This window comes from Camarhynchus parvulus, chromosome 17 (genome assembly GCF_901933205.1).
Source record: "Camarhynchus parvulus chromosome 17, STF_HiC, whole genome shotgun sequence".
Taxonomy (NCBI): domain Eukaryota; kingdom Metazoa; phylum Chordata; class Aves; order Passeriformes; family Thraupidae; genus Camarhynchus; species Camarhynchus parvulus.
This window is the reverse complement of record NC_044587.1, coordinates 369,338-440,111: the sequence shown is the minus strand read 5'-3', so window position 1 is coordinate 440,111 and position 70,774 is coordinate 369,338. Positions and strand designations below refer to the sequence as shown.

Below are 70,774 nucleotides of genomic sequence, written 5' to 3'. Positions count from 1 at the left end.
GCGGTGCCAGTGCTGGTGCCAGTGTCACAGCCCAGCCCTGCCAGCCCCGCGGTGCCAGTGCTGGTGCCAGTGTCACAGCCCAGCCCTGCCAGCCCCACGGTGCCAGTGCTGGTGCCAGTGTCACAGCCCAGCCCTGCCAGCCCTGCGGTGCCAGTGCTGGTGCCAGTGTCACAGCCCAGCCCTGCCATCCCCGCAGTGCCAGTGCCAGTGTCACAGCCCAGCCCTGCCAGCCCCACAGTGCCAGTGCTGGTGCCAGTGTCACAGCCCAGCCCTGCCAGCCCTGCTGCATTCCCCTCCAGCTCACACCACTGTGATCTGGCAGTGAGGGCCGGGTGGCTGTATGGGCCTGAACTGCACCACTTGGCTTAATAAGAAATGTATAAAAATAATAAAAATGGAAACGCATGGATATTATTTGTCAAGCGTGTGCCTAGCAACTCCCTGTTATTTCACATATTGTTCTAGTGGGAACATAAGTAAAACACATTAGCAGTAATTTAAAGTTGCTATGTGCATTGATTATTTATACCCTTACATAAAACCCCAGCCTCTGTGTGCAGCACACCAGCCTTGATAAACTGTGTATGTTAAATCACAATCTCCGAATATGTGGACAGAATCTCCAGGCGAATATTGTAGGTTTTTTTAATATATATAGAGAGGGATAGATCCACTCTTTGGTAGTGACTTGCTTGGTTCAAGTGCATCTCTAAATCATACTATACATATAAATAATAAATAAGGGAGGCTCATATCCTTAATATTATTCTCATGTCTTATTAAACTAATATTTCAAAAAACTTTTATTTTTCTTTTAGTTGCAGGTCACTGTTAAAGTTTAAAAAAAATATTACAATCCAGCTCTGATGCTTCACGGGAAGAATGCGAGAGTCCCTGTAAAGCACAGGCATGAATGATTATTCTAATTGCCTGGAGATGCCTTCTGAGAGATAGAATAATTAAGCAGTGGGATGATTGAGACCTTCAGCACCTTTTTCTGTGTTCCCTTCTGGAGCCCTCCCCCCCAGCGGCAAAGAAAAGGACCATTTTCTTAAACCACGTTTTATTTTTCACTTCATCACTATGAAGATTTTATTTGGTTTCTTGCCCTGAAGATCTTTCACTGCAGCCAGGCGATTCCTTACGGCCTTTACACGCGGCTTTCCTGGCGGAGAGGGAAGGCTGAGGCCTTGGGCCAGGCCAGGGTGCGGGGCAGGCTCATCCTGGCTCAGGGAACCCAAGAGGCTCATCCTGGCTTGGGGGCAGCAGGGAGCTGCTGGCAGTGCTCAGCTGCAGGATGCAGTGGGAAGCGATGCAGGAGGGTGCCCGCAGGGATGGGCATGGCTCAGCCCGTCAGACCGGCAGTAAACACCATGCATCAAGATTTGCTGGGAATTAACATCCCCAACATGTGCTGGAGCAGGTTTAACAGGTGCCGGCACAGGGAGCCTGTGGCACAGGAGCCCAGCGTGGCCGTGGGTGAGGCAGAGCCCACGCTGTGGGTGCAGCATCCCCTCCAGCCTGCTGCAGTGATAGGGAGCCACGCTGTAGGTACACAACTTCCAAGCAAGTTACTTTAATTAATGCAGGCAGTTCTGAGGGCAAAGCAAACAGCACTTGGCAGCGAGAACTTTTAATGAGAATGCCATTAAGAAATTCAGATGGTGAACGCAGAGTGATGCCCGGCGCACCCGCCTGACTTCTCTGCCTTCCCAGTTCTTCCTGTCCACTAAACATAAAAATGTCATTTGTTTTTATAACCCCAGAATCCAGGCTTTCTTTCTCCTTTTATTAACCAATTTATTAGCAGGACATGAGCAGCCAGCTGGAGTCAGAGGGTAGAGCCCTCTGATCCCTTTTCTTGCGATCGCCTAATTATTTATTGCTATCAGACATCAGAGTTTCTATAAATTAAACCTGCTCTTCCAAAAGTTGCCCCTGGGTTTAAATCAATGCTGGGCATCTCACACAATATGTGATTATTAATAAGTGATGTTTGAGACGGTTCCACACAACATCCTGAGTCTGGGGGGGCTGACCTGGGGAGGCAGGATGGGGGCAGAGCACATCAGTGGGGATGTGCCACTGCCCGGGCTGGGCTGGCCTCAGGAACCACGTCAGCCTAGATCCTGTGATTTGGAACAGCCAGATACCTGTGCTCCTGGCTGTGGGACACACCAGCACCACAACATCCATTTTCCTCTACACTGGAACAAATCTTTAATATTCACCATACAGGAAAAAACCAAACAAACTTTAATTTGGAATCACGTGACCTTCCTTCTTGATATGATCAAATTTTTGTGTATAAAAATATATTATGAAATACAACATGATATAGATTATAATGTGAAATATTTAATATTATACAATTTAAACAAAAGCAATTAAAGCAAGAACAGTGACTGTATTTATATTTAACATTTCACCATATCAACCAAATATTAAAAGGAAAAAAGTGATTTAATCTTTCTCCCATCAAAGATGTCATCGAAGCTGACACCCGCCGGTGTTGCCATTCCAATGGAAACGCTTCCCGCCACGGAAAAGAAATAAAGGAAGAGTTCTGGGGCTGCGGGCAGGGGCTGCGGGCTCGGGGCTCCGGGCAGGGGCTGCGGGCAGGGGCTGCGGGCTCGGGTCTGCGGGCTCGGGGCTGCGGGCTCGGGGCTGCGGGCAGGGGCTCCGGGCAGGGGCTGCGGGCTCGGGGCTCCGGGCAGGGGCTCCGGGCAGGGGCGCTGGGCAGGGGGCGGCGGGCTCGGGCGGGGCTCCGGGCAGGGGCTGCGGGCAGGGGCTGCGGGCTCCGCTCCCCGCCGGTGCCGCGGTCCCGACCCGGGCCCGTCCCGGCGCTCCGGGGAGCGGCGGCGGCCTCCGACAGCGCCACCTGGTGGACAACGAGCGCCACGCGCGGCGCGGAGACACGGGGGGACACGGGGGGCTGAGGGGGACAGGAGGGGAACCGGGAGACACGGGGGGCTGAGGGGGACAGGAGGGGACACGGGGGGCTGAGGGGGACAGGAGGGGAACCGGGAGACACGGGGGGCTGAGGGGGACAGGAGGGGACACAGGGGGTCACAGGGGGACACTGGGGACACGGGGGTACACGAAGGGTCACGGGGCAGGGAGGCATCATGGAGACAACAGGCACCAGGGACCCCAGGGCAGGATGAGCACCAAGAGGACGGGGCAGGGAGGGAAAAGCAGGGATGCAGTGGGAGCACGGGAGGCACTGGGGACATGGGGGGAACAGGGCCACACTCGGCTGGGGGGCACTGGGACAGGAGAGGCACTGGGACCTCCGGGGGAGTTTGTGGCCCATGGACATAGGCTTGCAGGGCACAGGGAGAGGCCACACAGGGACAGAGAGAGGCCAAAGCCATGAGACAAGGCTCACATGGTTGGGATGTGCTGCAGGGTGGCACTTCCCTCTCACCCCTCTTTTCACACCCCCTCCTGCCCTGCCCTCTCCCCCCGGTGCCCAGCCTGCTCCATCCTGAACAGCAGCCAGGACCGGGCAGCCCAGCACCACTCTGGACCTGGGAAGGTGCTGTCTCATGATGGCAGCAGGGTCTGCCCAAGGACAGCCTCAGAGGGGCAAATATCAGCACAAACAAGACAAGATGGGGACGGAGCTACCACAGGCACTGCAGGATCACTGTTTGGGAACAGCCCCACACTCATAAAGCAGCCAAAGAACCAACTTTTGCCTGTTGAAAATAATTATATCTTGTCAAGTTTGGTGGCATCTGCAAAATATCTGTTAATCTAAATGATATGATACCTAAAGAGCAGAACTGGGAGCTGTGCTAATGGTGGTTGTTTCCTCAGACTTTTAGAAATAGAATTAATATGTTCACGCAGTTGGTACTCCCTTACCAAGGAGCTGCCAGAGCTGGGCTAGCCAACCTATCCTGGAGGTTGGCACCTGCCCCTGTCCCTGGGTGACACCCATCCAGCTCAAAGCACCACCTTAGAGAGTCCTGTTCCTGCTGCTCAGATGGGGCTGGGTCCCAAGTTGTGGCCTTTGCAGAATGTCCCCCCAGCTGTCCCCCTGTCCCTCCTGCCCACACTATCTGCTCAGGGCTGTTCAGGAATCCTTGCAGGTATGACAACAAAACACCAGCCCATGATCCCAAAGTGTCCCTCGTGGGGCCCTGCCAGGCTCTGTGGGATCATCCTTGACAGACTCAGGAGGTTAAACAGGAATATTCTGGTTTTGCTGGCCAAGAAACCATAGGCAATGGCTGAATGAATTCCTTCTCCTTTCTGCCATGAAGTAAATGCTGCTCCATCTCCAGGGGCACTGCCTGTGCCTCTGCTGGGGAATATCTAAATATTAAGGAGGGCTCCAGATACAAGGAGAATCCTTTGGGGAGCCCTGGCTCTCTCCCCTTCTGCCTCTGCTGACTGGGGAGAGCCCCTGTACTTGTGAAGTCGCGTTCCTGAAAGAACAGGCTATGGTGATAGTTGGATGGATGGATGGATGGTGATAGTTGGATAGTGGGATGGATGAAAATACCTGGCGCTGCATCATGAGTCCTAATAAGCTTGTGCCCACGTGCCTGGGAAGCAGAGACTGGGAAGGGCCAGACAGGAATGCGGCAACAAGCGGATTAAAGGCACAAAGCCGCCTGAGCTGAGCTGAGCAGAGCAGCTCTGCTGCCTGAGCAGGCTGGGGCTGATCCCCTGACCTGTCCCAGGCTGCCTCTGCCGCAGCTCCACGAGCCCTGGCACAGCCTCCAGCCTCCTGGCACCTCTGCTCTCCAGCCCTGCCTGCGCTGGCACATCTGTGCCAGCCCTGCTGGTGCCAGCCTGGGGACAGCCAGCCCTGATCTAGCAGCAGCAGCCGCTGTCCTCCGGCTCCTGCGAGGCACAACGCTCTGCTTGGCAGCTGAGGCCAAGAGCTTTTGCTGCTCAGAGAGGAAGGGAGAGCTTTTGGAGTGCACATGCCTGCCTGTGCCCCTTCCCTGTGCTGTGGCAGCTGTGAGCAGCGAGGTGGGCAGGGGGACTGGGGCTTTGGCCCAGGTGTGCTACTCATTAGCACAGCAGTGAGACATTTGTTCCTCCTTAGCACTGCTGGGCAGCTGTGGGGGCTGGCCTGAGGGCCTGGGGCTGGGGCTGCTCTGACCCCCACGATGCTGGCACTGGTGCCTGAAACTGAGCTGTCTCCAGGTCCCACCAGACTGCACCCCAAACTGCAAATCCCAGCATTGAGAGAGGAATGACCAGCAGCAATCCCCCCATCTGTGACAGCCGGGGCCGTGCAGGGGCAGAGGGGAGCACTAAGGAGTGGGCAGCAAAGGAATCTGGGAAGGGCATTGGGCAGCAGAGGGGATGGGACATCATCCAAGGGCTCCACAGGCAGTCCCAGTGCTGTGGAACACTCCTGCCAAGCAGAGCTGCCCAAACCGTCACCTGCATGTGGCTGCCCAAGGTGAGGAGAAACAGCTCCCCAAGGAACGAGCACCAAGGTTTCGGCTGCAGCCGTGGCCAGGCAGCACCAGCAGCAGTCAGAGCTGGGCTCTGCTGAGCTGAGCCCTGCTGAGCTGAGCCCTGCTGAGCGGCACCCAGAGCACAGGCAGCAGCTGCAGCTGCCCCACGGCCGGCGGTGAGTGACAGCAAACACCAGCACCGCAGCGGAGGCAGAGCGGGCTGTGACAAACACTCGCTGGAAAATAATAAAGTGGCAAAATAATTCTGCATCGGACACACTTACCAGAGCATAAAGAGTCTGAAAAGGAGACAACATCTTGTATCATCTATCTTCCTTAAATACCCAAGCTGTGACAAAGTGGAAAGCAAAATTATGATGAATGATCGGACATATTTAGTCTGTACCTGTGCTCTTTAACTAGGCCTGGTGAAATGGGTGCTAATGAAAAGCAGAACACCTACCAAAAAGAGGAGATTTCATTGAAAACAAGTCTTTATTACAAATTGGCACTTCGTTTTCATAAAGTGCATAATGAAGGTGCATATTGTGACATAAATTAAAACAGGCAAGTGATGGGTCAGCACTGCAAAACATTACACAAAGACAAATCACCAGTGAGCCCTCGACAATGGCTGTATCTCATTTACAATTTTTCCAGTACATTTTCAGATTGTGAGGGAACATGGCGAGGTTTTGTTCATAAACGGCATGCCATCATTTATTTTACTGCCTCATTTGAATATGATGAATACTGTAGCCCTTTATTTGTTCACAACAACCAAATAATTGTAGATCCGTGGGTTTCTGGGCAATTAATCACATTTTTTTCCTCCAACAATCTACTATAAACATGACATTGAACAATAAAGTACATTAACCTCTGCTTTGCACAAAAACTTTGCTTATTTAAACACTGCAAGGGTACCAGCTCCCATTCTCCTTCCCAATGGATCCTGACGTGCAGCGGGACGCTGTACCCTTGTGGCCCCCAGGATCTAGCCAAGGGATGAGCCTGTGCCAGCTCCCTGGGGATGGCAGCCCTGGGGCCAGGCTGTGTCACCCTGGCAGCACTGTCACAGCCGTGCCCTGACCTTGTGTGTCCCCAGGCGATGCCACAAAGGCACAGGGCGGGCTCTGTGCTGGCTGCGGGCAGGGCTGGCGCGGGTGGCCCCTGCAGGGCCCTGGGCACACAGGGCTGGCAGCCGGGGCACCACGCCACACCCGGGAGCCGCCTCCTCCTGCTGCCTGGCTGCGCTGCCCCCGCTCCTTCCCACGGATGGCCGTGGCAAAGGCACCACCAGCCAGCATCCCTGCGCTTTCCTGGGAGCGGGACCGCGGGATGGTGGCTCTTCTGGGACAGAGGGGCTTGTGTGAGCCTCTTCTGCTTGTGTGAGGATGGCTCTTCCTTTGGGTCCAGCTAGTTATGAGCAGGACCATTTCAGTGAATTTCAGTGAATTACCCGGCTCCAAAGAAACTGGCAAAATGTTTGTCAGTGATTCAAGACTTCTCTTTTTACAAAGAATTTCCAAATTTTCCTGAAAGGAGAAGGCCTTGGGGAACAGCTGAGCCAGGGTGAGCCTGAGCAGCCCTGCCTATGGAGCCCATCTCACCCCAGAGTGATCCACTGGGGCCATTCTCACCGCAGCTGCAGCCCTGTCTGTACCTCCAGGCATCCCTCAGTTCTGCGGGATTTTGGCTGACCCTCATCACACTCCAGCAGTGTCATGAGGGGCTCACCATGAGGGGGCTGCCTGACACCCATCCACTCCAACATGTTAAACAAAAACATATTTTTCTTCCACATTACTCTGTTTTCCACATTTTAAAAAATCCTGTTTATGATTTGTGTTTTTTCTATTTTTTTTAATCTACCACTGGGGATAGATCCTGCCTGAAAAAAAATGGGTGTGCAGCCACTGTTAAGCCATGAAAAGCAGCACTGGACTGTTATCTAACACTGTTGTAAGGTTACTATTTATCTAGAGCAACTGAAGTTGGCACTCACATCTGGCGCCTGGTACTTAGTGCAATTATTTATGATTTCCACCAAGATTTAAAAGCTCATCGCCGGCCTTGTAATGCAGTAACTGATTGCACTGCTAATGTAATTAAGAAAAGATTATGATGTCCACGTGGCACACCAGATGGTGGCATTCATAGCAATCGGCACACACAACTGGCAGACAACTGCACAAGGGCAGTGAGGCACAGGCAGCTGGAGCTGCCATGCCCCCTGTGAATCCAAGTTGTGCACAGGGGCTGCCCCGTTCACCCCACAAACAGCACACGGCTGGACGGGGCAGCCCATGTGCAGTGGGCTCCCTCTTGGTGGGTGGATGCATCCTCAAGCATCCCCACTAAACCTGGGAACCCACTTGGTGGAAGTATCTTCAGTTTGCCACTCGTTGTTTCCATCAAACTCTCTTGGGAACTGGTGGGAGAGGTAGTTTGGTCTTGCAACTCCAGTGCTCAGTGCTGTGCCAGCTGGGACTGGCCCAGCTCCAACGCACTGCAACAGATCTGGGTTGAATCCACCGTTTCTCCTGCCCAAATACTCTGTCAGCAGGAAGGGATCCACAGCCTTGGATCTAAGCAAGACAGTTTGAAATTTGCTGCCCCATTTTGTCAGATGATCATGGGTTTACGGAAAATTTTGCTTTCACATAAATGGAAGGTTTCTGGCTAATTGTGGGAGTCTGGTCACTGAGGGAATTGTACCTCTGCACATTTTGGGGTGCAGGGAAAGCCCCACTGCTCTGTGCACTGCTGCCTCAGCTTGTGGGACTCCAAACTGGGTGGCAACTGCAGGTGCTTTTCAAGAAGCAGGTTCAGAAACTGGCAGGGAGCAGCAGGGTCCTGCAGGAGCCTTTCCTCCTACCCATCCTCCTCTCCTGGGACAGGGCCTCTTCTCCCACCATGGAGCAGAATTTAACTCTTGTAAGGGACGGTTCTGCTGCACTGCTCCAAATGCTGTTGTGGCCAGGGCCCTCCTGCCTTCTCCAGGGTTCTGCATTCTCCAGTAACAGGAGAAGCCTGTCCCTGACGCCCTGGATCTGTTATTCAGGATCAATGCCCGTTTGATCTTGCACCTTCTGTCAGGGAAACAACGTCCCAGCCTCGACTGGCTTCCAGCAGGGCAACAGTGAGAGCAGAGTCAATGCTGTGCCAGAGCAGGGAGAGCTTTCTCTTGCAATCAGTAATGTGTGCAAGGAGCTGGTGTCACCCAAAGCCCATTCAACACTCTGCTCCCCTCTTTGCCACTGCCTGTGAATTGAATAAAGCGGCTGTGACTCATCTGCTCGTGGTGCTGGAGCTGACACGTGCCAACGTGCAGGTTGTAACCTCACTGGAGGTTTTTATACCATCTGTACCTGCAACATGAATATTTCAGCCAATGTGACATTTTGGAGCCTGGTGTGTTGCAGTTCAGTGCTGGCAGCGCGGGTCAGGAGTGCTGCAGGTCCAGCTGCAGTGCCCTGTCAGTGATTTGCTGCTCGGGCGCTGAGCAGCGCGGCCGCAGGGTTTGCTGGCTCATTGAGCCCACACGGCTCCGAAGCAACAGAAAAACAGCTTTTGATCTCTTGCTGCTGGCCTCTGCCTGAAAAGCACAGAGCAGGAGGTAAACCCACGGCAGCTTTTCTGCCAGTGTCACTGTAATATGGATGGTGTTTACTGTCACTTAGGAGATGAAGAGAGCAGTACGTGGGGCTGGATGGGACAAGGCATTTCTCCTTCAGTGAACTGTCACCGCAATGGCCTCTGTCCTGCTGAGAACAGGCACATCATCACACCTGTGGGACACAGAGTTTCTGGGAAGCTCCAGCCAGAACCGAAGGCAATATCTGTCCTAATGGCTGTGCCAACCTCACACTCAGAGCTGCTCAGCAGCTGGGGCTTCTGCATGAACAGCTGGCCATGGTGGATTTAGGTTTTCCCATGAAGACCCCATTTCTGAGCTTGTACCCCCATCTCTCACCAGAAGAAATTGTAATTTATCAGCTGCAGGATTGATCAGGCTGGTTTCTGCCCTTGCCCAAGGGTGTTGTGATGTCCTCGGGTCAGTGACCTTCTCTCTGGGGACAGCCAGGTGAGAATGGGGAACATGTTGCTGTTCCTGAGGACCCTTCATTAAGGATGTTGGGATTGCAGTTTTTCTGGTCTCCCAGTGATACAGTAATTGTTCAGTTATGACTGACTTTGGCATCATTATCCACGCCAGGTCCTGTCAGATGGATGGGAAGCTTGCTGGGGTGCTAATATGCACAAGCTGCAGTAGCCAAGGAGCCAAACAGCAGTGTCTAAAGATGCCAGCTGGCCTGGCAATTGCCATGGAAGGAGTCAGTATGGTCTTGAAGGAGGGGATGGGGCCCCTGGCATTCCCTGGTGCTGCTGCACAGGGAGACAGCCTGGGGCTAGGTAGGGGTGCAAAATCCCTGGCTGCTGCAGTTTAACCAGTGCGTGAATGACTTCTTTCATTTTAAGAGGAACAAGGGGTGCTGCCTGTGGCCCTGCTTTCAGGAGCTGGAAGACCAGAGCTGAGGTCCTGCACAGCTAAATGGAGAAGGGGTTGCACCCAAACAAAGTCTTACAGAGGCAGCTGAACTGTGACAAACTTCCCAGTCCCGCTGCCAAATGGTCACCTATTAACTGAGTCCCTGGCATTCCTTGTGCAAACACCCAGCACTGGAATGCTGTCTGCTGCCAGCCTGTGCCTGGGTCAGCAGCTTCGCAGCCCTGCCAGGCACGCCCATGGTTTCCCCTGCACATTTCCACAGGGAAGGCCATGGACAGGCAGGAAGCAGAGGGTGGCTGGGCGCTGTGGGGGCAGCACCCACCCCGAGTGAGAAAGCAAAGCAAGCAGTAGCATTTCATCAGAGGAGGCCTGCAAAGAAAACATTATTTCCTCAAATGTGTTCATCATTCAAAATTGTTCAAGCAAAGGTTTCCATCGTGCTGTGGCCATTACTCATAATCTGAGGATCTGGATGCATGGCTCTCCTTGGTAATTAGCTGCACAGTGTTCTCTCTGCCCTCCATTTGGTGGAACAGCAGTTGTGCTTTGGTCCCAGGGTGTCTCCACAGAACAAACAGGGCTGCTCCTGGCTGTGGGGCCTAGAAACAGGACTCATGAGGACAGATTGCATCCCTGTGCCACTAAACAGTGCCGTGCCTGTGCACCCTGGGCCAGAGGCTCCCTGTGACCCTGGCAGGTCACGGGATGCTTTGGGCCCTCCTTCCCTTGTTGTGGGGGCAGCTGGTGACAGTCTTTCCTCCTGGACCATCCCTTCAGGTGAGAGATGCCCCGAACCTCTTCAGGGGCTGAACCCCTGTCCTGGCTAAAGCCACCACTGGGTGCTACATAAATCAGTTATCTCTGGTAGGATTGCTGTACATTGGTGTCCTGTACATCATAACTGAAATACATATGTGACAACTTATCTAGTGCTTAATAACAACTATGGGATAGGAAAGTTAATGGGAAATAAATCAAGAAACTGTTTTTTCAAAATTGCTTCATCTGTTTCAGAGTGGGTCTGAGTTAAAGGAGATTAGGATCTCCTGACTTTTTTTAGAATAATCAAGCTGTAAACTAGAAATATAGAAGGGAAGTTCTGACTGCAAAGAGATATTTTGGTGCACCAAATTAGAGGCAGCAGGTTAAGCCTACCTTTAAGAAACATTTAAACCAGGCAGCAGCTGAGCTGTGACCTGCAGCAACTGCAGCATGAAATGAAACTCTGGGTTGATTTTCCTCCAAAGACAAGCATGGAAAACAAAACACGGAATGTGCAGCACTATTGCACTACTATGCAAAATGTGGCTATGGAGAGATTAATTCCTGCAGCACAAAGGATTTTAAAAGACTTTAGCATACAGGCAGGATGCGGATGCAGGATCCTTTACAGCTTGTTTCCCCCTGAAAATGGGATCCTTTTTGATGGTGAAGTCTGACTAGGGCCTGTTGGGTGGGAGTTCCTGCTGCCCTTGGGAGAAGCTTGTGCAGCAGCACTGGCCAGTGTCCTTGTGCTAGCCACAGGACTCTGTATATTGTCTGTTCTCAGCTGAAGGTGCACAAACCTGTGCACTGTTATTCTTTAGAGATGGTGTCTGGGCATGGACAGATTTTGCTATTATAAAATGCTTGAAATCTTTACAAAACGTAAAGAGGGTGGTGGGGATTGACCACTGTCTTCTGTCTCGGTCCAGCCTCTGAGTGAGGAGCAGATGTGTGTGCTCAGCTGAGGCGCTCTGGGGCTGGAGATGCCGGGACAAGGCCCTGCCCTGCTGCATGGCCAGACACAGCCCCTCCCTTGCTGGCTTTCCCCATGGAGAGTGGGAGCAGCACCTCGCCACAGCCAGCACTGGCAGCAATCTCTGGCCCCTGAGCTTCCTCTGGAATGGCTGTGTGACTGGCTCCCCAGGCACCTTCTTCACCCACAAACGCTGCCAGCAAACCACTGTGAGGTGCAAAGCTGTGCTGTGGCCAGTACTCAGCCCTGAGGAGTGGCAGCAGCAGTCACCCTTCCAGCCACACCGAGCAGAGTGGCACGACCGGAGCACATCCCACACAGCTGACAGACCCAGCTTGCAGGCACCACTCTTTGGAACAGCGCTCTGGAAGATCTGAGCTCTGGCAGCCATCCACCCAGGGATAAGCAAGCCATGTTTGCTCAGCCACAGCAACAGTACCGGAGCCAGGGCTGACCAAAATTCCCCCTACTGGGTGTCCTGAAAAGACAACACTGGTATGAGCTGGACAGCACATACAGGACTGCAGAACTCGTGAGAAAAGACATGTTCTGAAATAAAGAGGAGTAAATAAATGGATCTTGAAAAAGATGGATGTAAAATATTCATAGGAAAGCATTATACTTGCAAATATTTATGCTTTTGAGTAATTTTACACAGATAGATTAACCAACTCCAGTGTAGCTATGATTCATGTACCCAACGCGCAGCATTTGCTGATTCAGAGCCCGAGCAGTGCCCCGTGGAAGAGAACAATGGGGCTTTTCCCAGCCACCCAACCTGCCCAGGTTTAGAGGTGCCTGCGGGCAGAGGTGCCAGCACTGCCCTGGGCTGTGCTGCAGCCACTCCGAGGGCAGCAGCCAAACCCTGCTGGAGGTGACTGTCTCTGGAAAACATGTTATTGCAGATCATGCCACAGACACATTGGGATATATGCTTGCAGTGAATCTTCGAATATTTTGTGGATACTAAGCAGCAATTAGAGTCTTCCTTTGGAATCAATTCATTTCCTACCACCATGGTAGCAGGGAGGATCTTATTGAAACTCTCGGATTTTTAATATTATTACACTAAAGACTCTCTCAGTATCAGCATCTCCATGGGGGAGCATTAGCACACTGTAATGTGCAACAACTTCTCCAGTTCAGGAAATCTTCTTGTATTTGTAATAGGACATTTGGGGCATATATTATGTATGGGACATATATTTCTCATTTCCACCAGGCATCATCTTTTCTTCTCTCTAAATTACTCTCCAAATCAAAAAAATGCATTGTATTCCTTATCACTAAAAAAAAAAAATATATATTTTAATCTTTGGATGCAGAAGCCACTAACAGCCACCGGGCTGTATCAGTAAGAGTCAGAGAGCCTTGGTCAAACAGGGAGGGAACGGAGTCACCATTCAAAACACCTATTACCATGGTTCAGCAAGCACCAGTCTACAATGCTTTACTGGAGAGAAGCAGCAGTCAGGACAGGAGGAAGGCTTGGTCCCAGCCCAGGACTGTGTCCAGGATGAAGCAGGACTCCAGTTTCTGTTGTTTGCTTTACGGACAGGAACACAAAACCACTAACGCGTACGTTGCCTTCCAGACAAACCTCTCAAACACTGGCTAATGACAGCTCACAGTGTCTTGCTTGGTAGGAGGTCTGACCACAGCAGGATGAAGAGCAAGGAGCTGAAACAGGCCTGAGGATCAGACCCAAGAGCTGCCCTGCTCCTCAGCCCTGCAGGCACAGCAGCACCTACAGCCCAGTCAAGGCTGGGCCAGTGGGAAGCGCCGGGGCAGCCGAGCTCCTGCCCACCTCAGAGTGAGCCAGAGCGGGGCAAAACCAGCCTGGAGACACCCACGGGAGCAAAGAGAAGGGCTGTTGGCTCAGCCACTCCTGCTCGGCTTGCCTCAGACTGGCTAAAGCAAGGTAGAGACAGTCCAAATGGGATGGAAGGCACAAACCATTATCTAGGTCAGAAAAGAACAGGCTGAACAGAACTCCTCAAAAGATGGGCAAATCAAGCAAAAAGACAATGGGGGAGGAAAAAAAAAAGAGATTCTTCTCCTCTTCTCAGTCACAAAGACAGGTTCCCCACACAAAGAAAACTCTGGGTCATGGGAAATAGAGTAAACCAGCTCTATAAAGGATGGGGGAGACCATCTGCTCCGAGGGAATGCCTGAATAATGTCTGATAAGAGCTTTCAGGATGGCTTGCGACTTGACCATTAACAAAAATTCTCCAAGCTGTTCTTAACTCTTTGGTATTGTAGTTTTCTCCGTTATCTTTACAGAATCTCTTGCTGCACTTCACACACATCACTTCTCAGCTTCTCACAAAGGGGAACAGGGTTCTGCCCTTCTTTTTAATTCACATACACATTAACGTGTTTCCTTCCGTCCCTTCTTTCTTTCTTCACCCCAGGATTTTTTTCTTTTGCTTTAGATTAGCAGCTCCAACTCTCTGTCTTGCGCCGCTGATGTCAGCCCCCACACCCATCTTGCTGCTCTCCAGACGATTGTTGTTGACCTTGCCTCAGGTAAGGTGCTCAAAAGGCAGTGCAGGACAGCTGCAGGACTGGTTCGTGTAATGATGGCTATGGACCATGCTGCTGTCCCACGACATGCTGCAATTCACATCATCTGCGAATTCAGTGAGTGTGTTGTCAGTTTCAACCCTGGCACGTGTTAAGGTTGGACAGAACCAGACCGTTGCAGACCCGCTGTTCAGGATGTTTCCTGAGCTGTGAGTGGACTCGAAGGCTGGACACCCAGCCAGTCGGGCAAACCCTGACTACTTTGGACCAGATCTTTGTTTTCCAGGCCACGATGAGACAGAGCATCAAATATCTTAATGAATTGAAGGTAGGTGCTGAAACCGCTCATCCCCCCCGAACCCGGGGACTTCTTGAGAAGATAACCAGCTTCTTTGACACCATTTGCCCTTCCTCAGCCCACGGCAGCTGCTCCCATCTCCTGGAAGCAGCCCGTTTCAGAAGGAAGAAGGAGGTTACACTGTCCAAATCACAACTATTCAGCCATTTCCACCAGGCATCTCCGGTCTGCTCGGGTCAGGGAGGCTGCTCGGAGCTCGCCGGGCACTGCCCCGCTGCCGAGGAAGCGGGGTTCTGGCGAGGTGTGGCCCCGGGCCCCGCGGGGCCGTGCCGGGGCCGTGCCCGGTGCCCGGGCGGGGCCGGGCCGGGCGGAGCGGCGGCGGCAGCAGCGCGGCAGCCGCGGTGAGTGTCCCGAGGACGGGCCGGGCCGCGCCGGGCCGCGGGGCTCGGGCGGGGGGCGCGGGGCGGCGCGGGGGCCGGGCCGGGCGGGGCGGGATCCGGGCCCTGCGCGCCGCGGTCCGGCCGCGGTGGGCGCGGGGCGGCGGCGGCGGAGCCCGAGCCCGGGCCTGGGCCTGCCCGGCGTCCGCTCCGCTCCGCTCCCCGCCCCGCGCCGCTCCTCCCGGGCCCGCAGGCCGCTCCCCCGCCGCCGCTCCTCCCGCCGGGCCGCGCCGCTCGGCTCCGCCGGGCGATGAGGAGCTGCTTCTGCCTGCGCCGGGGAGCCGCGACCCGCCGCCCGCCGCACGGGCAACAGTTAAGTGTCCCCGCAGCCGCCGCGGCCGGGCCGGGCCGGGCCCGCCGCCCCCGCGGTCCCTGCGGGTCGGCCCGGCGGAGCCAGCCCGGCGGGAGGAGGCGGGGCGCTCGCACGGCCGCGGCGCCGCGCGGGGCGGGCGGGCTGAGCCCCGGGCCGGGGCCTGCCGGGGGCTGTCGGGGCCGGCTGTCGCGGGGACCTCGCGCCTGGGCCGGGGCTGGAGCGCCCCGGGGCCTCCGTGGGAGCCCGCGGTTCCTCCGAGGCTGGGCTAGCTGCAGGAACGGCCTCGGGTACCAGCCGTGGGGTACAGCCCCGGTGACCTTGACCTGCTCCGGCATTTACTGTAAATTTTTCTTGATGACGGGTAGAGGAAATAACAACCCCACCTTGTTTCATGTGTCTTTTGCTGCGTTTATAGCACGGGCCTACCTGACTGCCCGTTTCTTACCTGTGCTCAGTGCATGGCTGGAGCTGTGGCACTGGCTGACTGCTTACAGCCTGGCTGGAGCAGCGACACAGAGCTGCCTGTGTCTTAAATACTCGTGCCTTGCATCATGGAGGCTTGCAAGCTTTCTCTGAGGTTTCTGGAGCTATTTTCAAAGGTCCAGCACTCTTCAGTGTTGTCTGCAGGTTCCCGGAGCTGGGTCATTCCCAGCTTGGTCGCAGTAACACTGAAGCCAGGCAGGCCGGGTATCAGCGGGTGTGTAGCTGCTCAGGCTAAAGCTTGGGTTTCTCCATTTTGTATTTTATTTTACCTGAGTGAGAACGTGCTCATCTATTCTTTAAGGGAGCCTGTGTGTTGTGCAGCAGGTTGACCGTGTCATTCCTATAATTTTTAGCTGAGATGGCCTTCCCTTCTAGACGAAGGCATAACTTGACTTCTGGAGGTGTGAGATGAAACAGACATCTCACTTTTGTACCACGTGCATCTCTGACAAAGTGAATCCCAGGCTTAAGGGTGCCAGTAGCCCCCAGGGACCTGTTCATACCTCTGCCAAGAGAGAAATAACTGAACCGAATGTCATTTCAGTTTTGCTGCCCTGGTGTAAGGACATCCGTGTATGGAAACCTATTTTGATTCGAAACAGGACACTTCAGAAATGTGTGTCCATAGTTAGAAGTGCTGTGAAGCAATACAGGGTCTCAATTTTGCTCATTCTATCACTTAAGTTCCTGTTTCCATCCCATTCAGTCACAAAGTGTAGATTTTGCAGCTGGTGCAGGGCAACTGTCTCCTAAGGGAGCCTGTGTGCAGAGGTGATTCCAGGCATGCCTTCGATGGTGGTGAAATGTGAAACTGAAATCCTTCCTGTTTGTGGTGGTGGCCTCCAAGGCCCCGCTGCTGATGGCCACTGCGGGTTCCTGTTTTTCCGATGGAGACGATGCCGTGTTCCGTGAGCAGAAATAGAAGGCTGGCTGGGGCCGTGTGCGGTGTGGGTGAGCTGCAGCAGCGTGGCAGCTGTGCCTTCCCGCAGGGATGGAGGACAGCCTTTGAGAGAAGGCTGCTTGGTTTATGGGACCATTTCCCACAGACTGCAGGGATGCAGTGAGGTAGTTGGTTTTTTTTCCAGTTTTGCCTTAGCTCATACTTTTCTGCCTGTGGGAAGAGCAAGCCGGTGTCAAAGTGCAGGGCTTGTAGTTGGAGGAAGAAACAATAACACCATTCTCCATCAAAGTCCCTGGCTATTTAACTTCAGAGCTTGACCCGCTTTGCTGGCAGCATGATGTTTGTGTAGCAAACACATTGAAAGGCCTGATCTGGTCATGTACCCACCAGCTCTTGAACTTGCTGAACTCGTTGAAAAGGAACACTGAGAGCAGAAAATGGTCTAGAAACTCACAATAACACATTCATTTCTCAAAGCGGGTTCTTCTGCTGTATATGTGTCCCAGCCAGAGCCCAGCAGTCTGTGTGGTCAGTCACCTCAGTGGAGCCAGCAGAAAAGTATGCCTAGGATAAACTAATAAAGGCGGATGACATAACAAGGAAATGGGAGAGAGCAAGCAAAAAGGCTATAAACAGCCAAACTTGGCAGTGCTGGCAGACAGGGAGGTGTGTGTGACTGTGGGCATGGGTTGTGGGAAGAAGGCTGTGCCAGAAGCCAGTGGAGTCCCAGAAGGCCTCTGCTACAGCTGGGCATCAAGATCCCAGGGACACTGTGCCTCCTGCTTTGAGGCATGTCTGGTTCGAGGGCTGGGAAGCGTTCGGGATAGAGCCAGCAGCATGGTGGCTGCTTGTCCAAGAGTGCATCCTGTCCATCTTGTCCTGCAACCATCCCACCCTCTCTGCTGCGTGCTGCTTGAAGCTGGTGCTGCCAGGATGCACAAGGACTTTCTCCTTAGAGACACCTTCTTTCCCCGCTGGCTTTGTCTGGGCAGCCCCACGGTGTTCTGAAGCTTTTCCTGCCCCAGAGCTCACATCCGGCTTCCTTTGGCTGCTGGGCTGTGCTGGGGACTGGATGCGGCCCCACAGCTGAGAAAACTTCCAGGGAGCATGCTCCCAGCTAATGGGAAAAATGTTCTTGTCATTGTTTTGGCCTGTTCCCGGAATAGCCCTGCAGTGAGCGGGTGGGCACAGGCAGCTTACTGCAGGATGCTGAGAGCCATGTCCTGGGCTGAGTGCTCGGCCGCTGTGATGGTAGCTGGGCATGCAGGTCAAACTCACATTGCTGAAGAGAATTTAAGTAACAAGCTGCCTAATAGAGGTATTTATAGAATCCTGCTCCTTAATTTAATCTCCTCTTTGACTGTTTATTTTTCCATTTTTAAATTAAAAGGTTCGATAGAAGAGAAACCAAACTTTGTTGATGCTCTCACGGAGAGGTGCAGTGTAACTAATGATCTGCATGATTGCCCAGCCAGAGACTCCCCTCTGACCTGTGCAGAGTTCACAAAAACATTTATCCCAGTGTGCAACTGACTTCTGCTGCTCCATATCTGTTCCAGATGCATCCTCAGTCATTCTGCCCAGAGTGACTGCCTGATGTGGCAGAGCCTGGCTGTGCGGCAGCGGCCACAGCAGGTTTGCTTGCTGGACAGGAGCTGTGCCTGTCATCCCTGTCAGCTGCAGGCACGGGGCAGAGGAAGGTGCTGCGCTCTCTGGGCAGGGGCAGCTTGGTGCCCTCTTGCTGCAGCAGGTGCTTCTCGGGGCCCTGTGCTGGTGCTGTGCCACATTGCCCCATGGTGCCAGTGCTGTGCCGCGTTACCCCGTGGTGCCGGTGCTGTGCCCTGTTACCCCGGTGCTGTGCCCTGTTACCCCATAGTGCCGGTGCTGTGCCCTGTTACCCCATAGTGCCGGTGCTATGCCCTGTTACCCCATAGTTCCGGTGCTGTGCCCTGTTACCCCGTGGTGCCGGTGCTGTGCCCTGTTACCCCGTAGTGCCGGTGCTGTGCCCTGTTACCCCGTCGTGCCAGTGCTGTGCCCTGTTACCCCATAGTGCTGGTGCTATGCCCTGTTGCCCCATAGTCCGGTGCTGTGCCCTGTTACCCCATAGTGCCAGTGCTATGCCCTGTTACCCCATAGTTCCGGTGCTGTGCCCTGTTACCCCGTGGTGCCGGTGCTGTGCCCTGTTACCCCATAGTTCCGGTGCTGTGCCCTGTTACCCCGTGGTGCCGGTGCTATGCCCTGTTACCCCATAGTGCCGGTGCTATGCCCTGTTACCCCATAGTGCCGGTGCTGTGCCCTGTTACCCCGTGGTGCCGGTGCTGTGCCCTGTTACCCCATAGTGCCGGTGCTATGCCCTGTTACCCCATAGTGCCGGTGCTATGCCCTGTTACCCCATGGTGCCGGTGCTGTGCCCTGTTACCCCGTGGTGCCGGCGCAGTGCCCTGTTACCCCATAGTGCTGGTGCTGTGCCCTGTTACCCCGTGGTGCCGGTGCTGTGCCATGTTACCCTGTGGTGCCGGCGCAGTGCCCTGTTACCCCGTGGTGCCGGCGCAGTGCCCTGTTACCCCGTGGTGCCGGTGCTGTGCCCTGTTACCCCGTGGTGCCGGCGCAGTGCCATGTTACCCCATAGTGCCGGTGCTGTGCCCTGTTACCCCATGGTGCCGGTGCTGTGCCCTGTTACCCCATAGTGCCGGTGCTGTGCCCTGTTACCCCGTGGTGCCGGCACAGTGCCCTGTTACTCCGTCGTGTCCCCTGGCCAGGCGGACAGCCCCACGCCCAGCTCTGCTGCCGCCATAGAGAGGCTTTGTGTGAGCCGGCACAAAGTGAGGATTGATGCCATTTCCCCTCCCCCTGCCCTGCAAGCAGGGCTGCAAATGGCTCCCACAAAGGTGCCCTTCTTCCCTCGCTGAGGACAGGGTGCCAGGGAGCTGAGGGGGAGGCACCACGCTGCGTGTCGGAGCACCCACCCCTCCTTCTGTGCTGCGGGTCGGAGCACCCACCACCCCTCGTCCTCAGCCTTGCGCAGGCCGAGCTGGCAGCTGCTCGGGTTCCTGCTGGGGCAGCTGGGCCTCCCTGCACAGGCCCCAGCGCGGTTAGACACGGCCTGGGCAGCGCTCGGCAGCAGGCACTTCATCGGGGTGTGTTTGGTGGGGGCCGGGGCACCGTGTGAGCAGAGCTGCTTCCCTGCAGTGCCGCTGCAGCTGGGTGGGAGCCTGCCGTCTGGTGTTCTTAACACGCTGGGGAATATCATCACTTACCTGGATTGCAGTTCAGAATGGCCTAAGAGAAGCTTACGTCAGCATTCATTACCTCCCAGCTCCTTCCAATATGTAGTAAGTCACCAGACTATTGAGTGACTTGAAGTTTCAGAAAACATTCATGAAGAGCAGATTGTAAGCTCTTTGTTAAATTCACATTATGTTTCTTCCATGCTGTATGTTTGAGGTTCTGTGTTATTTGCGAGGCCTCTGGATGAGCTGTGGGGTGGCACATGCATTGGCACAGGGTCTGTCATGGCTGTGCCCTTGCCTCCAGCATTCCTGCAGCAGGGTCCTGTGCTCCTCGCCCACCCTGAGGACAGGGAGCCTGCTGGGAGAGGCGGGGGAGCCCCTGGGGCTCAGGCTGCACTTGCCATCATGCTCGAAGGTTTGAGCTGCTTTGGGAGTGAAGAGGGTTTGCTTTGCTCTATGTGCTGGATGTGTGTCCAGCACGCTGGTGCTAAAGCAGAGCTCTCTCCTGTTTGGTTCATCAGCAATAGTGTTTGCACCACTACTGGTCACTAGCACCTGTTTTGGACTCCTCAAGTAGTCTGGCTGTTCATGTGACGTTATTATTATTTACTTAGGGCCCAGACTTGCTCTTTCTTATTGCCTGCAGCACGATGTTTGTTCAGACTGGGCATTATGAAGTGTAAACCCAATTCCACTGGCACCAGTACTCACCTCTGCCTTTTCTAGAAGCAGTAAGTAACCAGCCATCTAAATGGCCTAGAAATGCTGGGGTTTGATTGCTCTGAGGAGGGAATTGAATTAGGCAGCTCTGGTTCACGGCTTGTCTGGCTGTGCAGCAGTGATGCTTGTTTCCACAAAGCATTGCCCTTTGTCTTGGGGTGCGTGGGGGGCGGTTTCCTGGGGCATTCCTGCCTGAAAGCCAGAGAAGAACTTGCTTTAACTGGCTGCCTCTGCAGGAGGCCACATGCTGAGGCCGTGGCACCTTTCCCCATCCTTCACCTCGGTTGTTTCAGCCCCTTTCTTGTCCTCTCCTCCTGCTTCCTGCAGCAGCATCCCTCCGAAATTAGTTGGTCTTACCTGCTTCTGTCCTTTTTGCATATCTCCCTCCCTTGACGTTCTCGGTGGTGTGTCTCTTCTGGAAGATGCTCGGGCCTCCTCAAGGCCTCTCTGCTTTGTGCCAGCCCACCCTGTGCTTCCTCTGTGTTCCTGGTGTTGGGGCTTCCTGCAGCCAGTGCAGTTCTGCATCCAGTGCCAGAGACATCTGTGCTGCTCCTTGAAATCAGCCTGGCTGACTGGCGTGTGATGGGACTGAGGACTCCAGGGGAACCCCCAGCATGTCTTAACACCCATAGTGGATGGGGAACCTCCCTCTAAAGCCATTAGGAGCAGATTTCTTGCTGTTTAAAACGAATGAGCTGCTTCAACCAGCCTGGCTTGGGGATGAAATTTGTTCTCTTTTTGGAAGAGAAGGGATTGAGCTTTGGTTTTCCTGTCATTGCTAGATGGAGACCAGCCCATGGAAGCAACAAAATGAGTCTTAGAGGCTGCCAGCCCAAATTTCAAACCTATTTGGCATTGCAAAGTAATGCCCACAAGTATACTCTTTTATCAAAAGCAAATGAAAGTGCAGAAGGTGTGTCTGGCCTAATCCTGTGTTTACCTTGGTCGTCTGTGGTGTGTCAGCACAGGCACTGTGGCATGCATGTGTGCTCTTGGTTCTCTGGCTTCTGCTGGGGTGTGGTGCCCAGCAGGCAGCCCTTTAATTCTGCTCCTTTCTTCCAGGAGCAGTCCATGATGCCTGAGGTGCGAGACCTCTCGGATGCCTTGCCCGAGCTGCCGATGGATCCCATCACCGGCGTCGGCGTGCTGGCATCCCGCAGCCGAGCACCCACTGGATACGATGTTGTAAGTAGAGCTCCTTGAGCTGCTGCACTTAATGCTTTGGTTCTGCACTAATGAGCCCTTACTGTGTTGGGAGCACAGAGAGAACATGCCTCTCTCTTCCAGAGAGAACATGCCTTTGAACTGTGCTGTGAGGAGTCATTTGGTAGTCAGCTGCCCACCTTTCAGCCCACAGCACTTAGCGCTTTCCTTCAGCAGAGGGTTGTGGGTGTAAATTTGCCTCTTCATCTTTGCCACTCCAGAGGAGCTTAATTTCCTGGAGGAGGGGTTTACTGAAACAGCTGGCCACAATGGCAAGCAAATTTAATAATCCTAGTAACATTCATCCTGAAGGAATCCTAAGTATTGTACAAATTCTGTCTCTCAATAAATGGATCCCGCATCAGCTGTTTAATCCCACATATTGGCATTGCACAGTGATGATGAGAAACTCCAGAAAGCGAATCAAAGAGTTTTGCATGCACCTGAAATGGCAAGGATGATTTTGACAGGCAGAATGCAAACCTCTAAACTAAGGTTTGGCAGGAGACTGGCAGCAGGAAAAGGCAGCTGGATACAGGATAGATGAATGTGCAAACAGATAAAGGGAGGTTGCTGTTCAACAGCTGCTTGTTCCTCGGATTAGTTGCTGTGTAACCAACAGCAGGATGTTTCTACTCATAGATCAGTGTCCCAAACTGTGGAATGTAAAATACTGACTTTGCAGAGATCTATAGATAAAGATTTGGTCTGTAGTTAATCTGCTTGTCTTTCTATGTGTCCTGCTGCAACTGTGTTACATCACACCTTGGGTTTCCAGAGCTTCACAGCTTGTATGGTAGGAGTGGAAGCCAGCTGACTTGAGCTTTGCTCACACCTCTTCAGCTCTGGATGATTTCATACCTTGTTCAGTCTGAAGAAACAAAATGGATCAGGCTGAAGTAAGGACACAAGGGGAGCATTGTGAAAAGGCTCCTTGAAGACCTGGGAGGTTTTTACATTTACTGTGTTTTTCCAAGTGCTCATTACCTGTGTGAGTCAGGCTGTGTAATTAGCTGCTTGCCCTGATAAAGAAGCACGGGACAGTGTGAGACTTCTGATAACAGAATTGCATTTTGCCTAAATGGCTGGGCAGAGAGCACGCTCACCCCAGATAGCCTGCCTGTGGCTTAATGGGGAGTTGCAGCGCTAACGCAGTTTAAACTAAACAAGATAAAAGAGTCTTCCTGTGGCGTAATCCAATTATGGTGGTGGTGTAATGCTGGTGAATGTGGGTCGCTGTCTCCTCAGGGCACAGTGAGGAGCTGCCTTTGCTCTGGCTCTGCTGCCTCCCTGTCTGCTCACAAGGAGCACTGCCTGCCCTTGGAGCGGGCGTGGGGCAGTGCCTGCTGTGTGCTGTCCTTCCCCCAGCACGGCTGCCACGTCACTTTACACCCCAGTTTACCACCCCAGCAGTGTGCCAGGGTGCTGCAGCCACCCTTGGTGTCCTGTCCTGTTGCAGAGTGATGTAATACCCTGTTTCAGCTATCCCAGTTCCTTTCCCAGGTGTGCCAATACTTTCTCCCTTCCCCTCCCCTTGCCTCCTGCTGAGAGCTGTCCGTCAGTCTCGGTATACCAGCATGGCCATTGTCTGATTGGTTCAAAAGATGCCTCTCAGCCCTGGGGACATTGGGCCATACAGGTGTCACTTGTCCCCTGAGACTTCCCCCCTCCTACCTGGTTGGTGGGATCCCTACCCCTTCCCTGCCCCTCTCCCTGGGCTTAAAAGACACAGCAACCACACGGTCCTTGGTTCTGTTGGAGCTGTTGCAGCATTCAGAGGCCTGTGTGCCAGGAATAAAGCTCTGGATTGAAACTCTCCAGCAGGACCCGTCTCCTTTTCCTTCACCATTGCCTAAAGCCTTTCCACCGGAGGTAAACCTGAGCTCCTGCAAGCCTGGACCTGTCCCAAGCGCCAGCTGCATCATCCAGGCAGCCAAAGGTGTCTCTGAGGTGAAACCACCACAGCTGCCACCCTTGGTCAAGCAGCAAGGGTCAGACAAGCCCAGGCACATTCCATCCGGCAATATTGGGATTTTATTCCAATACTGTCCCCTGTGCAGCACCTGCTGTCTAGGGGCCATGCTGGCTGCCACACTGATGTGACAGGGGCAGTGGCATGCACGAGTGTGCTGCTCTTGCCCGGGTGTTTGTGAAGGCGGCTGGTCTTTGAGTCAGTGCACTGGAGCATTGTGTGGTGTGCCAGTTTGCCAGTTCTCCATGACTTCTCTGGAACCTGGTCTGGCCCCCCGAAAGCGTGAAGCTGAATGCACAAATGCAGTGCTCAGCGCAGCAGAGAAATGGTGTTCTGACACATGGGCAGCGTGCAGACCTGGGTGGTCTTGGGATCTGTGTTTCTGCAGGAATGCAGTTTCCTTAATGAGGCACTGGCGGCTGATTGCTGTGAAGCCTTGAGGAAGGCAGCTGTGGCAGCTGCATCCCAGAAGTGTGCTCCCTAGAGCCCTTATAGGAAGAGGTGCACACTGCACCCTGGAAAGGAGAGCCACACTCATCTTTTGGGAAGCATTAACAGCAGGGTTTCTTGGGATGTTGTATTCCCTTAGGGATCCAATGGCTTTGTGTGTCACTACTGCATCTTGCAGCATTCAGTTCTCCAGGTGGATTCAGAGTTGCATGGGGAGGTATTTTCTCATGTAGTTTCACTGATGGTTTCAAGTTTTGCATTGAAGTAACCAGCTCTTTCTGAGACACCTTTCTTATTTATAGGCTTTACCAGTTTCCCTTTCATTTTTATCCTTCTCCAATTAACAACTTCATTTTCCCTTTTGTTCTCTTTTAAAGAAGTCTCCAGGAGCATGGGTTCTTCATTCCAGGTGTACATTAAATGCCTATAGATGTCCAGGTCCATTTCCCAGGTTCACCTGGAGCCCCAGGGCTCAGCCTACTGCCCAGCTGGAGATGGCAGGCGGCAGTGCCTGGGGGCATGTCCTGGCAAATGGGACAGAGGCCTTTTTTCCTCTCTAGTGCTTTAGTTACTCCATAATCTCTATTGCCTTTGTGTCTGCTTAGAAAACAAATGCACTACTGGCACTTGGAATAACTGGCCAGGCCTTTTCACAGCTAAGGCACCAAAGACTTGATTTTGCCAAAATATACAGTGTCTGAACTTAGATTCCTGAAAATCCAACCAAACTGGCAAGACTGAGTGTCTGGATGGGGAGGAGAGGTGGGAGGCAGGAGCCTGGGGCAGGAGGGAGGTGTGGTTCCTGTGCAGCTGTGTTCTTTGCTGCAGGCTGAACACCAGCTCCATGGTGGGGCTTGCTCTGGGGCAGTGCCTGAGCAAGCTGCCGACCCAGCCGGAGCAGCCCTGACTTTGCCAGAGGGGCAGATCAGGTTTAAAGGACTTGCCAAAGGCCTGACTGTGGTGCAGTAACCCCATCGTGAGTGCTGTGCAGCAGGTAGATCACCCTGCACGTACTGGGGGTCACACCTTACTGGGTGTCACTCTGTCAAGTCCATCTGTTTGTAGCGCACAGTGAGGAGTGTCTCCCCCAGCCTAATGAGGAGAAGGACCATTCCTTGTGCCAGGTGCCAGATCCTCTGTCTCGCACGTTCCTTGCCTCTCAGCCAAGGAAAGGCTGGGCAAGCTGGGGCTCTGGAGTGCCTGTCCTGCTGGCCTGGTCTGCTGGGGCCTTTCCCACTTGGCTCCTGTCCTGAGGGCATGCTGACCAGGCACAGCTCTGCTTTGAGATTTGCTGGGGCTTCTCCTTGCTTGCAGGAGCCCAGCAGGTGATGCAAGAAGTTTCCTGTTTATATGGCTCTGTTTTCTTTCCCCGTGAGTTTTCTGACAAGTTCATTCATGCTTACATTCTCCTGGCTTGGAGTTCAAGCTAACCATCCCTACATGCCGGCAGTTTTCCCAAACAGACTGCTTCCTGAATGTCTTTTCACCAGGACTGACTTACCCATCACAGAGGAAGATGCATGTAGATTCTACATATTCCTAAACTATCAGTTTAGGAAAGATTTGAATTCAAAGAATTCAAATAAGCAAAAAATTTTGCTGAAATCGTATTCTAAAATGTCGCTGTTTAAAAATCAGGCATGTTTCTTTGCAGAGCCTGAATGCAAAAGCTGTGTGTGCTGTACAATGGCTTGGCCTGAGCCGGGCCCCTTGTGAGCAGCAGTTGCCAAACTTCAGGGAGCAGTCAGTGCACTTTGCTGCTTTGATCAGACTGTCTCTTGTCTATCTGCTGCACTTGGGGTAACTGGAGGCCTTGTCAGCGCACAGCTCTGGCTTCCTGTGCCTGGCGCAGTCCCTGCTCAGCTAAACATGGGTGCAAAGGTGACAAGTGTCAGCTCTTTGTTTCCAGGCCACTCTGGGGCCAAGGGCTGGCTCGGTGTGATTACAAGAGCTGCTGTGGAGCAGTTTGCCCCCTCTGAGAGGCATTAGGCAGAAGTTCAGCTTCTGTGGAGCTTCAGGCCATGCTGGAGTCTCCTGTTGGAGATGCCAGTTGGGTGTTAGTCTGATGGGGTAATATTGTTTCTTCTACCCTTCTGCTTGTGTTTGCCTTCTTGCCTCCTCTCTTACAACAAACATTTTGGGGCCAGGGCTCTTACCAGCTCACTGTGTGTGTGGTGAGTGCTCAGCTGCTGAGAGTAGAGCCCTTCCCCAGTGCATAGTGCTGCCTCCTGCCCACTCCTTGAATCAGCTAGAAGTGAGATAGATTTTCTCCTGCACATCATGCTGTCTCTCTCCTGTGGAGGGTCCAGGGTCTGTTTCCTTACCCAGAACCATCATGTGATATCAGTTTGGCTGGATGTGGGGTTGCATTGGAGAGGGACATTTGCGGGCTGTGTCCTCACATGCAGCCCTGCTGCTAAAACCCACCAGTGACCAGGGATTCCCCAACCTGCTTGGAAGCAGCTTTTTGACCTGGGAGCCAGAATTCCTTGGCTTTCCGTGAGAATAGTCCTGAGATGGGTCAGTGTCTGTGCTCTGTCTCCACGGACCCTCGCAGCTCGCCCAGTGTGCCCTTGTGTGTACAGTGGTAATGAATGCCTCAATGTGCTGACTTTTCCAAACTATTGTTTGGAGACTGTAACTGAAGTTGCAGTTTCCTCATTAGAGTAGCCTTTGTCAGAGCATCTTTAATCAAGGGTCTCCTGAGAGACAGCATTTTTAGATCTTCTTTTTATACCTCCTCTTGAAAGTTCTTTGCACTGCACCTTGTGAAGAAACTAATGAGATGCTGTGAAAGTTTGGGCTGCTGTTAATTAGGAGGGGTCTGAGGAAGAAGTACTGCACATGTATTAACTTTATCTTGACTCACACGTCTCCTCTCTGTCTCTTCTTTGCAGGTTGCACAAACAGCAGATGGCTTGGATGCTGACCTGTGGAAAGATGGCTTGTTTAAATCCAAGGTCACACGGTACCTGTGCTTCACCAGATCATTTTCGAAAGAGAATGTAAGTCCATTTGTTGAGTGTCTGTGTGATTTGCATCTGTGCCTGGTATGTGCTTACCCATACGATGATTCATTTTATGGAGCCAATTATAATTCAAGCAGGCGTTCTGCTGAGTTCGGGTGAGTAAGGAGGCAAAGTGCAATGGCAGAATATTTGCATTTTGTGTGTGTTTCTCATGGAAAGAAATTGCTGACAAAATCTTCTGCAATAAAAGAAGCACAAAAGGGAACGTTTGCATTTTAGCAGCCTCTCACCCTCATTACCTGCTGCAGCAATGAGTGCTGCACACTCATGGTCCTGATTGATGTGTGACCCAAATTCCTCTAGAAACAGACAATGTAGGTAGTGGTGGTGAAGGAAATGTTGGTTTCTGAATCCAGGGGCATCACAGATATTTTATTGCAGGATTAGCTTGCTTGCTTTGTTGGTTTTGGTGCTGATTCTTGAAAATGTGCCCACGTTGTGCATATGCTACCACATTCTTGTAATCTGGTCTGACTATTAAGTATGAGTTACTTCGTGATTAGCAGCAGTTGTCTGCCCACACTTTCTGTGGAGGAGAGGAGACCGTGTGCAGCAAGAGCTTCATGCATTCTGCTGTGTTTTTGGTTGAGGCTACTGTGAAAACTTCCTTTTTTTCTGGAGGAACTGTTGACTTCTGCAATGAATGCACTCCATCTAGTGGGTAATCCTGCTTTTGGTTGTGCTTTGGATATTCTTGGCCACTCAACTGGCAGGGTGTGGAAGTACCATTTTGTACTTGTGCTTTCACTGTGACAGGAACAGAAAAGTGATGGCAGCGCCAGGGGCTGCTCACGGGTCCTGGCAGTAGAGCTGGGGGTTGCCAGTTCCCACCATTTGACCTTTACTCCATCCGTTTCCCTGCCTGCGTCTAGATTAAAGCTCCAGAGCTATGGGAAATACAACTTCATCCTGAGGTATGTGCAGTTGCAGGAATAGCAGCCCTGGAGTAGGCAGGAAGGCTATTAAATAGGTTTCTGCTGATTTGAGTATTAAGTTTATTGGTCGCTACCTAAAATTTGAAGTTGTCAGAAATAATTACAGGACAGGAGTAGCTGCTGGCTGCAGAGATGGTATAAATACCCTCAGGTGGTGCCTGTTGGACTTTTGGCAGGAACCCTGGGGTCACTATGGTTTGGGAATACTTTCTTCGTATTGATGAGGCATAAATTAAAGCAGAAGTTTCCCCTTCCCTGAGTCCTCTTGACCATGTGGGATATATGATGTGCTTCCCTGCTGGGGGCATCTGGGGGCTAAGGGGCCTCAGTTCCCTCATCTGGGAGGAAGAGAGGTGAGATGCTCCTCCCTCTCCCCTGGACACTGATGTGCTGCTCCTTGGGTTGGAAGTTTTACCATTCAGGGGTTCCTTTTGTGTTTATCAAAACGCTGGGAACTCTTTTCTCCTGAAGAGCAATGTTGTAGTGAGTAGAGTTAATGCACTTCAGTGTCTGGGTTAGAGCAGAGTCAGTCTGCAGCGCCTGTTTAGCAGAATCATCCTTCTCAACAGTTTACAGCATCTGACATTGCTGTATCAGAGTGTGGGGAGGCCCTGGATGGTGGCTCTCACAGCTGGGGGCTTTGTCCCCTTTTCTGCTGTGCACTTGGCAGAGCTGACTCCCGGGGTTCCAGCAGCTAATGAGCTCATTGGAGACACCTCTCTACCTGTCTGCTGCTGATTGAAGGGGGGTTGGTGGTTCAGCAGAAAGTTGCCGCTGGTGTAACACAGACAGCTTAAATAAATAAAACATGAAAGATGAATCAGCAGCAACTGCTTCGTCTGCTGTTTGCTGTGCCAGACCATGTTAAGTGACACATTCAGGCTTGGCAGCATCCAGCATAGCTTCCTCCAAGATGCCCTGGACATGGTGGTCAGAGGCGTGTGGGGGCTCCTGGCTTTGGCCCCCTCATGTGAGCAGAGGATGTGTGCCACCCTTGTGTCTGGTGGGACAGGGCTGCAGGTCTGCCTACCCTTCTGGTCAGCAGCTGACCATAAAATGCGGGACCTTCCAAAAATGAGCTCACACCTGACCTCCCCTTATTTCAGAGCCTGCAAATTTAAATATTTTGTAAGAAGTTCAGTGAAATAATCAGACAGTACAGTTTTGTCTGAAAAATTCTTACCAGATACAAACTGAAGGACGTACTTGGCAAGCAGTAACAGTAAAACTCAATGACACAGTTTGATAACTTGGGATTAAATTTTAATTGTGCTGTGTTGTGTTTCTGTTTATAAAGGCTGTGCAGTACCTGAAATGTGTTCTTTCATATGTGACCCCAGATTATTGGCAGCAGTGCTGGTTTTATCAAAAACCGCAAAGAAAATCTGGTCTCTAAACCATTGTGGAGGCTGTCACTCTGAATTGGGCTCTGAGCTCTTCAAGCCTTGATTAATAGGACAAGGCATGAGTTCAGAATTCAGATGGACTCTAAATGAAGCTTGTTGTTCCAAATGGCCTGTGCTTCTGGAGTGCGCTGCATTTGGAGCTAGAACCCTGTCTATTCAGTACTAATTAGCTAATGCATGTAATAACTTTGGCTCTGTGTGCATAAGCCATCATCCTGTAATGCTTTTCACTGTTACTGTCATGGAAATGTCATGTTGCTCTTGTAAATGTAGAGGGTGTAAGAACTGAGGCGACCTGCTCAGTGGATGGCTTGGTGGAGGTAGCACTTCAAGCTGCTATGCCTACAAAAGGAAGAATTTGGCTGTGCTTCCAAAGATCTGGAAGTATGGCAGTGGATGAGGTGTTAGAATTTTGAATGCTGAAAGTTGTCTGGTATTTCCTCGTCAGTCATTGTTTGGTTCCTGCTAAGAGGACACGTGCAAGGGTTGCCTTGGTATGTTCCTACCATTTCTAAAGCTGTGGTCAGATACAATGACAAGGCATGTCAGGCTTCAGCAGGTGGGAAGATCTGGGGTTTAATTTGGTGACATTGTCATAATCAACTGTTTCTTTTCTCTCTCCAAAGAGTCATTTAGGCAACGTCTTGGTCGACATGAAGCTCATTGATATCAAGGACACTTTACCTGTAGGCTTCATGCCCATCCAGGAGACCATTGATACACGTAAGTTGGCATCTGTTCCTCAGTGCCACTCTGCCAGTGGTCAGACAGAGGAGAGCTGTGTCCCAGGCACAGGGTTGCTCCCAGCACTCCTGCTCTCTGGGGTGGCATGTGCACATTTAGGGGCACCTCTGGGCTGCAATAAAACAGCCTTTGGTTTTCTTGTCCTCCTCAGGCTGTTTAATGGGGCTGCCTCTGTTTTCACTCACCTGCTAGAGTCCCATGTCTCTGGGGCATGAAGGCAGAGTTTCTTTTTTCAATTTGAAGAGTGGACTGGGCCGAGCAGGAGCAGAGCTGCTGTGTCAAGGGGTGTTCAGAAATGCACTGAAAGGAAGGGAGTGTGGGTTTGTGCCCTCTCACTGTACATCTCCTGCTGTGGGGGAACAAGGGCTCCTGTCCTGCCAGCAAGTGCTGAGGGCTGTCAGGTGTGTTTGTGCTGGCTGACACAAGGCACAAGTGCAGCGTCCAGGGGGAATATCATCCTCGTTTCTGCAAGGTAGAATTGCTTCACTGCAACATGTAAGCGAGCAGTTCCCAAACAGTGTGTTCAGCTCCCCTGGGACTTGTGCCAGCAGCAGCTGCAGCCACATCTGGTGGCAGGCCTGTGCTGTGCAGCAGGCACCGAGGGCATTGGGCTGGCAGGGGACAAGCCCCACGGGAGTGGAGCGTGAGAGGATGGCAGGAGTGGTGCTGGTGCCTGGTGTGCAGCTGCTCGTCACAGGAGGGCTGGTCCCAGTGCACCTCAGTGATGGAATCCAGCCCAGGAGTGAGCAGAAAGGGGTTACATGAACCTGCTTTGCAGGGAATCATTCATCTGGGGCTGCAGCACATGAGGATGGTTTTTCAGTCACTGTGGTCTGGTTCTGATTGGAACCTGTGGCCTGGAACTGAAAGACTGAAGATTATTCTCCCAGGTCTCTGCTTCTGGAAAATTCTTGGGCATATGTGGTATGAGGTAGAATTGTTGGCTTATCCTGCTGACCCCTGGGAGTGCTGAACCTTACTGTGTGCTGCTTCAACTTCTGTGAAAGTCGTGGTGGAAAGGTGGAAGGGGGCTTTGTCATTAATTTGAAATGCATTGGGTTGTGACTGTGACAGTCTTTAAAGCAGAGGCACTGCCTGTACTAAGGAAGTGCTGGGAAAGAGAACACAGACAGAAGCAAGTAGTCAGCTTTGTACCTGCAGAGAGAGTCAAATAAGAGGCACTGATTTTGTTCAGAGTTAGATTTATGGTTACAGGTGTCTCTGTGCTCCTCTCAAAATGGCATCTGACTTGCAGTTAAGACATTTAATACACTACTCCTTGGTAGGTCTTGAGCAGATTTTCAGGAAGCCTTAAATCCTAGACTCCTAAAATGAGTTTTAGGCACTTCAAACAGAAGCTCTACTTTTTCAAAGCAGGGGAAGACTAGACTTCAGGGATGCAGGTATTTACCATCTCTAAAAGCACCACTGTAACTGCAAGCTGCATGCACAGATGCTCTGTTGGCACACCTCACACTGTATGCTTATTTGTGCTAGTGCAGCAGTACATGTCAGAGGCCGGAATGGATTGCTGTTTCCCAAGGTGTGGATTACGAAACAGGAGGAGCCTATGGAGACAGGGCTGCTTGCCATCTGTTGAAGTGACAGCATATTTTAAGTTGGGAGATATTTGTTCATATTAAGATGAAGGGTTTTTATTTTGCAGGCACTTGTTTGTAGTTGCTGGTTTTTTCCAGATTTTCATTCAGTGTCTGCTCTTTAGATTTTCAGTATATCAGTAGACTTCTGTCCTGCTTTCCAAGTGCCTGCATCCAAACAGGAATCTCACCTTGCTCACCCCGAGGCTCCTTAGGGTGAGATGGAGCATTGTTTTCCAAGCACTGCAGATCTGTGTCTGTGTGCCAGTGCCAGCTGTGGTCAGCGACAGCACCGGCTTGGGCTGTGGATTGTGTCTGCGTGCTGGTAAACAGCCTGAAGAGCTGTGAATTCATTACACAGATAAGCCTTAACTCTGATGGGCTTGAGTTTTTCATGATGGATAACATGGAAACAATTGCTCTGTGACACATAGCAGAAAGGGCTGTGCAGTGCATTCATCCACCCTTAGAGCACAGGTCAGAGCAGCGCAGCTGCCTCGTGGGAGGTTCTGGCACTTAGTGCTTTGTGAATCTGGTTTCTCCTTGCAAAGAACCAGGGCAAACGTGTGGGAGTATCATTTCTGTGCCTGCTGACTTGATCAGGAGATGTCACTAACACTTGGGATGTGTGAGATTTGGACAGACAGCTCTTGCACTTGACCTCTCTGCATGGCAGGCTTTGCCTGCTCCTCCTCGCAGTGGGGTGGAAGTGGCTGGTTGGAAGCACGTAGCAGAATGAACTGGCTGGTTGTATCAGAAGCTTCCAGGTACATTCCTAGAGGCAGTGCTTGTGGGAGGAATGTTTAGCTATGGCTCTCCAGGCCAGTGAGGCAAACATTACCTGGGAAAGAGCGAGGGAGTGCAAGAGGCATGCGGAACTGGCAGAGTCACCTGTTGTGCTGTGCTGTGGGGTAGCAGCAGGCACACATGGGAGCTGACTCTGCAGCAGGCAGGAGGAGATCTGGTTATTGCAGAGCCAGTAGCACATCTGATAGAACATTCCCCTCTGAACGGCACTGCACTGACTGGTTTGTTGACATATGTCTGTTCTTTGGCACCAGTTCTGCCATAAGTACCTGCCTAATACCTGGAGAGACTATAAGTAACATTTATACTCTAATCTTGCATAAAACCCACCCTGTGTCCTGGGTTATTTTTGCAGAAGAAGTAGCTTTCAGAAAGAAGAGGCTGTGCATTAAATTCATCCCTCGAGATTCTACAGAGGCAGCGATCTGCGATATCCGAATCCTGGGGAGGTCCAAGCAAGCCCCTCCTCAGTACACGTTCATTGGGTAAGTACCCCTCACTCCAAAGCTGTTGTCAGGAATGCAGTTATACCAAAGCAAGGGACTTGTGCTCCTGTAATTACCAAGTAGTAGTGTGTAAGAGGTGAAGCTTATCATTAGAAAAGTCCAAGTAAGTACAGGTGTTACTGAATTTGATATAGGAGTTAACTCACCCCTCCTTTTTTTTTAATTACCCTTGTTCTCACTGACCAAGGTGTTGGTGAAACACGTCAGTGCCTGGTGCTGGTGCGTGTGTGCAGCATCAGCACTGGTGCTGTGTTGGTTTCCCAGGGAGCTGAACAGCATGGGTATCTGGTATCGGATGGGCAGAGTGCCGCGCAACCACGACTCCACGCAGCCTGCGGCTCCTCCCGCCCAAGCACCGGCTTCAACGCCCGCTCCCAACCTGCCAAGGTAGGTTTTCTGCATTCCAGCTCCTTCTGCTTGATGCTGCATGTCTTGTGGTTACTCACCTTGCCTGGGAAACCAAGACCAGGGTGCTGCATCAGCATGGAATGATTGTGTCACAATCTGATAAGGGAATGTGCTGTTTGTTGAAGTATTTGCCTGCTGGAAGTTCCTTTGCCCGTTGTTGTGTAAAGAAAAATGAGTGAAGAAACCAGAAGAAAGGAAATGCCTGCAAAGGAAGGGAAGCAGCAAACTGTACCTTTGCTTTAAACTATGCAGGATGTTGTGGCTTCCAACACATACATGTTGAAAGGGTGAGCCAGAGCTGCAGCCAGGCTGATTGTTCTCAACCAGGAGGAGGGAGAAGTGTCTCTACAGACTTCAGAAGGGAAACAGGTTTTGCTCATCTCTGGGATCAGTCTGTTCATGGTTTGAAGTACTGGTTCTTGGTTTTTTATTTTCTTGAACCCAGTTGCTGAGCTCCAGTTATGCAGCTGTCATGAGCGTGCACAGCAGCCTGCTCATCTTGTGGTGACTGATGGGAGCAGCACTGCTGGGCAGTGTGTCTGTCCAGGCTGTTCTCCCTGTGTTACAGGCAATATTTCTGTGTGTGTATCAAGAGATGTGCTAGAGTGCAGACTTTCATGTACCAGTAGTGCTGTACTGACAGCTTACTTGCTGGATTTCTCTGGACAAAGAGGTGTTGTTAAGCAGCAAACCAGCCCAGACAGTGACGAAGCTGAGAACTTTGCTCTCCTGACATTCACTCCAAAAGTACAGCACCCAGTGTGAATTGTGCTCCTGCTGCTGAGGCTCGTAGACTGGGCCAGGCTGTTGCCAGGGGACAGCACACTCTCCTTGGGTCCCTTTGTGCTTTTGCCTAATATGTGTGCATGTGTTTTTGTAGGCATTTTCTACACTGCAGATACCTTTACAGTATTACAGTAACTAGTGAGAGCTGGAATTTTGAAGGAGACAGCAGAGAGGAGTTCCAAGGCCCAGTTTGTGTACAAAGGTCATTATATCACATGGGTGGAAATTGCTTGTGTCCTTTAGAGTCTTGATTTACAGGTCATTTCAGAGGTACACTTTTAAACTGCTGCAACGTGTTCCCCAGAAAGCTATCAGATACCTCCTTAAGGCAGGTGTGTACATCTGAGCCTTCACCCGTGACCCAGACTGAAATCCACGGTCCTGTGGTGGCTCTTTGAGCTCTCCAAAGTATTTGGGTGTTTCTTTCACTGAGAGTTTTGCTTGGTAAGCTGCCGTGCCCTGGCACAGTGCTTGCTGTCACGTACTGTCAGGTGTGCTGCAGGCAGACATGCTGTCATGCTTCTCAGAGATGAGGCAAAAGAGATGAAAAGCCAGCAGTTTTCTGGAGATTCCAGCCTGTCCCACTAGGAGCAGAGATGTTATTGTGAAGCTCTGCTGGACATAAGCTAGATGCCAGCCCAGGCCATGGGAGATCAGAGAGAAAAATGTCTTGATTTTAGAGCACAGATCTTCATTTTCTTTCTGCAAGAAGTTCTGTCTGGGCAAATTTCCACAATAAAGAAAAAAAATTACCATAGCAAGAGAATGTCAATGGCAGTGCTTAATCACTGAATGTGGAAGGGTCACTTTATAGCTGACCAGGGAAGGCTGCAGAGCAGTGTCAGAGCTGTTGGGAACAGGGCCAAAATTGGAGCTCAAAGCATCAGTGACAGTCTGAAAAGAAGTGTTTACAAGGCTTATATATTTTATAACCTCTTGTTGTGCAGTTTATGGTTTACAATGGCTGCAAGGAAATTGGATCAGTTTTGTTTTACTTGCCAAATAAAGCAAATGTCAAAATAGTCAATATAAAATGTATTCTAATTTGGCTGAGTTAAACCAGCCAGTATGGAGTGGAATAATTGAATGTTACATTAATGCCTTGTAGTAAAACCCACCTGTCTGTAGCCAGCTCCACTCTCACACCCCACGTGTGATTTACAGGTAACTTTTACACCACCAGCCTGATCATTCAAAGCATCTTTCATGTCTGTTTTTTTACTTTGGTTATTTATTATCCAATATATTTTTTAAGAAATAGAAATGTATATAAAGGTGCATCCTGCAAATATTTAATTATTACAGGGAACACAGACAAATTGAAGGCCTTTTCTAACACTGTCAGCAATGTGGTGAGTTACTCAACACAGTGTTTGTGAAAGATTGTAGTCACAAGTGATCTCTTATTTTCATGTCACCGTAGAGAGAGGAGATTACACTGGCAACCAGTTTGCTGTTTTATTCCATGTGGATATATCCTGACAGGATTAGCAGTGGGTTGTTCTGAAGCTGCCTCAGTAGTGAGGAAGGATTGGTGAGCAGTGCTGCATGGAGCACTGTGGAGAGTCTGCTGTTGGGCTGGTCCGGTATCTCAGCTGCTCTCTTCAGTTGTGGCTGCATTTAGAATAATTCTGAATCAAGAGGGGGCTTCAGAACAATTGCTGACGCTGGATAGAAACTAAACCCCTATGTACAACTAAACCTAAAATGGAAGGACTTTTTCCTGTGGGGTATATTTTTTTCTGCACTAGCCCCTCTGCTCTGTGGTGTAAGGTGCTGATGGCAGTGGATGGTGGCCATCACAGAGTTGTCATGTATCAGAGGTGTGAGCTCCACAGATTGGTGCACATCAGCAGTGCTGCTTCTGCATGTCACAGGCTTATGGCTCACAGTCAGGGCTGCACAAGGGGAGGCTTTGTTTGATAGTTGTCCTGGCCTTCATATGGTATTTTTCAGCCATTTCTTCTCCTTCGTGTTTTTTTCTACAGGCATCTGGCTTAGTGGCCTCCAACAGCAGCCCTGGCAGTCCCGCTGAGCATGGCCATGCCATTGTGCAGGTCACCAAGCTGCTTCACTGTCCTTTCTCTCCAACTCTTGGAACAGCTTCTTGGCACTAATGGCAGTCTGAAGAAATGCTGTTGCAGGTTCCCATCCTGTGCTGAAGGATGGCATTTGTAGGCTTGAGTTACATGAGGGAGCTTGATGTGACCTCCCTCGGTGTCTGTGCTCTGTGCACGAGGCCTGTGCTGCATGGCAGCATCATTTTGGGGAGGAGGGAGTATTCCTCCCCAAAGGAGGTGGTGGTTACAGGTAACTCACCTGACCTTTGGCACCCTCTTGCTTCACCCAGCCTGTGCATCTGTGATTGCCAGACCCCAGCAGGGTCTCAGGGCTCAGCCTTGCCACGCCTCAGACTCTGTTGGATTTGTGGGGGACATTCTCCTCTTGGAGTCTGGTTCCAGTGTTTTGGGAGCAAGTCCCTGACTGCTGTGAGTATGCACAGAGCCATTCTGCCTTGCAGCTGCCTGTGTGGTGGCTCTATCCCTGCTGTGGTGCTCCATGAGCCCGGCTGGCTTCTGTGGCTTGGGAGCACGTTCGGAATCCCTCCTCAAGGTGCAGCAGGAGCCTGTGCCACTGTCACTTGAGCAGCCCGCTCAGAGTTTGTCAGCTGCAAGCAAGATGTCAGTCAGTGCTGTCGAAGTGTGTTTTACAGTGACAGGCATAATTGCACTTAACTTTTTGTGTGGATGTTATCAATCTGTGACGGATACTTTGGGGAAAGGAGCACTCTGATTGCAGATGATGTGTCACAGGTATTTAATCTTCCTCTTGGAGACACCAGGATTCAGTCACAACTTTCACTTGTTGATGTGAGGTTTTGGAGATGTAGATTTGCACTGACCCTGGAATCGTTCAGTCATGTGGTTTGCAAGGCTGTCATCTGGAAAGTTCATGATTTACCTGGAGAGGGAAGATCTGGCTGCATTCCTGTGATGTGTCAGTGCAGCAGTCAGGTGCAGGTTCAGAAGGGCAGAGTCCTCCAGCTGCCTTCCTGGGATGTCTGGCAGCAGTGCCACAGGGCCCTGTGCTGGGGAGGTGCTGGTCCCTGTGTGCCCCAGCCCAGCCTGATGGCCGCCGTGTGCTCCTGTCCCTGTCCCTGTGTGCCCCAGCCCGGCCCGATGGCCAGCACAGAGCAGAGTGTGCTCCTGTCCCTGTCCCTGTGTGCCCCAGCCCGGCCCGATGGCCGCCGTGTGCTCCTGTCCCTGTCCCTGTGTGCCCCAGCCCAGCCTGATGGCCGCCGTGTGCTCCTGTCCCTGTGTGCCCCAGCCCGCGATGGCGGCCCGTGCTCCTGTCCCTGTCCCTGTGTGCCCCAGCCCAGCCTGATGGCCGCCGTGTGCTCCTGTCCCTGTCCCTGCCCGTCCTGGGGCCGGGCCCTGCACAGCGGCTGTGGTCCCACGCCAGACCCAGGCCCAGCCTGTGGCTGCCATGCTGGGGCTCTGGCCTGGCCTGTGCAGCTGGAAACCAACAGAAACAGGTCGTTTCTGCTGCAGCTCAGCCCTGGCAGCTGTGGGTCCCTGCCTCCCTCCCTGCTCGGAGCAGCTCAGTGTGAGCTACCAAGTGCTCAGGGCTCCGAGCACTGCTGTGGCAGAGCACTGTGCCAGGGAAGTGCAGCTCTGGCTTTGGTACACAGATAGCAATTGCTCTACCTAAACACTTGGAATAAGAGCAAGATGTCTGAATTTTCCTTCTGAGCTCCCAGTTACCTTTTCACTAGTTAAGCTGGCCCCTTCTTAGGAAAAGGAAACAATTTGTTCCTGTTCTCTGCTCCCAGTGGAGTTTCATGTTGAGGAATGTAGGAATTTCTTTGCTAGGCAGAGAAGTCTGATTTTTCAAATTGATTTATTAACAGGGTTTGAAATTGGTGGTGTAAGCTTGGGAAGGGATCAGTCTGTGGCTTTCTGCTGCAGGCTGATGATGTGCAATCAAGGCAGGTCATAAAGCAACACCAACAAGGCAGTGTGGAGACCCAGGCTGGGGCTGGGATGCACCAGCCTGACTGTGCAGTGTGGTAATGGAAGGGAAGCCTTCTGCCTTTCCTATTTTTAAGTAGCTACCCTATTATTTAGAAATAGCTATAATAATTTATTAAAGTAATTTAAAATAGAATTTTATGAAGCATCTGTAAAGGAAAAGGTTCCAGGGCTTCAGTGCTGTTCTGCTCTGTTGTAGAGAAAGGCCAAATCCTGAGAAAGCTGCCATTGCACAGGGGCAGCCACTGCTGGTGGTGTGAGGGCCAGAATGCCTCCAGAGAGCAGTGGGGTTCTGCCTTAAATCCCTCCCTTAAAACCACCTTCTGACTTGCAACTAATTGTAAAATCATTTGCCTTGGAAAATACCTATAAGATCAAGTAAAAAAAGTAGTTATTCATTGTTATATTTTGAAAATATTATGCGAGTTGAATACTCAAATCACTTGTGTCATGAAACACAGTGCAATATTCCTAGTTTTTAAATGACATACTTACCAGAAGCCAAGGACGTCATAAGGGCTGAGGTCACATCTCAGCAGCGATGGATTGAAAATGCCGTGAGACTAAAACAGTAAGTTGGAGCCTGGAGGGAGTGTTTCCATGGATCCTCCATGGTGAGGGTGGTAAGGAACAAAATGCAAGGATGAATGCCCATGATGTATATAGGCTGTGCAGATCTGAACATGATGTTTGGGTGGGTGAGGGGCCTGGCACGTGTTTCTCCGGAGTCTGGTTCCCATAAAGGATTTGTTATGAAACAGCACTGACCGTGTGGCTTGCGTCCAGCTCAGCTGGATGAAGATGTGCAAAAATTGGTCACAGTCCAGTATGTTTCAGTGGTAGAAAATGATGATTAGGAAAAAATGTTTAAACAGTACGGTTGGTTTCCAGGCACAAGAGTCCCTTGCAGCAGCTGAAGGAAAGCCATGAACTGTAATTAGAAGGAGCCTGATGGATTTGGCCGATTTTGAGAATGCATTGAAAAATTTGTGGAGTGCTCTGAGTGAAGAGGCTTCAATCTTAGAGTCATTTTTCTTTATAGAGAGCCCTCTTCCTGCTATAGCAGTATTTCTGGAGGCATGTTTTCTTTGGGGCATAGCACAGGGCTGTTAAGTCCAAACCGGAGGTATCCATTTGGAGAAGCTGTGCTCTGGGTTGTTAAATAAGCCCTGCAGGGAAACTGAGCTTTTTTCCCCTAAAACTTGTGTGTTGTCTGCTATTTAATATGATCTCTGCCACTGCTGATTTGTAATCTGTGCTTTCACCCTGAAATGCATGTGGTTGTGTTCAGATATTTCCTTTAAATCAATCACTTTCACCATTTTCCAAAACACTTCTTGAGTTTATTGCTTTTAGTAAAGTGTTTGGACTGTCATTATTTATTACTGGCAAAGTGCTGACAATGTGCTCTTCCCAAATGAGTCTTTATGTGGAATATTTGTTTAACAGGTTTTGCAGAGGAGGCGTGGATGTGCCTGCGGGCCGGGCTGTGCCTGCAGCCCTGCAGGGCAGAGGGGTCTGCCTGGGCAGCCCCCACCATCCCCAGCAAGGGCTCGTCCTGGGAGGGGCTCTGCATCTGGCCTGGGAGCCTGGGCTGCGCTGATTAATTGGGCAGGATTTAAAATCCTAACCCAGGAAGCTTACGCCATGTGTAATTTATCTTTCTGGAGTATTTCTGCTGTTTGGCAATTTTTCCCTACTGCTTCATTATCTGAAAACTCCTGACTCTGGAGAGCAGCTCGTGAAGGATGTGGAAGCCGCACGCTTGCCGCCGCAGCCTCCCGAGACACGGCGCTGCTCAGCTGAGACAGCCACTTCATAAGCACTTCATGCTTGCACTGCCAGCTCCCAGCTCTTTGATGCAGCCTCTGCCTGTAAGGATTTAATGGGCTGCAGCTCAGACTTCCAAGCGGCGTAAATTAAACTTGTTGGGGTTTTTTCTATTGTTTGGCAGCTGCTCTGTCCTAGTTACTCAAGTCCTCTGATCTGAACTAATCCCCATGTAGAGGAAGCTGCAGGAGCTTCATTGTGCATTAGGCCTTTCATTTTGGGTTGCTGGTCTGAGCAGACCGCGTGCCCTGGTGAGCATTGCTGTGCGTTCAGGCAGCTCCTGCTGGAGGGGGGGCTCAGCACCACGTCCCGTGGGGTGCAGGCACCTGGGGAGGGGCTGCCAGAGGCGCCCGCTGGGCCCTCCTCCCTTGTGCAGCTGGAAAGCTGAGCGGGGAGAGCTGAATGTGAAACGAATCGCTCACTCTCTTTTTCATTCTCTCCTGCCATTGGGCTTTTATAAAATCTGAATCTGGCACCCCAGTTCTCATTGGCTCTTAGGAAACAGGATATTTTAGTAGCTTGGAATGAGATGAAATGCTTGCAAAGCCCATATGTTGCTTGTTTTAGGGAAAGGGTCAGGAAGGTTTTAAAAAGTATTTAAATATTTGGTTTACACGATTAGAATAGATTGTCTGGAATGAAGTCCATTACCCGAGGTGATTCTTGCCTCTCAGTTTAGGTTTTCATTGCAGTTCTTTGGAGTATGAGGTAGGTGTTTTGGCATCTCAGTGCCCCAACACAGTCAAAGTTAAGGGCTGTGAAGAAATGCTGTAGCTGGGATGTAGCCACTGCTGGAACCACAGGTACCTGCTGTGGTAGTGGCTGTGAGCTGCTGCTCAGGAGATGCCTCCTGCTAGAGGGGGTCATTGCCAAGTCCCCTGGTGCCAGTTCATAGAACCCCAGCAGCTTCTTTCTTAGAAATGTGCCTCCAGTCTCCATAAGCAAAGCTTCCATGTTGGATTGCATTTCTTGAGAGCTGCAGCCTGATATTAACTCATTTTAGCTGTGTTTTCCAGCTTTCTACAGCTTGAAATTTAATTGTTCTGTTCTCCATTTTTCACAAGGAATGATCTTTGCATGATCATTGTTTATGGAAAGTAAGGTTGTTTTTTCTGGGGTTTTTTGGGTTGGTTTTTTTTTGTTTTTTTTTTGTTTTTTTTTTTAAAGGTATTCCCATGAGGTCTTGCAGCACTGTTCTGAAGGTTGTTGTGAAAAAATCAACCTTTGCTGATGGTTCAGATGCTGCTCTGGGTGTCACACTTGTACCACCCAGTCTGTCACTGCTGGGTCCAAAGCCCAACTTACTATTGGGCTTTTGGTGTACATTGTTGATATTTTTATATGAATTATGAAGCATCCTTTGATATCTGGCACTTCCCTTTGTGATGCTCTGTTCTGTTTTATGAGTACTTGCCCCCTCACTTCAAAAGCAGTTCATCACCTTCCTGCAGACAGTTCTTAATAACAGGTTTGGAACTGTCAGGCATTCCTGGGCCTGTTTTATGTGAGTTTCTCTCCAAAAATGTTCAAAAGTGGCCATAATGTGCACAGACCTCGAATCCCCTTAGCCTGCATGTGAGGGATCTCCTCATCACATGCTGACTTGTTCTGTGGATTTGCTGAATAAAAGAGCAACTGAAGTGAAAAGGGTGATTAAACTTGCTCTAAAGTGTCTTGAAATTATCGTATGCTGGGGAGGAATCGGTTTGGTATGGGAGCAGTGCTGGAGCAGCAGGGTTTGGCTCCAGCTGTGCAGGGGAAGGCTGGAGCCCTGGGCCTGGCCTTGGCAGCGCCGTCCGTGCTCCCGCTGCACCAAACTGCCTCGCTGCTCGTCTCTGGGGAGGAGCAAAGCTGCTGTGGTGACAGTGCAGAAGGCAGATAATTGGCGTGGGGATAGTCTCTGTGAGTTGCCATTCCTTAACATCAGAGATCCACTAAAGTACTAATAATTACTGTTAATATCTTTCAGTGGAAACTTTCTGAGTAAACGAGTGCTGGTTGAGGCAGCATTTAATGGCCGCTGCTGGCATGATCGGAATGCAAATAAGTGTTATTAGCCTAATGATTTTGCTGTCACCACGGTGTGCAGCAGCAGTGCTGTGAATATGTCATGCAGTACCCGTGAATTTGGAAAGTGTGTCAAAACATAACTTCAATTAGTTTGCTCTAATTATGACTCTAGAGAGTTCATAAGTATATCACTCCTCATTAAAAGAGATTTTCTTATATGGATTAATACAGCACATAAAGGGGTGTTTGAGCGATTGGAGGCAGGGCTGTGCAGGGGGAGGTGCCCACGGGGTGCTGGAGGTTCAGCAGGTCTGGAGCTGCGCTGGGGTCCAGCCCCACCCCAGGAGCTCCTGGTGCAGGGCCAGGGCTGGGAAACCTCTCAGGCAGGAGCAAGTGGCTGCGCCAGGTCAGCTGTGGGCAGCAAGAGCCGGGTAGATGGTTCTGGACAGGCTCTTCAGTTAAAAATAACCAAACCAGCAACAAGCCCAAACCAAAAAAGCCCTGGAAGGAACCACACTTGATGCTGAAATAGAGATATAGCCAAAAGCTTTGCCCTGGTAAAGGTCAAGGAGCACAAGCAGTCAGAAGCACAAGCCTGTGCCAGCCTGGCCTCTCCAGAGAGACCTTTTGGGATGCTGGGTGTCTGTTCCCCTTTCCCAGGATATTTGTAGTCCATTTTACATGTCACATTGCCTGATCATATTCCAGCTTTGCAGAACAGAAAGAGATTGCTGTGCTCACAGGTGTGCAGTTGGGTAAGGGTTAAAGTAGTAATTGTTTAAATCTTTTAGGCTTTCCTCCCAGTTCTGTGATAATTTGATGAAGAACTTCACCCTAATTAAATATTCAAATTAGGAATAAGTGTCAATATGGCTTCCTGGTGCCTGGAATGATGATTAATTGTATTCAAAACTCTAGTGGCCGCTGTAATCTAAACCAAACCGTTGTTCTTGATTATTTGTGCAACACATTTACCATGTTTTTGTTTTAAAATTTAAACTAGTAATTGATTTGCCATATGCCACAGAACTGCACATACTTTCACGATATGTGTTTAGGAACTTGGGGACTTCGTAATTGGGATTTTCTTGCTTTTCAATGGCAGCCTCTTTTTTTTGTCTTCTACAATGCAAAATGATTTGGCTCTCACAACACATAAGGAAAATGCATTATGCAATCAAGTTGGTAGGTATAAGCTATATTGATCCTGGCCAAAGTTTACATTAATTTAAAATAAATTAGGCTTTGTTTCCCATTCCTCCCTACAATGTCATCTTTTATAAAAAGAAAGAGAGAAGGGGAGAGCTGATTTCCATCCAGCAGTCACTGCCTTGTCTTGTGCAGCTAATGTTCTTTTTGGAGACATCTCTCTCTGGCTGTCTGAGGCAGTAGAGTAATGGAATGCCCAGTTGTCCTACCTCAGGGATAGCATACGGCCCCGGAGCAGGCAGGCAGGCCATCACTTCCAGACACCCTCGTTACACCACAGTCCAGACCCCAGTGCCAGACCACCACAGGCAGTGCTGGGAGTGCTGCCCGCCGAGGGTGGGCCTGCAGGTGTGAGCCCGCACATCACCTCCGTCACCCCTGGCACAGCGGGATCCCTGTGGTGTTTAGGGCGGATCCTGTGGGAGGGAGAGCCCGCACGTCACCGCTGTCACCCCTGGCACAGCGGGATCCCTGTGGTGATTAGGGCAGATCCTGTGGAACGGAGAGCACGGGATCCCCGTGGAGCTGGGCAGCCAGGGCTGGCCCAGTGCTGGTGTGTGCGCTCAGCGCCTCGTGGGTGAGTGATCTGTCCCCATGGCACACCTGGCACGTGCCCACCCTGCAGGGTCAGCCTCTCCTACAGCACAAGTTGGTACAAACGTCTAAAAAATACTCTCCTTAGAAATGGGCTTTTAAAGTAGATCTGGTTTATTTACCTCCAGAACTATTTCTGCTGAGAAGAAAGCAGTTCTCCATAGAGGGCAGAGAAACTGAGTCTTTCTACTGGCTGCCTTTGGTGCCTTGGAAAATATTTTTGAATACTTCTATTAAAAATCAAATGAGAAGCATGTCATGCCCACAGGCAGTGGTCTCCTGTTTTAAAGTGTGTTCATAACAAACATGCCTCTGCTCCAGAGACTCTCATGTGGATTGTGTTTTAAACAGCAAACTGATAGCCAAATTCAAATATATTTTCACACCATCTTTTTTTGGTTAAAAATAGCTTTGCAAAGCACAAGCAAACTCAGACTGATGCTTGCTTTTTCTTATTTTATCTGTACTGTTCACCATCATCTGCATCAAGGGCTAAAAATACATTGTTCTTCCCAAAACATGTCCTGGTTTTGAAGGCAGATAACTTCCAGATGTCTCGTGTGGTAAATGAAATCTGCTGGCTGAGGACATGGGTTTGGTGCACTGCTGGAGAATACACGGGGCCCTGTCTCACACAGCCAGGGGGACACGAGGGCTGCCTGGTTCTGCTGGCAGGAGGGCAGTGCTCGGTGTCTGCCCAGTTCAGGGGCTCTCGCTCAGCTGAGGCAGGAGCTGCTCCCTCTGCCTCGTGCTGCACTGAGCCCTCTGTGAAGGGGAAGTGACTTTTTTACGTGTGGCAGTGCAGTCCAGAAGGTTAATGATAACATTTTATTGGAATTCTCACAGACTGGGGCTCTGCATTGGAAGAATGCAGGTTTGAAGTAAAGGGGCAGAGCCGTGCTGGCTGTTTGTGAGTGCTGGCTCTGCCTGCCTGGGGCTGAATGCCCTGCAGGGGATGGATGGACACTGCTGCAGCCCTTGGTTGTTGGCTGAGCCCAGGGCTCCAAGGGCTGCAGGGGCTGACACTGAACAGTTGGTAGGCAGTTTTGAAAGCAATATTAAAATTGGTGTTTGCTGCTTAGCCTGACTGGAGCTGTCGGGCTGGAGCGAGCTGACAGGAGCAGCCCCTTGTGCTCGGTAGTAACCATGTTTGCCATGTCCTCCCTCCCCTCAGGCACATCTCGCTGACGCTGCCAGCCAGCTTTCGGGGCAAGAGCCACAGCAGCCGCCTGGACCTGGAGCACCAGCACTCCAACCTGTACGCCATCTCAGGTGAGCTCAGCGCCTCTGCTCTGCGCCTCCCCGCTCCCGCTGGGCCCCTACAGTGCTCTTGGAGGGCTTTTTGTAGTGCTATTGCACCTGAGCAAATACTGTCACAGGCATGGTGGAATCACACTTAGCACTGGTTTTGCTCCGTTGTGTTGTTTTTGCAAGAGGAGAAAGATACTGGATTTAAACCTGACTCTGTCAAAGCCTAATGAAAGTCTAGTCCCATCATCTGGCTGGAGATTTTAGGACAGTTAGGAAATTCGGCAGCTGGTTCAGTGGGCTGAAACTGCTTGTGGATAATCAGGGAAGAGAAGATGGCAAAAATGTACCATCCGTAGGTTCCTGCTATTAATAGTGAGTGACACTTGTAACATGGGAACATGGCATTAATTCATGTACCATAATCAAAGGGTTATTTAAAAGGTAGCTCTGCCTGAAACTGCAGCTTCAGGTTCCCGAAGAGATAGAATGTAACAATTGCATAATCCTTGTCAGTCCTCGTTTTTCTTGTTACTCTCCTGCCCTAATACATTTGGAAATGTAAGGGAAAGCGTATTCCTGGGTTCACAGGAGACAGTTCTGCATGGGGGTGGGAAGCTGTGCAGTCTCTCCTGCGAAAGCACCAACTGCAGCAGCTCTGTGTGGTGTTAGTGGGACTGCCCTTGCTGCAGGATGTGTGGCCTCTGCTCGTGGTGCAGCCTGAGGAGGTGCCTGTTTTACAGGGAGCCTGAGCACTTTACCAGATCCTTACAGGCAAAGCACAAAACAAGGCCTTGTAGAACTGGATACAGCATTAGTTCTTCATGTTTACTTGAGCACATTTTCAAGTATAACTCTTTATTTTTCCTCCAATTGCACATTCTCCTCCAGAAACACTGTTATGAGTTGTGCGTGTGTTGTAATGGCTATTACAGCTGTGAGTTCTTTCCAGAGAAAGGGTCTTGTCATTTGACACATCCTGTGCACTGACAGGATTTTGGTGCACAGCTCCTGCCCACGGCTGCCTTGTCAGCAGCTGCAGCGAGGTGCCGCGACAGCTCTCTTTGTGTGCTCAAACCTTGCGAGGTGGATTGGCCCCCAGACGCGCTCTGGAAGCCATTCCCGAGTTTCCTGTTCCGTCTGGGCTATCTGCAGTGCTGCTGCAGTGCCATGGCAACAGGAGATTCAGAGCAGGCTGCCACGCCTGGGCTGCTGCCAGGGCTTCCCGAGCCGAGCTGGGTGAGGGCAGCTGGGCCTCCGGCACACACAGGGTCCCTCTCTGCCTGGGCTCCCTGTGGGCTCCCTCTCTTGGCTCCCAGGTCAGAAGAGGGGTTCTTGGGGCTGCTGAGGGAAACAAAAGCCATTAGGAGCAGTCTCTTCCCGTTTCAGTATGGGCTCAGTCTGCTGTGGGCACAGGAGGAGCTGGCATGGGGGTACGATGAGGAGCTGCAGCTTGGTCTCTCTTTGCTCTCTATAGACATCCAAGATTTTCTCAGTATTCGATGAAAACAACACTTCCAGCTGTGGTTCAGCATGTTTGGGGAAGATAAAATGAATTTTGGCTGTCGATTCTACTTTGTATCTCAAAATATATTTTGGCAGAATGACTGTATCCTCACTGGAACTGCCCATTACCCCTTGGGCTGTGTAATGTAGTTGTTGTTTGCACAAAACTGGAGTCAATGAAAAAATGGTCCTGAAAGCAGTAATTACAATTTTTAACCATTCTTTTGTCCTTGCCAGTCTTGGCCATGACACACTGGGTGACCTGAAAGTTAAGGAGACTTCTCTTGGCACATACTCCTAAGTGAGTCCCTGGCAGGGGGCAGATAGGGGAGCAGTGCCCAGAGCCTGTCACGAGCCATGGCAGTGCAGCACTGGCACCCCTGGCATCGTCCTCGTGCCCAGCAGGCTCCCTCATCCCACCCCGTGCCATGCACCCAGGCCAAAGGCAGAATTAGGGTTTGTGATGTGCAGAATGTCTGTGGGTGCTGCTGGGAGCAGGATGCTGAGGAGCTGCCAGGTTTAATGTGCATGCTGGGGCAGGCAGCTGCTGGAAGAAGAATGCCTTGCTGCAGACAGACCTGTTGACAGACATGGCTCAGTATTTCACAGCACAGTCTTTCCTCATGGCCTTCAGTTTAATTAAGATGTTGTTGTGACTACATACTGCCTTCATTTCAGACTTGAGCATCTTCTGCCAGCATATTGCTTTGGCTTATCAGAGGCACAAGCACAGTGAGGGAGAGGCAGCCCTCGCAGGCAGGCACAGATAATAACATACAGGGAAAATTCCTCAATGAAGTGAAAAATTATTTATAATAATGGTACTCAAATAGAAGGGAAATAAGTCACTCTAAGGGTATATAAATTTTTATGATAGTGTATAAACAGCCATAGCCTGCCTTGTCTCCCATCTATTCCTGCAGAGAATGAGGGCAACATCTAGCATAAAGAAAAATACAATAAGAAAATGAAGAAATGAATGGGAAGAGCTGGAGGATTGATCACCCAGTGTATTTGTATATCCTGATGTAAAAGGTGCTGCTGACAGGTGGCCAGGTTTCTTCTGTATAAAACCATGTGTGTGCTGTCAGGGCAGTGTGAGCAGCCTTGTTTCGATTGATGAATTGCCTGCTTTCTTGATTAAACCTTCCATCACTTACAAAACAAAAAGCCTGTGTTTCAATGGCAGAGTGGGACATGTCAAAAAAATCTGTCTGCTTTACCTTTGTGCAGATGTTGGGCACAGACTGTAACATGTATTATTAAAACGAATGTGGCATTTACTGTGCATTATTTCTTTCCTGGGAGAAGGGACCTGTAAATTATATGCTAATAATAAGCTTTAACCCTTTCAGGACCCAAGAGATGTAGGAGTGTAAATATTCTGTAGGCCTCACTTAATTGGATGGGCTCTAACACCACAGCAGCACTCTGAAGTTACTAAGCGGTGGGTTCCAGCCCTTGCTGCTGGTGATCTGTGCATTCTGCTGAACAGGGTTGTCTTTTTTTTTCCCCTGAAATTTCCCTGTAGCCATCTTCAGTATTGTATTACAAATAGATGTGTTTTGGGGCAGCAGCAGACAAGTTTGTGTAATTTGACTCCAGAACAATCTCGCCCCTCTCTTGGCCTGTTCTCTGATTAGGATAGAAATTGTATGGTCAAAATATTTGTGCAAGTATCTTAAGAAATGATGTTACCTGGGTGTACTAATATGTCATCCATAAGTTTGGGCATCCATGCTCAAGTCATGTTAATCCTTTGAAATAAAACAGGATCCGGAAGCGCAGCATCTCTCACTACCCGAAGCATTCTCAGTTCAGTTCAAGACCTTGCTGAGCTGCAGGTGAAGGTTTTCATTCCCTTTAAGAGGAGAAAAGCTGTGTCTAAGCCATGGGTTGGAGCTTAGATGTCAGATCCCAAAAAGCATAACACGTTTTATCTTCCGATAAAGGAACGCCCGTGCTGTGATCGAGACTGCAGCACTTGCTGTTTGTTTTGCTGAGGAGCCATGGGTTTTCCAGCAGTCATTTGAGGCTGAGATGCCTTTGGATGTATTTCCTACCTTGAAGGTACTGTTTTGTGGTCTTTAAACACTTCATTGATAGATCTCAAGTTACTTGTGTGAGGTATTTTCCTGTGAGAAGCCGGGCTGAGCAGGGAAGGGAAGCGCGGCCGGCTGCCAGCGCAGTGTTGGCTGCAGTGTGTGTGCCAGCATGCCATGAAGGAGGAGGTTTCCCTGTGCAGCTCTTACAGGGCCAGTTTCTCCACAGCTCTGGCTTGTTTATTTTGGAGTCACACACCAGTATGTATTACCTTAGGGAGGTAAATATTTACTTAAATGGGTATTTATTATATTTATATATATTTATATTTTTATGATATTTAAATATTTATTACCCTCTTTAAGGCACTTTGTGTGAAAGGTCAGAGCAAACTGTGGTCTGAGAGTTTGGAGAGGGAAACATTGTGAGCAGAGGCTGCAGTCCAGGTTCCAGCTGCTGGGTCACACAGGTGATGTTCCCAGCAGGAAGCCCAGGGCAGAGCCCGCTGGGGAGCGGGCAGAGGGTCTCAGCCTGGTGCAGCCCCGCCAGGGCGAGGTGAGCCAGGGTCTGGCCATGGCACGAGGTGGAGCTGAGCTGGGCTGGTCTGCAGGAGGATGGGCTGCTCCTGCAGGCACTGCAGCGACGTTTGGCGTTCATGCAGGTTTCTAATCCAGCTCTCTGGAGGCAGCAGAGAGACTGGAAACTGATGTTAATGGTCTGGAAAAGTAGCAAAGCCAGTGGATTCCTGGGAAGGAAACCGAGTTGCTTTTCCGTCCTGCAGGCTGGGGCTCTCGGCGGGGGGCAGGTGTCACCTCCCTGGGCAGTGGCGTGGGAAGCATTTGCTTCTCACACTGCTCCTGAGACAGCGCTTTGCTGCCTGGTTCCTCCTGTCCCGGAGGGGCTAGCTTGGAAATGCCTTCGGGCACCTACTCCCCCATCCCCCTCATTTTCTTTTTCTTTTGTACTTTGGTAGTGACAAAAGTCTCTTTCAGAGGTCTTTCTAAATTCAGATGTTGTTATATTTCAGTGCCCATATTGTTGCGAAATGCCAGGTTATTTGGCCACGTGTGCCACTTCCTTACTTGTCTATTTCCTTTTGAAAGACACAGTAGCTCTCTTCTGTGTATAGAAGGACAGGTGTTTTAATCAGAGGTTAATAATTTATTTCTACAAACTATTGTTTTGCTTCATTATTTTTGTAGATAATTAAATTATGCACTTGTCACAGTGTGTTTACTTCACTAAAACAGGTAATTTTGAAAAAAAAAATGGAAGATTCTATTCTTTGGATCAGTGCATCAGGATTGCTTTTATCTTTATCTTCTAGCACAGTTCCTGGTGGTTCTGCAATTACTTCTAATGTTCAAGGGTTTTGAGACCTCCAGTCTTGGAAGGGAAGGTCCTGTGCTGCATCCTACTGTCGGTCCCCATCCCTTCACTTAAGCTCTTCGTGCTTTTTAAGAGTAGAAGCGTAACTAAATATATATTTTGTGACACTGAATTTTAATCAGGATGGTCCAAAAGCCAGACAAGTTGTGACACAAGCTTTATTCTGCATTGAAACCTCTTTCCTGAAGCTGAGATTAAAGTCAGCCTGTTCTTTACCCTATTGCAATTTCCAGTCTTTGGACTAAGAGACCTGGATAATCTTCCAGCTATGAAAAACTCTATTAATATCCAGCAATTCAGGGAGGCTGGAGTCTCATGTAAAATGCTGCAGCTGCATATTTCAGGAAGGGAAGTGTGTTACTTAATCCTATACTTAATGAGATACAAAAAGTATGTTTCTTATGAAATTATGCCATCCACGGTGTGCAGACCCTTTTGGTGTGCTGTGTCAGCGTGCCCCATGTTACCCAGGCTGTGCTGGGGCACCAACCCCAAATGGGGATGATGGAGCCGCGAGTTCTCTCCCAGGTGACATTTTTAAGACAGACAATTTTTTGATGAACCTGCTGTTGTCCAAAGTGCCATTTGCTGTTTTCCTCTGCTCCTGTCATGTGCTGGCAGGGGAGGTGGAGGCCCTGGCTGCCTGCTGCCCTGCCCTCGTGTGTCACGGCAGGCGGGCGTGTGGGAGCCGTGTCCCTCTGCTGGGGCATGTGGGCTTCACCCGTGCTCCCAGCTCACACATCACCTTCCAGGCAGGCTGCTCGTCTCTGCTGAGAGGATATCTGGCTGTAACCCTGGATCCGTAAATTATGCATGAGCAGGGGTACCGGGCACAGGCTGGTGGCACATCCGCAGCGGGGTGATGGAGGGCAGGGTGATCCTTTTGAGCTGACATGGATCCCAGGTTTGCCCTCGCCCTGCATGCCCCACAGCAGCACTGGGTGAAGGCCAGGGGCTGATGGAGGAGGATGAGCTTGTGGGACTGGCGCTGTTCCCATGGAGCACAACCTTGAGGTGGCCTGCACTGTGTTTGTTTTGCTTTGCTGAGTGCCAGAGTTTAATTTTTTTTTTAAATGGGGAGCCGCTCAGAGGTTTGGATATTTAAACAGTTATTAACCGAATGACAATTAACAGATTGCAGAGGCAGATTTTCTTTTCAAAACCTCCAAAATTGAGTACAGTTTGCAAAACTATCACAGCATAGTAATGACAATGAATTTTGATTTCCCGGAACTGATATTAGACTCCTTATTAAACTATGTGCATCTGCTTTTAATTTACTCCAAATAATTGGAAAATGCAATGAAGCTTTCCAATTAAAGCTTGGCTTTATGCTGTTTAATAATACCCCCCATAATATTATAGCTTATGAAGTGACAGGTGAGTTGGTGTATGAATAAAACATAAAGGCAGCAATAAGGGACAGAAAACCAGAGACAGTTGTTGGGGATTTTAAATGCTGGATGTAATTTGCATATATTAATCTCTTCTTTTCAGCCTTATCAGGCGTTCTTCAGTATTTGAAGTTAAAATAGCATTGACAGGCAGGAGTACGCTTAGTTTTTTCAAGGATTTATTACTTGTATAATTTCTGATCTTTAATAAGCAGATATGACTGATCCTCATAGTTCTATAGAAATCAGTTAATTGTTCCAGATGGCGTGTACTGATTATGCAAAATTACTTTTCACACTATTTTTTTTTTCTGATGGAGTTTGGAGTAAAATTAAATTTTTTATAGCCTTCTTATCATGCTGTTTTACAGTGGGTTTTGCACAGAAGTTGAATTTAATCTACTATATTACATTGACCAGCAGAGTTATTCTAATGTAGCATTCTGTGATTTGACAAAGAATAATAGAACACGTTGCTCATTGTGCATTTCTGTGCTGTTAATAAAAAGGAGTTGCAGTGCAGCAAACCAGGCTGTTATTTATGAAGAATGCTTAATTCGCACAGTTAAAAATGCAAAATTGTTACAATGAGATGTTTGCTCTTTTGGATATTCTGCTTGGGCAGAATAAATGTAAATAGTCTTGTTGCTACAGATTCCATCAAATAAAGCAGGAGTTAGTAACTGCCTGGCGTGGCTGGGTGGGATGGGACTGGGAGGAGCAGCCATGCAGGCAGCACGTTCCAGCTCCGAGCAGGAGATGTCACTGGTGTTTTCCCTCATTATCACCATCCAGATATCTCAATGGCATCATTTTATAATTGAAAACATTTGTAAAGGTTGTTGGGCTTCATTTATCTAATGAAAAGCTGTTTATACAAAACAAACCACACATAAAACCCTCTTGCTAATAAGTTTATTGCAGTTTGTTTTGGCAGTGACTCAGTTGTTTGTTGGAGGTGTCATAGGGCAGGGCCCAGGGTGGGTGCCCATCCCTGGGCAGAGCAGCAGGGACAGTGCCACGGGCAGTGCTGCAGCTCTGCCCACAGGTCCTGCCAGGCCCTGGCTAACTCTGGTGGCTCCCAGCCCTCTCTGGGCCACAAGGACAAGGGTCCTGCTCAGCCCCGGGCTGGGCCCCGCCTGGGGGCTGCACTGCCACCAGCCTCAACCTCTGCAGAGGGCACAGAGGCAGCATCACAGCATCACAGCATCATTGCATGCCAGGACCAAGGCATCTTACTGATCCTTGGAAAGCAAAACAGCAAATGTTTAAAAAATGACCTTATGGTTAATGGATAAGTGGGGCACCACAAATGGACTGTTATGAATACTGCATATCTTTAACTCAATAGAAAAAAAAGACAAGTAATTAACTCAGCTATTAGAAAGCTCAGAATTTCTCCCATCTCCTCTTGAACTAGAAAATTGTTTTGTGTATACTTTTATATGTACATATAGATACAAATATATAATATATATGGAGACAACTAATGGCATAAATCAGAAATTATTAGAAAATATTTGTTCTAATGAAGTAATAATTTGGTGGTAATTTATTTCATCAGTGTAGCTTAAGGCTAAATTAAGTGGACAGATTTTATATGGATTCTCTAATTTTAATCTTCAAAATGCTATCTAATGTCTCATTAAGACTTTCATATAATGTATCTTAAGTACAGTCATTAAGTATAGTTTAGGGAGATGTATGTTCAGATATTGCTTAAAGATGTTTTAATAGGCCCATTTACTCTGATGATATTAATGAGCTCTTAACACATATTAAGCTTCTAAAACCAGTGGTGTCTCCTTGCAGTGAGCAGATCAACATAGGAATTGTGGAGGAATTGGATGTTCCAACAAAGCCAGTTTTCCAGGGACTCTCCAGGGCCTGGCTCCATCCCTTTAGCTGTGTCAGCACAGGGTGCTGTCCCTGCTCCTGGGGCAATGTGCCCTCTTCTGGGGCAGTGTGCCCTCTCCTGGGGCAGTGTCCCTGTTCCTGGGATGGTGTCCCCCCCTGGTGTGTGCCTTGGGCATGCAGGAGCTCTGTGTGGGTGCCTCTGTGTGGGTGCCTCTGCATGGGTGCCTGCTGCATCCAACATCCAACGCTTCAGAGCTGCGCATTGGGAACTGGCCAGGACCATCTCAGGGTCTGTGACATGTTACACACGTTTGGCTGCATATCTGTTAAAATAAACAAATCAGATGGGTTAATGGAAGAGCCAAATATGGGCCTGTGTTTAGATAAATTCTGCTTTTTGATCATCTAAAGTGAAGATGCAAGAGTTGTAATTAAGATAATAAAAACTGCTCATTCTCTGTTGTCACTTCAATTCCAACTCAGAAAGTTATTCCGAAGAAAATTCTCTGGTTTCATCGCTCAGCTCTTCTTAACAAATCCTTCTGAGTTCAGAGACTTTTATAATTACTAAATTGGTTTGTTAGAGGGAGATAATAGCAAATTTTTTCTTTTCATAATTGGACATTTCTTCCCTGTAGGCTAATGCAGGCACAGCACTCACATACACAATGAGCTGTGCTTTTGAAAAACCATAACTGGCTAATAAGTGCCGTGGTGTCATCGGAGAGTAATGGTGTGCTGATTAGCATAATTAATGACAAATGGTGGTGCAGAGTGGGTGGATTGGTTTAGCAGATGATGAATGCGCTGCGCCAGGGCCGTGCCGCGGTGGCGTGGCAGGCTGGCAGTGCTGCCGCTGGCACCTGCCACTGCTGCCCCCACCCAGGGTGGTGGCACAGCCACCAACACACGGCTCCTGGTGCTCCTCGGCCGGCTGGGGGCACCGTGTGTCCCTGCGGGGGCTGGGGGCCGGGCAGGGGGCTCTGCAGTGCCAGCACCAGCGGAAAGGAGCCGGGGGCTGCTCTGGGCCACGGGCTGTCCTCATCCTCCGAGGGCTGGGGGCCACGCCAGGCACTGGCCGTGCTACAGGATGGGCACATTCATCTGTGATTTGATTAATCAGGGCTAATTTACATTCACAAATGAGACTGATAAAAATGGAGTTACCTTTTCACCTTTAAGGAGGAGGAGGGATTATTTCTAGGTTGTCTCTTTTTTAAGTGATAAGCAACTCTTTTACCAATAAGGATGAAAATACTTCATTTGCATTAGCAAAAGAAGCTAATTATTATATAGTTAATTAGCATCTGGAAATGAGGATTATCTTAATTACAAAGCACAGTTTCCTTAATAGCTACAAAACTGTAAGTTTGATGTGTGTGGAGATTGGTGACTATTATTATGTAATTACTGATCATATTAATGGTGCAGTGTATTTGGATATCATTTGCATATGCAAATGAAATTTACCTGATAGAAATATGTGGTTCCAGTAATGATTTTGAGCGCTTAAAAATGAAATCCCATTAGAAGATGTGGATCCTGCATGGCACAGTGGATCTCCTCCTGCAGAGGGGCTTTTGGCTCGGCAGGGCTGTGGCTCTGTGCCTGGCTGTTGGCAGGAGGGCACCTCCCCTGGCCTTCACCACCCAGCCTGGGCGCAGGGACCTTCCCTGCAGCCAGGCAGTGCTGTGTGCCTGTGCCCTGTGCCATCCTCTGCAGCCCTGGAGGCTGGGTCAGCTTTGGGTCTGTTTCAAGGCTCTTCTGGCTGGGTGGATGCTCCATGGGATGGTGGGAGCGTGTTCTGGGCATCAGTGAGCTCCAGGGCAGAAGATGGCTATCCCCACATCCTTCCTAGCCATGCTCAGGATTTCTTTCCACTAACTTGCAGGCATGCTTGCAGAATGGAGAACACGGTGCTGTCAGGGCAGCTGATGTAGTTTCTTTCTCCTGCTTTTATTGGAAACACAAAGCTGCTGTGTGTTAAAAATAACTTGAGTCTCTTAGACCAAAACCATGTAAAGAGAGGACTGTGCACCTTTGTCTCCCCTGGGAGCCCTATGGGACAGATGTTGGTCACTCACTGCACTGCTGGAGAGTGTGGGGTGCTGCTGGGCAGGATCACAGCATCATTGCCAGTGTGAGCATCTGCCCCTGGCAGTGACCTGGCTGCTGTCCAGAGTCTGGGGAGCCTAGGACTGTCACAGAGGCAGCCAATCCCACCGCACACCATAGGTGGCTCAGCTAAGGAAAAAGCTTCCGGGGCCAGACACTGTAACAATGTGCAGCCTGTGGATTTAATACCCCCTGCCCCTACGGCGCAGCCCTGGAAGCCGTGTGGATGTTTCTCTCATCAAGCAGCAGGAATTTACAGCTGCCGGCCAGGGAACACTGCGGCCATTGTGGGGCTGCCCGAGATGCTTTTTGCAACTGCTGCTGCAGCCTGTGCTGCCCGGCCGTGCAGACAGACATTACATGTTTAATGACTTCCAAGGAGTCTGTCCTTACAGCCAGGGCTGAAAGGAATGGAAAAGCGTCTGCGTTTCCCCTCAGCACACAGTCGTGAGCAGACGCTGGAGTCCCTGCCTTTACCTTTCCTTTGCCTTTGCCTTTGCCTTTGCCTTGCCTCTGCCTCTGCCTTGCCTCTGCCTTTGCCTCCCCATCACTAAGCGGGCCCTGTCCCAGCTCTGCCTCAGCCCCACACGAGTGCCCTGGTTTGTATCTGCTCTGCTCTAATTAATTAGGGGCTGTGGCTTGGAAACAGCACATGCTAAGGTGTGATCTTTGAAGTTTAGTGTGGTGCAGAGACTTCAAAGGGGACATTTTATTAAAAAATAATAAAATCAAGAGCTCCTAAACACTTGCAATTTGAAGAGCTTGTTTGAAGTCTCTCCATGTTCTCTGGTGCTGATGGAGTCACAGTGCTGAGGTGCTCCTTAGGCGTCACCATGCAGTACTTAACCTTCACTTTATTTAAAAAAGAAAATAATCAAATCCAGGGGTACTTTTTCAAGTGTTTTCATGGCTTGATCTTAGCAATAAAGAACTAATTGTGCCATGTCATGAGCTATGCAGGAAACGAAGAAAATCAAGGCTGACAATCAAATTAGCAAAAATGAAAATTTAGTCCAGGTCTGTTTTTTTAATCAAAGTCATTTCAAGAGGAACAGGAAAGCTGTAAACCTTTCCCAAAGCAGAGGTTCCTTCCCCAGCCCAGGAGGCCCCTGCTGTCCCACTCACTTCACCAGGCATTGGGTGGTTTGGTGCTGCTGCCATCCTGCTGCCTGGCCAGGCCTGGGCACTGGGCTGGGCATTCCCAGCTGGCTGTGTCCCCTCAACAGCCCTGGGGACAGCCCTGGGGACAGCTCCTGTTGTCCAGGAGCCACATGAAGTGCTCTGGGGCTTTCATGAGCTTGGGCTCATGCTCATGCTTACCCTGGGCAAGCAGAGCTGAGCCCTGCACCCCTCTGTGCCCCTGCTTGCACCTCTGTACTTCTTTGTATGGCACAAAGAAGCTGTATGCATGTTGGGGTTGGTGTCTGCAGCTGGGGAGCACAGCTGGGACAGCTGCAGGTTCCCTATTGCAGCTGGCTTGGCAGGAGCTGTCAGGAAAGGCTGCTTTTGGTTTTGGCCCTGACGTTTTGCCATCAGTGATTTTGGTGTGGTTCCATATGGGCCTCAGTGCACTGTAGCACAAAGAACACACACATTTTCTGTTCAGGTTGCTGTTTAAATCTCTGTGCCAGCCCCTGATTCTCAATCTGCTTTCAGATTCCTCTGGTGCCATTTAGCTGAAAATCAAGTTTTCTCTAAGCAGGGGAGCTCTGCTGGTTTTGTGGTGTTGCTGTAGGCTGGTTTATGAAATACTCTTCTTGGTAAAGGATAAACACTCTGTTAGCATTCAGGTCTGGGGAAAATAGGAACAGTTCTGCAGCATTAGAGGAAGCCCTTTCTAAAATCTAAGGTCATTTAAATTTTAAAGGTGGTAGTAGTGCACTCAGTGTTGGGCTTTTTGTTGGTTTGGATTAGCAGTTCCTCATTTTCAGTCATGCAGGAAAACATTTTGCAAGGGATTTATTTATTTATTTATTTAAATATTTTTAATATCAGAAATTGAAAATTCTAGTGTAACAGGCTATGCAAAAACAGTAATAAAGAAATCCAAAGCTATAAAAGCTTATGGTGAGAATTTAATGCAGAAACAGCTGTTATTTCCTTGGGAGTTAGGGTGTATAAACTCTTCTGTGGCTGTGTATCCCCACAATCGTGGTGTGAGGAATTAGCGCTCACTGCAGTGTGCAAACGGAGCCTGCCAGGCTCTGAGGCAGCGATTCATCTGTACCCAGGAGTTAAATATGACAATGTTAGCATTTTTCATTTCCCTGACGTTACCATTAATAAAGCAATGATCCAAAAGAAGCTTTGCTGAGTCTGTTCTTTATGCTTCCATCACTCACAACTAGATAATTTCACACAGGATCGTTTTTAAATTAAATGACGATAAAAGCGCTCTGCTGTCCTGTGCTCACTAGTTCATAGAAGTCTATCAAGTCATTAATGTGTCATGACAAACTGTGAGTTGGATACAAGAGTAATTAATTATTTGCATAAATAACAGGTTGAACCTGGTGCTTTCAGCCACAATGACACACGTGTCACATGGTGGACATCCTGGAACCTCTGGCAGAGGTCACGGCAGGGTGAAGGCTGAGCTGGCACATGGGTCATCCCACTCTCATGGATGGCAGCTTGGAAGCTTTTGTGTTTCCAAGTTCTTCACTGATGGTTGCTTCAAGAGAACATCTGATTTGGAGCGGTAGCGAACAATTATACAGATTTTCATAATCACCATTAATCACCACATATTTTTCAAGATAATTACAGCAACTATTATTTAGATTTCTCTTTTATGTGCACATTGTAGAAAAGAACAAGTGCTTATTATGCTGGGTAGTGTAGGGAACTACCGTCTGAAGTTCTTTGTCATCCAGAAACTCATTATGTTAGCTGATGCTGCCTGTGAAAGTTCGTCAGCGTGTTTAAATTAGGGTAGCATTGGCAGGTCTGATTATTTAAATCTGGTAGCTTGGCTAAAAATACAGTTATTCAAGAAAGATGAATTACTAATTTGACAACTGAGATTTAGTTGGAGTCTGCAGCACAGAAGGCAGCATCTCTCGAGTGCTTAGAGAAGGGTGACAATACTTTCACAGATTAAAGAGAGGATTTCTAAGCCAGCTAGCAAGTTGAATTATAGAGCATGCTTTGGTGTCCTCCCCACTAGAGCCTGAGAGCAAGTCTTGGTAAATCACAGTGAAGGAGTAGCCACCAGGTGGAAGCCAGTTGTGTGTTCAGTGGTCCTGCATCGATGAAGGGACACATCCACTGCACCTCGCTGAGGCATCCATCCCCTTCTGCTGTCAGGGATGCATGGGAACACTGTCCTTTGGGGCTGGGCTTTGCGAGGTTGGTTTGGCTGCTGGCTCCTTTCAACTCTTTTAACTAATTGCAGTGCCTGAGTTAATTAGCTGTGACCCTCAGGAAGGAGCTGCTCCTGGGAGGCAGCGAACAGCCATTGGAAACAGTTTTCCTTCTGAAACCCGATTTTATTTTGTTCCATTTTGATGGAGAAGAGCACACCCTTGAAGTCCTCATGAATGTGAAAAGGCCCATCCTGGGTAGCAGCAGCAGAGGGCGTCTCATCCTGTGAGCAGGGGACCCCACCGGTGAGGTGGGGGGCACAGAAGGCTCCTGCCCCCAGAGCATCTGCTTTGTTCGGGGCACTTGCTCAGCCAGGGAGAGCAGATGCAAGGGGGGAGTGCTGCTCCCCATGCATCTTGTCTTGGGGGTCCCCCCTGCCTGCCTGCAGCCCCCTGGGTGGCCAAAGGGCTCCTGGAGCCCAGCTGAGCCATGGGGTGAGGGGGTGAGGGCTGCTGCCCTCCTGGTGCTGGGGCAGGGAGTGGCAGTGGCTGCCCAGGGCTTAGTTTCTGTAAAGTTTCCAGAACTGGTGGTATTTAAACCCTCGTGACACCGGTGCCTGGCTGAACGAGCACCTTGTTTTCTGCTTTCTGCCTTTAATGCATTTTAGCAGCAAGCTGGTGACGGGGCTGACACGGCAGCTCCGCACACGCTCCCGCGCTTGGGGAGTGCAGCATTAATAACACACTTCCATGCATCGTGCCATTTTTAAGCATGATCGTTATGATAAAGGGCATATACTTAATTACAGGCCTACTTAATTACAGCTCTGTTGAAGCTCGTTTGTTTAGGAGAGTGCTAATTGCGCTGCGGAGCCTTTGGCTCACCCTGCTTTTATCTGCTGCTTTGCTGTGTGTGCTGAGCTCCGGGTGGGCCGGAGCGCATGCCCAGGGACGGGGGCTCTGGGCTCTGGGGACGCACACTCTCCCTAGCTCAGGCTTTAGATTGCTTTACAAAAGCTGGCGTGTGGCTGATCAAAGACGGTTCCTGTCAGGTAACAAGTGTAGATGGTCTTCCAGGTTTAAAACTTCCTGGATTTGGTGATGCTGCTTTTCATCTGTTTCCTTTTGTTTTCCTTTGCGCTGTGGCTGCCATGCAGCACCTTTGATTACAAAATTACTCCAGTGGAGGGGGGGTTTATATTGAAAATAGACAAAGTGAATGTAAAAGGCTGAGTCTTCTTAAATGACCCTTGTTAATCACTAACATGGTACCTCAGTGGTGCTGTGGAAGTTAGAAACAGCAGAAGAGCACCGGGTTTGTGGGTGCAGATGCTTTCTGAAAGAAAACCCTATTTGATGATCAGTGGAGGGCCTCTCAGGGCTTAAATTTGCTCTGATTGGAAGTTTTATTTCTTTCAGAGTTGAAATTTAAAGACTTCAGATGTTAAAGATGTAAGTGCAATAAAGGGGGTGTATCTGGGGTGTGAGCTCCCTTCGAAACATGCCCTTTTCAGTCTTCTGTGCAAATTGCTGAGTTATGTGTTTAAAAAATGTCTCCCTTGTACTACCACATCTTGTGGGAGGCTTCCTGTGACATGGTGATGGCAAGACACAAACACTGAACATCATTGCACTAGGATGAATATACAAGAGGGTGTAAAGGCAAACAGTGCTCTGAGTACCATTAAGGTTATGCTACAGAAAAAGCTGGGCCATGTGACATGAGGCTGTGCCGTGTGGTGTAATGTCCTCATGTCTGTCTTCATATTCCACCAGTTTACATCTTCCAGATGTGGTTTGCTAGTGTTTGAGCTACTGCTCACTGTTGAGTTTACACTAGCAACAGCTGTGAAATTGTATATGGATAGAGAAGGAGAATTTGTTGGATTCCTGGCTTGGTAAGGACCGACCCAGCTATGTCTTAAATGTAAAGAAACCACGGGCAGTTTAGAGGGAGAAAAAGGCTGGCAGTAACGTTTGGGAGCAATCAGTCATGTGTCAGTGCTGTGAATACTTGATCTGTCACTGGGAATGTGTGAAGTTGCATGTCAGAAGGCAGCTGGAAACATCACATGTGATGTCTTGTCCCTTTCAGCAATGGATGGAGTGCCTTTTATGATTTCGGAGAAGTTTGCCTGTGCTCCTGAAGGGGTGAGTTTGTTGTTCTCCAGTGTCTGAAATCCATTGTTTCATGGGGAGCAATCACAAAACATCAAGACAAATTACCTGCTTCTGGGAGCTATTCTGTTGTGGGGCCACATACATACCCAGTGCTTGAGATGGGCCGAGGTTGCATGTCACAATAGCTGCCCGTTAGATGGGAAAGGCTTTTGCCAGATTGCTTCTAAAACTGAATTGTCCTGGGATTTCAAGGTTTATTACCATCAAAAATAGGAACGGCAGTGGGACTCCCTGGTGCTGAAAGCATTTCTAATTTCTTAGCATAGATTGTAAAGAAAGCTGCAGAGGTGGAGCTCTCCTGCATTTACCTGCTGTGAGGATGGCATAGTGCCAACAGCTTTACTACTTCCTGTTGTCACTGCAGAAGTTCAGGGCAGTGGTAATGGCACAGTGCACTCCAGTGCCATCAGCTGCCCCAGGGTCCTGCCTGGCTGTGGGTGAGCTGGAGAGGGCACAGGGTGGTGCCTGCTCCACAGCAGGCGCTGCTGCCAGCACGGCAGGCCACGTCTGCTTCACCAAACAGAAACACTGCTCCTCGTTCAGAATGACCTCTGGGTGTCACTGGACCTCTGCTTGGTAAGGTTGATGATCCAGAGCTCAAAGATTCAGCATCCCACTACCAGTTCCCAAATCCATCTGATCCTAAAGCAGCATCTTTTTAAAAATCAATTTACAGGAAGCTGTTAAGGCAAACACTGGGCCATCAGCTGTGTCTGATTTTTCAGTAGTGCTCCAGCTTTTTGCTTTCTTCTTCCTGCTGACAGCGGTTTTTCACATCCCTTGCTTTCTGAGAGGGTTGTTTATGGGCCATTATTCCCAGAAATCTGAAGTCCCTGCTGTGAGGACAAATGCAGAGAGATTAGGTCGTGCTAATCCTCCCTGCGGATCCTTTAGACACCATTGCCACCATATGGTCAGTTTGGTCAGGGCTTCCTGCAGCTGGTGCTGCTCACACCTCGTGCTGCAGCCACAGAACCCATCCAGTTACAGACCCACCCTGCAGTGGGGAGGTGGCAGGTCTGCCTGCACGGAGCAGCACCAGGGTGAGTGTCAGCTGTCGTGCGGAGGGAGAGCAGGGCTGGAGCTGATAGCCCCAGCCCACCGTCTGCTGTTCGCTCTCCTGCTGGAATGAGGAACAGGATCATGCCTGTGTTTACAGATGGTGCCTCTAAATCTCTAGTGATGGAGTGTTTGCTGACTTGAAACAGAACAAAACAACAAACAAACAAACACACACCCCCCTCCCTGACCCTGAATTTGACATATTTGTTTCTTTCTTGCCAGATGCAGCCAGTTGATCTCTTGGGTATCACAATCAAAACCCTTGCAGAAATTGAAAAGGAGGTAAGTAGCCAGCCAGGCACTGAGCAAATCACGAGGGCTGTGTTCACTTGTTTTTAAGACCCCTTCCCTTATGGAAAATACTTTTCTTGTCTCACCCAGATCCACCCTCTTGTGCCTGAAAGTTTTGTCTGAGTACAAGAATATGGTCAGGCCCAGTTGGGAGGGCTTTTGCAGGCACCCTGTGGGACTGCAGTGGCTGCAGTGGTGGATCTGTGGATGCTGCCTGACAGGGGCAGTGGCTGACAGATGCACCCACTGCCTCAGGCACTGCAGTCTGCCACATGGCACACATGCCACCTCTCTGTTTGGGACTGGCAGTGTCTGTCAGGAGGACCCTGGGAGCCGGGGGTGCTCAGGGCTGGCAGCCCTTCCCCGTGCCTGGCTGCTTCCCCACTCTTGCCCTGAGCTGGCCAGGGAGCAGATGGTCCCTTTGGCCAAAAGGGAATCCATGTGGTGCTGAATTTCCTTCTGCATCATCTCGGTGTGTTGCCTGGTGTGGGAGAGGTCTGGCAGCCTGGGGGCTGCCTGGGGAGGGCTGGGCTGCACAGCCCTGCTTGTGCCCTCGCAGGCCCGTGGAGTGTGGGGACACCAGCACTGGAGTCATTTCTGTGGGCAGGGAGGAGAGGCCAAGACCTGCCTGCTCTCCCACAGCTCCTGCTCTGTAGCAGGCTGTGTACATTCCAGCATAATGAAAAGTATGATTATGCAGCCCATATTCCTTGATGAAGCATCTTGTCTGCACATAGAGAGCTACACATATAAATATTGTGAATTTCGGCATGGCTTTATTTCCCTTGCAAGCAATAGCACCATTACAGCAAATCTTCTGGATATCCAAAGCAGCCAGAACATTCTCCCTGGAGCAAGATGCCTTGCAAAAAATATTCCCAAAGAATTCCAAGAATTACTGTTCTCTGTCACTACATTTGCAGATGTATGCACCCATCCTCCAAGCTGCAGGCAGCTGAATTTCAGGACTCCACCCTGTCAGGAAAATGATGGAGATCAGTGCAAATCCTGGACTGCGCCTGAACTGCTCTTGTTGCCCCAGGATGGCACACCTGTGCCCAGGGGAGTGCTCAGAGAGCTGGGCTATGAAGAGGTGGTGAGGTGCAGGTGTAAGCAGCACATGCCATCACTTCATGGCTTATTTGGTGGATGTAGGACAGAGAGGAGAGTGTAGGACAGACAGTGCTGCTGCCAGGTCTCCCAGCAGGGCTCTGGGGGTTTGTCCTTTACCCCTGCCTGCCCTGGGTAGGGTAGAGTCACTGAGCAGGCGCCTGGACAGGTGCAGGTGGTAGCCAGGGTGGTGGCACTGTCCCTGTTCCCAGCTCTGTGGCGGGTGCTGTGCAGCGAGGGCAGCGGTCTGGCCACTGGCAGGGTGCACCTTGTCTTCATTTGCGTTTGGCGTGGTGTAAAAAGTCTAGAGAGAGTCTAATTAGTAAAGGGAGCATCCAATATTCATCATTCCTTTTAAAGTGATAAGGAAGGCAGTTCATTTAACCACTGAATTGCTACAAGTTTTCATGGGCTGCTTTTTGCAAATATATTTAATGAAGAAGTTGTAAATCTAGAAGAGCTTAAAATTTTAATTTTACACAGAAATATTTTTCCTTGTTTGCATGTTTGTAGTCAATTCTCCTGAGTGCAGTCACATGAAATGTTCTTTAAATGAACATATTTGCTAACTGGCATGATTTCAGATTTTAAAACATTGGTTCCAGCAATTAGGAGTTTCCTCAGTTCCCCAATGACTGGAGAGATTCGTCTTGATTATAATTGCTCTTAGCCACGCATATCTAATTTGTGTCTTTTTAAGTGTTAATTAGTAAACAGTTTGAGCTGACATCTTTATGCATTTGGGTGTTGAAAAATGAGGCCTATTGCTTGCCAGCGGCTGCAGCATCGCGACAGGGAGGCGCGGCCCTGGGGAGTAAAGGCCCAGTACCGCCCAGGTACAGGCTCTGATACAGCCCCGGGTGTAACCTGGGCACAGTCCGGGCACAGCCCCCAGTACAGCCCGGGTACAGCCTGGGTACAGGCTTTAATACAGCCTGGGTGCAGGCTCTGGTACAGCCCTGGTACAACCCGGGTACAGACTCTGATACAGCCCCGGTATAGCCCGGGCACAGGCCCCGGGCACAGGCCGGGCACAGGCCCCGGGCACAGGCCCCGGGCACAGGCCCCGGGCACAGGCCCGGTACAGGCCGGGCACAGGCCCCGGGCACAGGCCCCGGGCACAGGCCCGGTACAGGCCGGGCACAGGCCCCGGGCACAGGCCGGGCACAGGCCCCGGGCACAGGCCCGGTACAGGCCGGGCACAGCCCGGGGTGCCCCGTTCCGGCCCGGCACGAAGCCGCGGCGCCCCCTGCCGGCCCCTGGCCGCCTCGCCGGGGCCGGGCTCGCCGGGGATCCATCGCCATGGCCGGCCCTGTGTGCTCGGCAGGAGCGGGACTCCCGTAGCTCGGCGTCGCGCCGGTGTCCTCCCGAGCCGGCACCAAAACGAGGTCGGCGTCGGGTGGAAGTGGCACGGCCCTGGTACAGCTGGCACAGCCCTGGGCCAGGTACCGGCATGGCTGATGGTTGCCCCGACCGCCTTGCAGCACATCCCGTGTCCTGGTCCGGCTGTGAGGAGCACACAGCGGGACGTGTTTGTGAGATTCCAAAGGCCACAAACGCGACACTGGGAGATGCATGGAGAGTCCGTGTACGGGGCTGTTGCAGTGCGTGTGCCACGGTCGCAGGCAGCTCCTACCTCGGTAGCCCCAACAAATGGTGTTGCTTTGGCCACCCACCTGCCACGGGACAGCCACCGCTACCCCGGCCTGTCCTGGGGTGCCCCGGCAGCGGGCGGGGTGGCCGCGGGCCGGCGGGTGCGGCTCACAGCGTGCCACGAGATGGCAGTGCTACAGTGCACGCCAGCCTGCGAGGGATGTCCCCTGTCTGCAGTGACACCGTGGGGGCACAGGGATGTGATTGTAGGGATTTTCACCCTCTTGCCAACCAAAAATGTTAATTCTGATGGTAGCGGCTTGAGTAAACTTGCCAGGGGGAATGTTTCTGACTAGCTGCTTTATGGACAGGATGAGCATGGTCATGTTTGTGCTCATGCAGCATTTTGGGGGAGGGGGTGATCCCTACCTGGAGAGGTCACTGATGTGGGCTGAGGTGGTACCAGCAGGTTCACCTGGCATGGCCCTGTGTGGGCCAGCTGTTGTCAGCCCCGGTTTTTCGCTCATTCTTCTGCTTCTCACACTGTCCCAGCGCAGGCTTGGGCAGTGTTGTGTGGTCAGTGCTGCAGTTCCCTCTCTCTGCTTTGCCCCGCAGTACGACTACAGCTTCCGGACGGAGCAGAGCGCGGCAGCCCGCCTGCCGCCCAGCCCCACCCGCTGCCCGCCGGTGCCGCCGTCCTGAGGGCCACGGCCGGAGCGTGTGTGCGTGCATACTACTGAGCAGGACATGGGACACGGCCATGGAACCATCCCGGCGCCTCCCCGTGTCCGGCCCCCGGCGCCACGCCGCGCTGCACTGCCCCTGCACACACCGCTCCACCGCGGGCACCGCGGCCCCCGGGCAGCTGCCCCCACCCCGCCGCAGACCCCTCTCCACGTGAGTACAGGACTGAGGACTGGGAGCCTGACGCAACCCCTTGCTCATCCCCACTTTGTAACCCTGCTGCAGGACAGTCACAGAATCCAGAGCTGTAGCAAACCTCTGCGAACACAGCTGGGAGCTTGCAGAGCATGGAGAGATCTTATCCCTGAAAGGAGCAGTGGAAGGCACGGCTGGGTATTGCCACACAGGCTGCCGTGGAGCTGTTTGGCTCTCCACACCTTGCAGCAGGAGGCTCCTGCGGCACCCAGGCCAGTGCAGAACTCAGCTGCAGTGAATGCCAATCCCTCTGCCACAGTCTGGGCACAGAAGTTCTACTGTGGCTGGGGTCAGTCTCAGATCCACTGTGGTCACTGAATTTGCTTAGGCTGAGGGAGCCAGGGCCCCTGGCTCTCCCTGGGCACTGGCAGGGTGCCCAAGGTGCACTGCCGGTCCTGAGATGGAGCGCCTTCACTTTGCACAGGGTGTCCATCTGTCCATACGATCTAGGGCAGCAAGCCTCCTGTGTTTCTGGATGGATGGATGCTGGCAGCGACACCCTGGCAGTGCCCCACTGACCCCGGGCAAGCTGCCTGTGAACCTGCTGACAACTGGGATGCCATCACCTGCCCATCACTGAGGCAGTTCTCTAACATGTTCCCTGCTAGCTGCTAAAACAAAAGAGATGTGCCTGTTTCCTGGGCATTCATGGGGAAGCACTGAAGACTGACATGGCACAGGATGAGAGCGGGATGCATTAAACCCTGACCTCTGCCTCTCTGTGATCGCTGACCAGGCTTGCTCCCAAGCCAAGCACATGTCTTGGAGAAGTCCATTGCTGTAATAAGTTATTTACAAGTGCCCATCTGACTCTGTGCTGCTCTTTCAAGTCTCTGCTGTAGAACAAACATACATCATAGCAGCAAAATGGCAATTTTGGAGTAAGAGTTAAAATGTACAATTTTTTGTATTGTAAAATACTGATTCCCTGACCCCACTGAAATGCAATTGCCATGGTAACAGTAACAGTGCTGTTGCTCTCAGCCTGGGTCGTACATGTGCCCCAACCTACTTTGCACTCCCTTGGATTGATCTGGCATTTGCTAGTTGCACAGAGTGGTAACTAACAGCAGTATTTGTACTGTCAGCTAATATTTTTTATTTGTACATAAGTAAAATAATTCTTGTCCAAAGATTCATTTCTGGTTTTAAGGCACCACACTGTACTGTTGGGATAAAGAGCACAAAATACATTTGGGACAAACTGGGTCCAGATCTTTGCTTCAGCTTCTTCCGATCAGGTAAATAATTTTCTGGAGCTGTGTCTGTAGAGTGGCCATGTGGTTGGAGAGCAGAGGCCAGTTTGGTTGCATGTACATTGTTCCTGGGCAAAAGACTTAAAGCTGTGCATCAGCTCTGGAGCCCTTGGGTGACCCCCTGGAAGTGCTCGTTTACTTGGAGCTTGCACCACCATTTTTAGTTGTTATTTATCCTGCAGTAAAGAAAAGCCAGACCTCACTGCCAGGCTTCACAAAGGCCAGATTGATGATGCCGACGTCGACAAATGAACATACCATGGCAGCTTGGTCATTCGGCTCAGGTTCACTTCAAGTTCAAATCCACTCTATGCCGTAGTGCTGTGCCCATCTCATCCATCTTTTGTCTTTCTATTTTTCTGCTTGTAATTTGTTCTGTAGTTTTCTGTGACATCCGTTTATAGCTTCTCCTGTGGCTCAGTGGTCACGGCAGGTAGGCAGGAGCCATCTGCAGCAGTGCATTCCTCGTAGCTCTGGGATGAGAGCTGACCTTCCCTGCTCATGGTGGAGGAACAAGGGCTGCACAGGGCACAGCACAGTCTGCAGAGCTCCAGGGCAGTGCCTGCCACTGGGAGATTGAGAGAGAGCTGCCAGGAGCCCCTCCTGGAGCCACCTCTTCCCAGGAGGGCAGAGCTGCCTGCACAGCAGACGGGGCTCAGCAAGGAGCAGGTTCTGAGAGCCACGAGCCCCACACTCGGTGCCACACTCCCTGGATATGTCTGGGGAAATGGGTGCAGAGCTTCAGATCCCTTATGTAAGAGAAAATCAGTGCTTTAGAACTTATACCAACTGCTAGGTTTGCTCAGCTTGCTCTGCAGTGACCTACAGGAAGCACTGGATACTTGAAACACTGGCAGGATACGCAGATGGGACAGACATCTACATCTTCTGGATATATTTGTATACTTACTTCTCCCTCTCTAACACTGGGCCAGCAAAGCTCCTTCAGGATTCACCTGCAAAGAGCCTTGAGAGATGAGCTTGCTCTCCATGGTGTGGTCCTGCACCACGGCGCTGCAGGGACAGCCTGGTTCAAATGCACAGACAGGACAGATGCAGTTCCTGTGGGGCAAACACAGTGAAGGTGTTTTGAACAAAAAGCTGCACCTGCTGAGAGCCAGCTGAGCTCTCAGGCTCTAAAACTAGGCAGTTCCAAAAGGGAAAGGGCTCAGAGCCAGTGCTTGGAAGCACAGCAAGACGCCGTGCAGGGTGGTTGACTGTGTCAACTTCTCAGTCCACTGATCAGAGGAAGCTTTTTTTATTGCACTGCTGAATTCCCGAGACCAGGGCTGTCAGGTCAGCATTTCCACTGGAAGGTTTTATTGGCTGCTCCATGACTTTCGTACTCACAGCAGCTCCTTGCAAGGCTGGTCCTTGCATCCTTACAGTGAATCCTCCATGCTGGCATGTGCCATGGCCAGTACCTGCATCTCTCTGCATCTCCCTCCCTGTCCGAGAAGTGACTGTGGAAGAATTGGCCCAGGCAATAAATGTCCAGGGTGTCTGATGTGGATGTTGTCTGGCTGAGGAGAAGCCTTCTGGAGCATAAGGGGAGGAGTCAGTGGAAAGCAACAGAAGTGAATTTGTAGAGCTTTACCAGATGTTCTTGGCTATCTTGCCTGAATTTGTAGAACAAAACTGGTCTCTAGGTAGTTTAATCTTGTGGCTGATGGAGAAGTTAGTTTGCCAAATTATTATACATCTGCAACAGAGACAGAAAAGCAGCAGTGAGGGGTTTGCTTACTGTAAAATATGCCTTCTGATGTGAATTCCTAGTGACACGCTGCCTCCTGGATTCCTCACGGCAAGAAGCTGGTCATGTGCCAAGGTGACTTGTGGCCACCCAGGCCAGGCTGTGCTGTCTGCTGTGTTGATCATGGGAAGGCAAGAAGTTAGTCCAGAAAGTGATGTAGAGTGTGAACTTCGTGATAAAATTCAAGTGTGAATAGTTGTAGCAGGTGTCTTCCCTTATGGGAGCGCCTCGTATTTGTAGTTCCATAGGAGTAAACTGTGTCAGACTTTTCCTGTGACTGTCCCTGCGTGTCCCCACAGTGTTTGTTGGGGGTTTCCTGGGAGCCTCCTGTGCTGTGGGAGGTTGTTGGTAGTCTGTAGCATTGGGCTTGTTTGGTTTCACACCCACCACTGCTCCCTCAGTGTCCTGAGCTCTCCAGACTGAACCCACATGCTGCCGAGCCTGGAGAATTCCTGTCATGGGCACAGCACGTGCCAGGTAGGTGCTAGTGGCCAGGGTGTGCCTCCACAGGCCTTGGCACCTTCTCTTCTGTGGGGCCTGGAATCTCCTGGCAGGAGGGGAACGGGATGGAGCTGGCAGTCCCGTGCTGGCCTCACCTCCCCGCTGCTGCCCGGGTGACTCGGGGTCTGTGTCCCCAGCTGTGCCCACGGCAGCCCCAGGAGCCGCAGAGCTGCTCCTGCTCCTCCCAAAGGCAGGAGCCTCGCTACACCAATGATTACCTCAGCCTTGGAGCCTTGCCGGGAATCCTCCAGCAGCAGGGCACACAGGGGGCAGAGCTGCTCCTCTGCTCACGGACAAGCTCTGCGAGGTGCTGCTCCCTTCATTCACCACAGGGAAACCAAACACTTCGGCTGTTCTGGTCGTTTGTTGTGAAATTGTTTCCTAACAGCAACAGATTTAAATGTCATCATACAAATGGCAGAGAGAAACCTTTTATGCAGTTGAAGGTGATTTTCTAAGATGGTTGGGTTACTGAAAGTGATTTTACTGTGCATTAATCTTATGAATGTTACTATGTTTTATATTTATTTTAGATGACCCTCCTGTATTTTACAAAGGGAAGTTTCATTGTGTGATAACTCCGTCTGTATTCTTAATATAATTTGTTAAATGAAACTTGTTTTAATCAGATAATTCTGTGTGCTTTTGTGTTTTAATTTTCTGACTTGAAACAACTACCTGGATTGGAAGAGTGAACTACAGAGGTGGCAACATGATCCCCTACAGGGAACGTGCTCTTGTTTGTGGGCTTTTTTCCTTGGAAATAGGATGTAAAAAGCCTTGGAAAGTGTGTCCAAAATGTCTTGCTCTACAGGTATGCTGCAAAATGAAAAACTCAAGTGACGTGTTTTATGGGGCAGGATTGGGTGCAGCCTGGCAGGAGCAATCCTCAGCCCTGCGATGGTGCTGGCAGCAGTGAGGGCAGCACTGGCCCCCTGGGCTCAGCCCCCTGGGCTGCAGTGGCCACTCTGGCAGCAGTGCAGGCTGGTACCTGCATGACAGGGGCAGCAAACCCTGAGGGAAATGGGCTGCTCAGCCAGGGGGAGGCTAATACTGCACTACACTGAAAATTGTTTTTCTTTGTGCTAAGTTATTATTCTTCTGAACTTGACCCAAGCT

The 70,774-nt window shown here is 50.5% G+C and overlaps 1 protein-coding gene across 1 annotated transcript; it reads left to right on the top strand.

The window, feature by feature from the left end:
- Positions 1-15,197: 15,197 nt before the first annotated feature.
- MVB12B (multivesicular body subunit 12B) lies at positions 15,198-70,288 on the top strand. Its single transcript, XM_030961233.1, is given in 11 exon segments — positions 15,198-15,225; positions 15,228-15,259; positions 21,657-21,779; positions 27,117-27,224; positions 30,216-30,312; positions 33,094-33,223; positions 33,509-33,631; positions 45,287-45,384; positions 61,065-61,120; positions 62,435-62,494; positions 65,822-70,288. Coding segments are annotated over 11 exon segments (942 nt in total). The 3' UTR covers positions 65,909-70,288.
- Positions 70,289-70,774: the final 486 nt, after the last annotated feature.